This window comes from Augochlora pura, chromosome 3 (assembly GCF_028453695.1).
Source record: "Augochlora pura isolate Apur16 chromosome 3, APUR_v2.2.1, whole genome shotgun sequence".
Taxonomy (NCBI): Eukaryota; Metazoa; Arthropoda; class Insecta; order Hymenoptera; family Halictidae; genus Augochlora; species Augochlora pura.
Genome location: NC_135774.1, coordinates 26,293,977 through 26,357,795, shown reverse-complemented (window position 1 = coordinate 26,357,795; position 63,819 = coordinate 26,293,977). Strand labels below are relative to the sequence as shown.

Below are 63,819 nucleotides of genomic sequence, written 5' to 3'. Positions count from 1 at the left end.
TGCAACCCCATCATTTCTCAATGCCAGGTTCCAAAATAAATTATTAGATTATTTGGGTTGAATGCAACGATAGAGTTAGGAATGTTCGTTGCATGTATTTCAAACACAGTGATTCTGTAAATTCACGGCGCACTATTTATATAACTTTTTTAAAATTTAGAAATGCTAGCTTACTATTTTAGAATTTTTGTTTTCAATTCAATTATTTGGAATAGCAAAATAAAATGCTTCCTTTTCTAAATTTGTATCTAAGCCACAGTCCAGATTTCCATTCAATTACATATCTTCTCACCTGGCCCAAGCTGCCTATCAGCGAAGGCAGCCTGTCTATCATTCAGCACGAACTCCAGCATGCCGTTTCCATTCAGCATCGGTCCAGCTCGTAGCTGCAGCCCAGGATACAAATTATCCAAATTCCACTTGAGACTTCTGCGTTCCATTAACCTGGTCGCGGCTTTCACGATACTGCCAAAGTCCTTCGGATCGTAATCCCAATCCAGAAGATCCCTGCCGAACCCGTCAGCCCTCTCCAAATGAGCATCCCCGAACTCCAAATTATCATTTTGATTCAACCCTTGCAGAGCAGTCAGAGCACCCCTGTTAACGCATTCGATGGCACCGTACTCTTTCCTGGCTAAACAAGTGCCGAAAGCTTCCGTGAAGCTGGCAGGATCTTCGGCGTTCAGTATAGGCTCCTCCTTCGGCTCCATGAGGACAGTGATCCCCGTAGAGACGAAGATCAACAGACAGAAGCCGCGCAATTCGCGTTTCATGGTGAACATCGGGCCGAGCCCGAGGATGTCCGTGGAGAAAGTCGATAAAGGTTTCGTGTAAACGAGATGAAAGTCCCGTGCGTTGAAAGGGGAATGCGTAATTAAGCTGATCGCTCCGCTCTGGGAACAGATAATTCGCATTGTAGACGGTTCCATGACTTCTGGCGAGATGCGCGGGGCAGATTGGGAACTGGAAGTGGCTCTGATTCTTTAGTAGGCTGCTAATTATCTCCTACGCGGTGCTTTCGACTAGGAAAACACAGTCAGAGATACGTGATGTTTGATACTGTTCTTTGGTTCGCTGATTAAGTTCTTTTTTGTTCCTCGCTGACTCAATTGAGAAAAAAGTTCGAACTATCTTATTTTGATAGTACTATTAATATACTATTATACTATTAATATACTGTTATACTATTAATATACTGTTATACTATTATATTATATATTTTAATGTGATACTGCCCTGAAGTGGACAGCATCTTAGGAAATAGCTGGAGATAGGGGTTATCAGGGAATCGCTATGCCAATGGTCGACAGTTGTGAACGAGCTGTCATGCGATCAATTCGTGTCGTCACAACTGTATAATTGTATTCTAGTTATCAGAGCACATTTTTAAATAGCGTAGTTTGTGAATAAAATACCACTAGTGAGCAACGGAGTTCTCATCAATATGATATACTATAAATATATAAATATTGATATACTAGCTATACTATATAACTAAATATACTATTAGATATACTATTACTATATTAGAATTTCTATATCATTTCAGCGTTTCCATTTAAATCATAATAGTTTAAATTAAATTTAAATGAACGTTTTAATTAAACCGAAATTTGCTATTGAAGTATAAATAGAAAACAGGGATCATTCTTACTAAAAATATTAACACTGTATCAAGTTAATCACCCACTTTATTTCTAAATAAAAGCGTTCCACTAAACACTCATTGATCAAAAAGAATCGAGTATCAGAAAAATTACATGAGATCACTTGCTTCATCTATAGAACCTTCTGATAGATTCCAGCTCTTCGATCACTTCGTCGCACCCCTCCATTCTCGCCTAACGCGTCTCCACATACTGTTCCAGATCGACGTCACCGATCGACAAATTTCCGCGGTCCACCATCGACTCTTACGACGAAATTCGCGATGCCTCGCGGGTGGCAAGAAATGCGGCCGACTACCGAAACAATACTGTTGATCTAGCTGCCGTGTACCGACGGCTATATAGGCGTCAAGGGGGCGTTCACACGGGACGGAACAATCGGTTTCACTCGACGGGTTCGGCGAGCAGCGAAAGTCCGCGATTCGCTGGGCATATTTGGTGCGCGGATCCCTGGATACGGCGGATGCACCCGAAGAAGAGCACCGATCCGTCGTCCGGGGTACGGGGTCCCGACGAGTCGTTACCCCGTCAAAAACCTGTCCAGGTGTCCTAGAAGCAACGAGGAGAAACTCCGTGTGCCGGCGCAAATCGGATCGGGGAAAAGACAGTAGCGGCGGGACAGCGAGCGGCGGATCGGTCACCTGGCTGGCAAACACCGGACGGTGTTAACGCGATTACAAGCAATTAGCACGTGCCCGGTGAAACGCATCCTGCTGTCGCCTGTCGCGGCGCGCAATGGATGTCAAGCAGGATAGGCGGCTGGTCTAGATCGATAGAGAAAGAGAGAGAGAGAGAGGCTTTTGTATAAAATTAAGATTTATTTATAAATAATGCGATAAGTTACATGGCAGCCCCCGACTCGGGGCGGTATATAAATAATCATTGGAATTAAATCTGGTGGACCTGGTGCAGGTACTGACTACGAGTCCGAACGCGTTCGGCCCGGGATCTCCGACTGAGATCGCTCCGAAGCGTCGACCCCTGAAGGGATACCGCACTAGGGGGTTTGTTACGGGGGTGCGCGGCTACCACCATTCACTGTTGTTCCTCGACGTTATTGTCCGTCCAGTCTCTGTCACCGTAGTGGCCGGCTTGGCGCCGGGTCCACCCGAAGAACCGTAGTCTAATGCGTCCCGTCGTCGATCGTCACAGTTAAGTACGTCACGGTTCGGTCACTGGTCACGTAATATATATCGTCTTAAACAACTAAACAGGTCCCGGTCCAGGTCGTGGTAGGTCGTGTTGGTACGATCGGTGGATCGTCCGTCGGTTTGCACACGGTGCGACACGTAGAGTAGAGTCCTCGAGGGATCGAGACGCGCAGCCCCCGTGGGTGATCGCCAACGGCTAAGGACGATCACTTTGGCGAACGAAGGTAGCGAATGTGTGAGCGTGGTTGGATGATGCTAGCCAGACGGCGAAGTTACTCGGACGGCTTGTACGCTTTGTACGCAAGTTCGGAGCCAGCCGATCTTGCCCAGCCGTGGTGGTCGTGGTGTTCTTCGTGGCCGTAGGAATGGACAGGATGGGCGACCACCTCGTAGCTCTGGTGCTTGTTCGCGAACAGCTTCTGCAGACCGATGATGGCGCTGATGATCAACGCGATCTTGCCGATGGCCAGGGCCTTCAGGGCGAGGAGAGCGAGGGCGCCGAGAGCGATCGGGATGAGGGCGGCGGCCTTCAGTTTCAGGAGCAGCAGGATCGGCAAGAGGGACTTGACGATCTTCTTCTTCTTGCCACGAGCTGCAATCAGAGGCGACAGCGATTACATTTATAGTATAGACTGTTAGCTAACAGAGTCGAATTTTGGTAAAAGTGAAGCCATATGCGTAACTTAAACGTGATTGACTAGTGAAAATAATAACGATAGCGACAGGTGGATTAGTATCGAAATCGAAATGGTTACCTTCATCGAACGAGCGGGAGACCTCTTCGGGGATGCTCAGCTCGACGGTGTGCGTGGAGAGGAATCTGGCGGTTCTGTCGAACAGAGCCTCGTTGATGGCTGCTTCCTTGGCCTCGACCTCTGCGGGGAGGGTACTTTCGATGTCGTTCAAGGATCTGGCGTTATCGGCACGGCTAGAAAGTAAAATCCTCCCGTGAGCCATCGCTCGCGACGATCCTCTCCGTCGCGGACGTTTCACTATCGCGAAAATCTCTCATACCTGTCCTTGGCTTCCTCGGTCTGTACAATTTTGAAGCCATCGAAGACGTCGATGTCCGCGGACCGGGCGGCTCTGTCGACGAAGCGCAACGCCTTCAGCTTCAAGCACACCGCGACGTCGTCTCCGGAGCACGAGGCGTAGACGTCCAGGGCCTCCTCGAGGATCGAGGGCTGGGCGGCCGGGTCCTGGGTGGCCGGGGCGGCGAAGGTGCACGAGGCGAGGAGCGTAGCGATTACCACGTACTTGAACATGTTTTCTCCGGGGTGAGGTATTCGAGGTTTACACCAAGTAAAACCAACAACAACGAACTTGGACTGAACCGGGTGACTCCTGGTGGCTCTCGGGTGGCACTCCCAAAATATGGACGGAACGCTCGCACCGTAACTCGGAACAACTGCGGCGATCGTATCGACACTGACCGAAAGAATCACGATTGCTGCCTTTTATCCTCGTCGCGAAAGGGGCCCGCGTACGTTTTTGAAATTTTGATGGCCCCCACCGGTCCCCGAGTACCCCGGGTACCACGGGGCCCCCCCTCTCCCCTCCCAAACGTCGTCCCCCCGTCGCCCGCTGTACAACCCGTACGAGCTATTGGTTCTCCTCGAGGCGGTCGTGTCCCGTGTTCCTCTCTGTCGCGCGCGCGTTCCTCCGCGCTCCCTCCCCCGTCCCTCCTCGCCGGTGTTCTCCTCACCGATCTCTCGCTCTTCGGGCCGGACCCGGTCTTCGGGCCAGCCCTCTGTCCGCGTGTGCGTCCACGTCGCGGGAGCGCGCACACAGAGACGCGAGCTGGGCCACCTCGATGACCGCCCCGATCCTCCTCGAAACGAGAAGCGGCGGGGCCCGCCGCGGGAGAGGGAGAGTGGAAATCGCTGGAAGATGCTTGCCCACGCGTCGCTGCCCTTTTCCAGCCGCGGAGATTCGGGCATCGCCGGACCGGCAGAGACGCGCCGGCGCGGCTCAAAGCCGCCTGGAACGCGGATTCCAGCTGCGACCGCTTCCGGTAAAAGCCGACCAGACGTCTGAGTCCGGCCGCGAGAGAACGGATCCGTACATTCATGGTCGAGCACGAGTTTTCGGGCTGCGCGTTCTTCTCTCGACCAGGCTCGTGAAAGATTTTAAGGTTACTTCGCGCTTGTTATCAGAAAACTGGAATTCTTTATAAATCAGACAATCGACTGTCTGTAAAACACTGTTCTTGACTCTTTTTTCTATAGAGTATATCAGTAGATCATATTAAAGTGTGTAGTCATAGTAGCTTAACAAGAGAGTATATGATAACGATTGACAAGGAAATGCAAAGGCATGCAATATAACGTTTGCTTAATAAGGCAATAGGACTGCCTAAACAGTTGAATTAATAGCTTCGCTTCATTTACATTACTAATAATTCATAGCGTAGCCTAGCGAGGCTCTAGACCGTCAAATTGCGAGTACAACAGTGTAAAAATCTATAAAACGCTCTTAGACGTCAGATTCATTAGACTCGTGCCACTTCGAAGGCATTGACATACATAATTTCATTTGATTCTTATGTCTGACACATTTTTTCAGGTTGTCCAATTTAATTTTACGCCTCATCGTGATCGATATATGACGAAACATACCGTAAGTATATTAGGATATGCAAATGCAATTGTATTCGAAGGGAGTGCCGTTTAAGAAGGAATTGGTCATTAAATTTTGCAAGTGCAGACTCGATGGAGTTCGATGAATATTTGATAGTAGACCGGGTCAAACAGGCTAGACTTTAGTAGTCTACAGATGGCTAATATAAAAAGAGAGCTGCAGAAACGAGGTGTCTCGTTTCGTTCGGAGACACGTGGAGAATATTTTAAGGATCGGATATTCAAGGTCAATTATATTCACGGAGGACTGTTGACATTGAAACTGAACTCCGCGAGCCACCGTAGGGAGCGTCGTTAAGCTGCCGATGAATGAAGAAATGATCGACATTTATGCCCGACTTTATGCCGATAATTATCGTTCGTATCGACGACTCGTTTCTAGAAACTGATCCTCGAATCGACGATAATCTGCGTTGAATGCGGAGTAATTTTCACCGGGCAGCACAATTTGCATTGAATCGAGCATTAAAATTTGCATCCGCGTCGTCGATGAACGGACGTCGTACAACTGCTTTAATTTCTCCAATTGGCGACTCGCGTATCGAACGGACTGGAAGCAAAAAACGAAATGTTAAACGTTGCAAATTGTTGCTGCGGCTTCGTAAAAGTGTTCGAAATGTAATGACTCATTCACAAAACTCCATTTCGTTTCGGATAAACGCCACGATGATTAACGATCTTCCAGCGTCCATTAGCTCCGCGGCAGCTTTCCCTCTAAGAGGTTCCCATGGTTTCACGCATAACTTAATCTGCTGCGGGGAAAACTGGCCTATAGAGTGCGGCCCGGAAAGCTGCGACGACGATGATATCAAGGATATCCGCGGCGGTTTCGCTTTCAGCAAGCGGTATAATACGTAGTTGCCGGCGTAGAAGCTCCGTCGTGTGTCCCACGCCCCCGCAACTTTCCTTGCCGCGCGGCCTCCTATCAAACAGGATTTCGCGCGTTTTCGTGCCTCGCGGAGTTTCCACGGCACACATACCCGGGATTCCGCCGGCCGGACCAACCATTCTAGACGAAATCTCCGCGGAGCAGGTCCGATTATTCGGAACGGTCCTCAGGACTTTTCCACTAACTGTAATTCGCAGTTAAGCCGCATTCCCAGCGACCATATCCTCTCTCTCTCTCTCTCGCCGTCTTTCTCTCTTTCTCTTTTCCGACCCCTTCCCTTTCCGTTTCTCTGTCTCCGTCGGCCGAGCATCCCATTCATTCGGATCGAGTGTCATCGGCGTTTCGGGTGGTCCTCCCGGGCGGCCATCTTCGAGATTAATATATTCGCGCGTGCGTCGCGAGGGAACGTTTAACGGTTTTTCATGGAATGTCCACGCGGGCCGAGTTGGGCCAGCGCCAGCGGACCCCGTACACCGTGGTGCTGGCCGCGCCTCGGCCTGACCCCGAAGACGTCTCGCCTAGAAAAACAAGGAGAAGGAATGGGGAAAAAGATGATGAGAGGCCAGGACGAAGAACAGAGACCGTTTCCGATCGTGGCTGAACGCACGCCGGACGGGGCCCGATCGCCGGCCGCGACTTTCTCCGCGTCGAAGATGGTAACACGAGGTTACCTCGAATTTCTCGATCCTACGTCGACGGTCTTCTTTACGTCTCAATCTGCCGGTGGGCTTTCGGGATAATTCGGCGATTTACCAACTTCGATGCATGCTGCGGCGTTCGTGAAACGTCGACATAACGCTGAATCTGACACAGACTTCATTCTTAAGAATTTTAACGTCAATTCTGGCTGCATAAACCAAATAATTCACATTTGAGCGGTTTATCTATTTATTTATATATTTATGTCCCGACTGTAGTTATTATGGAAAATTTTGACAGCTTTAAATTTCTACGGATTCTTTTTTATTTAATTCTATTTATTAATATTTTAATTTAATTATAAACTCCATGAATTTATCGTCGTCGATTTTATTGTATTATAATATGCCAAGAAAAGAGCTGAATATCTAACTACGCTTGTGCAGAGGCGTCGTAATCGAGCGGCATTGAAATCACTGCTGCAGCTTCTTGATCATGCGTTGAAGTCTCCAGCGCACTTTCCTCACCGCGCATTGAAGTCTCCGGCGCGTCTGTCGAGTTAACCTAATTTTCCTCATGTATTACTAATCTGTGCTCCTTCTCTGATCTTCTAGTATTTATTGACTGTACTTATAATTAATTCTTGATGATCTTATGAACTTTTTAAACTAATTTAAGTAAAGTGAGGACATACGAAATAAATAATAAAATCGGCCGCTATACCAATTATAAACTTAGATATGTATTACCAAGTATATTTATAAAATTGGTAAATTTAATGATTAGTAACAATCGTAAATGATTTTTTAAGCATTAAACAATTATGGAAGATGTTTGCGTATACACGCGACAGGATAAAAATAGAATGTCTGACTGTTGCTTGCCGTTTCTATTGACTTCGAGGGAAATTTTCTCGACAACCGGTCATCGAACAATTAAACCGTGTTATCTTGCTATTAAGTAAATTTTCCATGTTAAATCTACGTAATTACAAACAATTCCATATACCATCGACGTCCGCGAGTCTAGCATGAATACCAAACAGGAATAAACCGCTCGAAAAGCAGCGAAGGAATTCGCCGGAACTTTCACGAGTGGCCGCACGCGGCCCGTATCGAAAACCGACGAAAGTATATTAAGTTAATTACCCCGGTATGATAATAAGTTAACTGAACCACCGAGCTCATCGCCACGAAAGAGGCTGCACGCCTGCGAACGAGTTCTACAAAATCGTCTACGCGGTCGAAACGAAAGTGTCTGCGAGCGCGAATGTAGAAAAAAGAATGAACACGCGGAACAAAGAGAACAAGACGGAAGAAAGAGAAGAGAATCGCGACGCGTTACATCCCGGCAGAAGACTTTCACTTTATCCTCATCCGGCAATGTCAATTTTCATTCGTCTCTTTTTTTCTCTTGCGCGCGGCCGTCTGCGCGCTCGCGCGCGATCCACGGCTCCGAGGGTATCGATCGCGCAAACTAATCGGCGAACCGTGTCAGCGGCGTTTCAGCAGCACGTGACGACCCGACGACGGGAGGTCGAGGATGCCAGGCGTGCCACGAGCTATTCTCGTGGACCAAAACGCTAATCCCGATGGCAAAGCGAGCCGGGCAAGAGCTGGACGAGCCTGGTAATGGAACACTTTCCTCTCGACGACGCCGGCGAGAGTGAACTCGCCCGAGGATCGAGGTCAGGTCAAGGCCCCCACGAAGCGAAGCCTTCTCGGACTTCTCTTCGTCTCTCCGTTCTTCTTCCCCTTCGTGGTCTCTACCTATGATCAAGAAACCATGATCCGTTTCGTCATCCCGCGATTATTTCACGTGCTAAACCCTCGCTCGTTCCATCCTGGTCCTTAGCTTCTTTACAAGACCTGTATATTTTCGTTCCTTAATTCAACATTCATTTTTCCACATTATTTCATTTACTCCATCAATTATTTTCTAATTTCTCAATTTCTGCAGACTATTGCAACACAGAGATTTTTTACTGATTAATCAAATAAATTATAGTATTTTTAAACAACGCTGCATCTCTTCTACCTACATTTAAATTGTTGAATAATTTAAGAGACTTTCAAGTTTCTTTTCAAACACGGCTGCCAAGTTCTTTTGGAAGATCCACCGTCTACATTAATTTTATAAATAATTAAATAATTTCAAATAATCGATAGATGTATCGATCCGCTTGCGCTTACTGATTGATTCAGCCACGGTCACAGTCGGAGATTTCTCAGCGACATCTTTTGCAGCACGTCGCAACTCTCCGCGTGTTTTCTGTATTTATAAAGAGAAACTTTTTCCGGTATAAATAGACGGATATAAAAAGATCATAATTGAAATCCGACCGATCGATGCCGTTTCCCACGCGTGTTAATCCTCGTTCGGCGTGGAAGTTTATAGACCTCGCATGTTGCGAAAGAAAGTGGTCGGAAGTGGGTCTCCCGAGATTTGCGAACGAACAGGTGCATGCCTGGTGCGCGGCGTCTGTCCTCGTGATTATCATGATCCTTGCCGCGGAACTACTCGCGGCCAGGAAAATGTAGTACGGTTAGTAAGCGGATACGCAATCCACGGGCATGCTTCACGCGCTTCCAATTATCCATCTCCTTTTCTCTCTCCTTTGGAGGAGCGCCGACCGTCGCCGGGACAAAGACGGAGCCACCGCAACTTTCCATATACGCCGGCGGTATGAATGAATGATCCTCCTTTTTTCTCTCTTATTCCGTTTCAGTGACTGATCTATCCTCCACCGGAGAAGCCGCGATTTTAAGCAAAAATTGAAAGGCCGATTTTTCACGGATCTCCACGATGTAACACTTCCATCATCCGTTCCAAGCACCGTTGTCTCAATTTTCGAGGATTCTCGAAAGCAGGTAAAAATACGCTAATTCATAGTTTCTTTTTATCTCACATTTTATAGACTTTATACTTTATAGACCTCGCATTTTATAGATCCTACGTTATCTCTTACTAAAAGCATTCTCGATTCGAGCGATTGGAGGTCATAGTGGACGAAACAACCTGCGCAAGAACGTCGGTGAACGCTTTACTTCCCACGACGTGTTACAGCGTCTATTCACCGCTGAAATTGCACAGCGCTCGTCGGTGATTAAAGTTCATAGAGAACCGTGTCTTTTCGCTGAAAAGCAAGAATTCTCAGAGCCCGTGCGACAAACACGAGTTCCGAGAGCGCCGCACGATCGAGGGTAGCGCGTGTCGGTATCGCGGATAAATATACGGGTGTCGCGAATTTCCCAGAGATCTACGGAAAGAAAGCGGGCGCATCGGCCGTGTTTCCATCGGCACGATAATTGCCACTAAGCCCGGTCCGTCCCACTTGACACGGCCGTCCTACTTTCGATCGATCCCGGCCGAATCGCGCCGGCCAAATCCACGGCTAATTAGCGGCGGAGCTTATCGTCCTCTATCCTGTCCCCCGGTGGGTTCCTGTCGAAGGATCACAAGTTCTCTTTACCAGCGGCGAACGAGGTGAGACGAGGAGCAGCACCGCGTCGGGACCAGGGGGGACGACTTTCGGAAGTCGAGAAGGGCCTCCTCGCGGCATCTTCGGAACGGGACCACCTGACCCGAGAGGTGTGTTCGAGGATCGATGAACCTGGACGCCCGTGGTTCTGGTAGGGAGATCGATCGGTGGACAAGGGGTTCGGGTGGAGGGGACCGCGGCGGCAGCGGCGGCGGCAGGGCCACCGACGAGAGAGGACACGGAGAGGACAGAGAGACACGCTCTCGGCTTTTTCTCCGGGATGGTAGAGAGTGTTAGGCGCACCTTGAAAAGGCTCAGCGCGGATGCTGACTGGCCTGGTCGGGTCTGGTCGGCCTGGTTTACTTCTCGGACAGACGTGTGGGCCCGTGTACCGCTCGTACGAGCCCGAACACACGCGTGCAACCACGGGTCCCCCGATGGCAAGTGCGTAAGGTGTCCGCGCGTTTCCAGTATGTAGGTAACAAGACTCTGCCTCTTCTCTCTGCCGCCTGCGCCGCGCCGGCTACTCGGCGACCAGCGAGCCGGAAGTGCTCTCCTGGCCTGCATCGAACGAGATGCCGATCGTCCGTGGCGGTCGTTGCACAGCTAATCGACCTTTCTAATTATCGCGCTCCACGGGCCCCTGCTCTTCCGGCGAGCTCTATTTCCGCCGGCTCCTCTGCGCGATTCCTCGTCCCCGAAGCTTCCAAACGAACTTCGCTACTTTACTTCGCCACGATTACATCATGACTTCACGCAATTTATTAAAAACCTAGGATAGGAAGGATTTAGACTAGTAAGTCAAATTGTATGAAAAGTACAAGAATATATTTTCTATGTAACAATTAACAACGTTGTCTAACAAAACAACTCCCGGCCGGTATCACAGACCAGCATCGACGTATTCACATCTTAAAACATTCCGATTGTCATCGATCCCGGTGTGTACGCGCCGGGAGAAGTTGATGTAATTACCTAAAGACTAAAGACTCACATGKGCGTCGCGAGGGTGCGAACGCTTCACCTTTTTGCTCCATTCTCCAACATCCGRTACGCGTGGTCCTAYAGCCTCGTGCTCTTAGAAGACGTTGCWGATCGGAATGTGCGGGGTAGAAGAATGGGCTCTGGGTAGCTGGTATGAATCTTAATATATTTGCGTATCTATAAATATACATGGCTGCCTCGCAGCACCGCGGGGGGAACAATAAATAGTGAGGATGACGCGGAAAGGGCGCTCGCTGTGTCATGGGGGGAGCGGACGCGCGGGTGTGCGCGGCGACATGGGGATTCGAGGAGGCGAGAGATATGCGGCGAGAAGCGGCGCCCGTGAAAGCGAAGTCCGATGAGATTGCGAAGTGATGTTTACGCGGGGCCATTGTTTCCCTAGGTCGACGCCGGCTTGTAAGCGGAGTAAGCGAGGTCGTGGCTCGACCGCGCCCATCCGCTGGACCCGTGGCCCCCGCCGACCTGGACGACCTCGTGGCCATGTTCCCCGCCGCCGGACACCAGCTTCTTCAAGCCGATGATCGAGGCGAGCACCAACGCGAGCTTGCTGACGATCAGCGCTTTGCCAGCCAGCAGTGCCAGGGCGCCCAGTGCCAGCGGGACCAGGGTGCCGCCGATCAGCAGAGGGATGGCCAGGAGGCCGCTGAGATTCTTCTTCTTCTTGCGACCTGGGAACCACGGAGAGTTTAATCAGACTCGGCCTGTGTCGAGCGTGAATAATCAAACAGCGACTCTATCTGTGTCCGTCGAATTGGCGATACTGGGCCATCCGGTCTACTGAACCAGGAAATTGTGTCCGGATGACTGACTCGCGTAAGTCTATGCCTGTTCCGCCGACGACAGCGCCGATCGGCACACTCACCTTCCTCAACGAGGCTACGTTGCAGCTCCTCGACGTTCGGTAGCTTCAGCTTCAGCGTATGGCTCTGGAAGAACTTGACCACCTTGTCGAAGATCATGGTGTTCAGCGCGTCCTCCTTGTCGTCCAGCGCTCTGGGCAGAGCGACCTCTATCTCCTGGATAGACTTGGCCGGCTCCTCGTTGGCGACCGGGTCGTCGCGAACGAACGTGACACCCTCGGCCACGTTCAACTCGATGCTCCTGTACATTCTGTCCATCGCGGACAGGAGCCTGACCTTCAGGCAGGGGCTGAGCTCCTCGTCGGCGCACTCTTTGTACACCTGGTAGATCTGCCGCAGGTCGCCGAAGATGTTGCTGTTGCCGGTCGACCTCGCGGTCTCCTCGTCGATGGAGTTGGTCGGGTTGGTCTCGGCCGACCTTGCCGTGGCCGTGGCCACCAGGAGGGCCAGAAACGCGCAACAGCGGCCAAAGTATCTCATCCTGGATCAGCTGTAGGATCTGCGGCGAAGAGACCGGCGATTGACGTTGGCGATCCTGTTCGCGCCGATCGCGAAGTCGAGTGACGCGATAGATCAGAGATCGGTGGATACCTACCAGAGGTTATATCAGTGCCGATGCTAATCAAGACGACGAGTGTCCTCTTCGGAGCGTCTCTCCTTCCCGATTGCAACCACCGCGACTCGTTAGCCCACGCCGCGAGATCCGTGCGTACAGAGAGCACTGTAACTGGACTGTCCGTAACGGAAGCCCTGCCCTAGCTCTATATATCTGGTCAGGTGTACCTCCGTAGCTGGCGATATTCCTCCCCACCCACCGGCCGCGTACGTACACGACCATTGTGGGAGCATTTTCATTGCCGAGGAACACCTGAGAACGGATTCCGTCCCGCAACCACCCAGGAATAGAGAGCAGAGTTCCGACGGATCCAGCCCGGAATTCGTCCCTACCTTCAACGTGGCCACCCCACCAGACGCGCCGATAAAACCGGCGATCACAGCGAATCGTTTCGCTACTCGCCGACGAACTCCCCTGCCCGGTGCCTCTCCCGACGAGCTCCTAATCCGGTCGAACCGGATCATAATGCCGCCTGCATTTCTGCATAGACCGCGACACGCCGCACTCCTCAGCTTCCGCTCGCCGCCGCGTCGCGCAACGCCGAGACGAGATCCTCCTTTCTCTCTCTCTCTCTCTCTCTTCCTCTCTCTGTCTTTCTTTTTATGTCTGTCTCTTTCTTGCACCCTTGATGTTATCCGCGATAAGCCTGAAATCGAAAGCGACCGGATGCGAGCGTCGATTTAGAAACAGGATGCTGGCGGTATGCGACGGCGCTTTAGAGCTGCGGACTATGGATGCGCCGAGTTCGGGCAAGGACGGTGTCCAGAAGAATTTATGCGAATGTTATTGAACGGGTTCGAGGGTTTTGCAAAGAATCAAGTGAAACTCGCATACCGTTAGAGCGAACCGCGCGCTATCAGACGACCCGGTTAGCTTTTCCCCCTTATCCTGTCTGCTTGCCCGAATCCTTGCCGTTTTCGTCCTGCCAGGCGACGGACTGCTGGTCTAGGTAACTAGGTCGCGCCAAGTGAAACCACGTAGACACGCGTAGGCCTTGCCGGAGGGTGGTCGGGGAAGGGGGATATCGTTCTCTGGTGTCCGCGGACGCAGTGAACCATCGAGAACCACCGAGGCAAGACTGAATATTTCGGGGGGAAGTGGCCCTGTTCCGGCACGATTTCTTTTCGCCGTCTTTCTCTCTCTAGCTACCATCCTGCAGCCTCGATATGAATCACCGATCGGCCAAATTCGCCGTGCAGGATCATCCGAGGATCGGGCAGGCTCGCATCGCGTCGGACAGCGTAGATCACGGCGAATCGGTGGCCCGGTCGAAATGCGGTGCAACCGTCGAGGGCCTAAGTTGGTCATTCGTTGTCTCGCTCTGGCTTCGGGTTCCGCCAAGCAGTCTAGATTGCGGCGGATCCGTGTTCCGCCGAATGCAGCCGCGCGGACAAGCTGCGAGATTCTCGGAGGATCATTAAGCTGGTCATCGGCTCAGTCTAGATCACGGTGAATCAGCGATCGAACCGAGTCCAGGATATTAATACAGATGAGATTCGTGGACATAAGTTGGTCATCGGCCGTCTCTCTCTCTCTCTCTCTCTCTCTCTCTCTCTCTCTCTCTCTCTTTCGCCACCGCCAAGCAGTCTAGATTACGGTGAGGCAACGATCCGTTAAACTCAAACACCGATGCAGACAGGTTGCAAGGTTTCAAGAAGGTAATACTCTCTGGCTACCGGATGGAGTAGATCATCAACGGGAATTAGATAGCGCTAAAGTCAATCAAACAGCTGGACGTGATCGATGGATGTTTGCATCTATCGCGGGCTCCTGGGAAGAGGTCTATTATGGATCAACGATGCGGATGCGGGTCGATGGCGAAGATCAAGCTTGATATTTGAAACGTGTCTGTCTCGTTCTGTTTCCACCTTTCAGCTCCATGAGTCCGGGTGCAAACTGCGGACAGGCTACAACGCTCGTATAACATTGCCGATTGATCGTCGAACGTATTTAATTCTATCGGGCGATCTATCATTCTTCTAACTGGAACCAACGATGCAGGTAGGTTGCAAGACACAAAGAAGGTTACCTGATAGACGTCTTTATGAGCCACCCTGTGTCCATCATGGATTATGATTTTTCTCCACTAAATCTGCTACCTCTCAAGTTTAGACGTTTCATGTTTGACGACTAGCAGATAAGGTACTAAATGGTATCATGACTTTTACCAAAAATTTAGACCTGTTTAGGTCAGACACATTGATATCATATCATTTTTACTCCCGGCCAATGCAATTGTATCAAACAAATTATATTATATGTAAAAGCAATATTGTAATTCTATGAACTTCTTCTTTCCGGAAATTCACTTTAGACGGATCATCTTTAATGTCCAACCTACCTCTCATTAATAGATAATCGACCATTGTGTACTAAATTATTTTTATTCATAAATAAATAATAATAATAATAATAACAATACTCTACAGAAGCCTTCCAACCATCTCCACATTCCATCAAGAAGACCAAACGCGATCTATCGATCTCCGAAAATGTATCAAAAATTTGCAAATTCGAGCAACAATGCGAACAGGTTGCAGCCTCCACAAAAATCACCGATATATCATCGGACATCTTGATCTCTACGAGATACCTTCAGTCGATCTCCACCTTCCGTCAAGCAATCGTAGCGCGATCTATCGATCCCTGTCTCGAATGAACGCCGGAGACAAGCCCGGCGATCGAAGGAGGTTGCCCAGTCAGTCATCAGACAGCCGGAACTGTTGATTGCGTCGCGTTACCGATTTCACGGCCGCGTACGTGCCGTGGAAATGATCTCTCGCGGCGAAAGCGACGCGATCTTGAACCTCGTCGTGGACTATCGCCGCGCCGCTGCTCTACACTCTGTATCCGATATCGGCGGGATGGTTTCCGGTTCGCCGGGTCCCGGCACCGTCCGACGCCGATCATTTTCTGCATCGCGATCCATGCTGATGCGGGGGCAGCCCGCCCGCGTCACGGTTCGGCTCGCACGCCAATGAAACCGGCGTTGTTATTACACGTGGCCCTGACCACGAATCAGCCGCGGCGACATTAGTCGCGGTATGCAGGCCACCGGTTTGAAGTTCGCTTGTATCCGGCTGCCGGCCCGGTAATCTATGCGCCGGTAATGAAGGAGTTTTGCCGCAGGAAAATGACTCTCGGCCGGCTTTTACGGGCCATTAAAGCGATCGCCGGTCGTAGCTGGGTCAGTAGTGGCATCGACGCCGGCCGACCCTTTTTTCCCGGGCGCTTTTACGACGTCCAGCTCGGGCATTAGACTGCACCGGTCGCATCGCCGCGCGCGGAGCCATTACCGAACATCGCGTCGAGAAACTTCCGCGACCGTTCTCTTCTTCTTCCTCTCTTACCTCGTTGTCCCTCTCCCTCTCTCTCTCTCTCTCTCCATTGTCCTTCGGTTTCACACGGGAACAGAAACAAGAGGAACGAGAAACTGTTCCGCGGCCGTACTTTCTACTCGGGAACCCCCCTCCACCCGTTGCACCGGCATGTTTACGCGGCGCTCATTAAGTCGTATCTGGTTCAGGTATCAATGGATCCGCCGCGGATCTACATGCATACACTACTTTCACTCGTTTTCATAAATATATCGGAGCCACCGCGGACGCCGATGTTGCCCGACGGCTCCTATCTCTGTAGCGAGTATAGAGGCGTGGGTTAGCGGGTATATGCGAGCTCCCGCAGGTGCTACCAAGGTGCTGACTCGGCATGGTTTGTTTTCTTTGGGACTGGACGCCAGCGCGGCGCACGCCATCTCTTTATTACAAAAGAACAACGGGGGCAGTAACAAAATAGCACACGGGGTCGAGTAATTAAATAAATACTAACATAAGTCGTGTTAGCCGCAGGAAATAAATAACAAGGCTAGTAATGCTATACATGGAACGAGTATCTCGACGAGGCACTGGTTCGTGGGTAGGAGGACAGAACGAGAAGATAGGAAAAATAGGATGAGAGAAAGAGATAGAGGGATAGACGAGGCGAGAGAGAGAGACAGGATCGGTGAGACAGGGGATAGCCTAGTAGTGACAGACGATAGGCAGGCATCCGGAGTTGAAACAGTCGATAGGAACAAATAAATTAAAGGAAGCGAGGGCGAAGTCGAAGATCAGAGGAGAATGATGCAGAAGAGAGAAGAGCGGAGAGAGGGAGAATGAAAGTGGTGGTCGAAATCGTGTCTATCCGCTTCATGCCTGCGGTTGAGGTTGATGGGCGCGATAGGCCAGATCGTGAGCATCCTGGGGCAGGCTCCTGGCCCATCCGTGGCCACTGCCGCCGGAGTAGCCGCCGCCGCCGTAGTCGGCGCCACCGCCACCGTAACCGCCGCCACCGTGTCCCTCGTCGTGGCTGACTACGTGGCTGCTGCTGTGATGGGGATGCGAGACCACTTCGTACGTCACGTGCTTACCACCCCCGCTGAGCAGCTTCTTCAGCCCGATGATCGCGGAGATCACCAGCGCGATCTTGCCGACCAGCAACGCTTTGCCAGCGATTGCGGCGATCGCTCCCAATGCCAAGGGCAACAGGGCTGCAGCCTTCAGCGCCATGGCCATCAGGAGTGGTCCCAGGATCTTGCCTTTCTCTGCAATTTAACAATAACGTCAGACTCGTCTTATTACACCTGAATCTATATATTTACTAGACGATAGTTTTGGCACAGAGATTTATGGTGGAATTGGCTAGAAAATTTATACAAGGAGAGATCGCTTTTATGGTAATGCTGAGGTGACGAGGATTTTATGTCTGCTTCAGCCTAGATTCGAGACTTCTATGCATTTTAAAAATTATCGTTTAAAATCTAATTTGGTTACATCGTTTGTCCTGTATTGGACTGCTCTGCGCATTTTATATATGCACCGAATCTGCGGCCTACTTTTTTGGAACGGAAACGATGCACTTCCTGAGTTGGAAATAAAAAGTATTATCTCTGGTTCAGTCTTAACCTGAATCATACCTACCGTTTCATTTTACCGATGGAAGAAGATAATAAATAATTATGTCTCTTTAAGATATTATCTCTGATCATTCTAAGATCGTTAAAGATCCACGGTTGCTGGTATAAATTCTTTTTATCGGTCCAGGAGAGAAATCATTTTTGTTTGGAAACGCAGCCGACAGCCGTGCCTTCGCGAACTCGAAATAAAGACGAAGTAAAAGCGGATTGTCCGGCGGAGCGCTAAAAATGTAGTTTACGAGAGTTTCACCGGGGGCGGCGCTATGGGGTTCTAGAAACGTTTGCCCGAGACTCGTCCAATGGAAGCGACAGGTTGACGGCCCGTGGATGGTGTTCATGGCTAATTTGCCGCTCAGCCGGGCACAGGGTCGACGTACCGTAGCCGCGATTTCTCACCGATTACGATCGGCGCGGCGCGTCTCCGCTGTCCAGCGTAATTCGCTGGCCGCGGATTTCCCACGGAGGGGAAACGGACGGAGGAGAGATACAAGGATTCACGGCTAAGAAACCGAGTGACCCGACCTTTCTCAGCGTGAGAGGAACCCGGGAGAAGAAGTGGAATAGGCGAAGGTCAACGCGATCGTACCCCGTGCACACGGGATGGAAAGTATGTCAAAAATCTCGCGCGGCGGGAGATCTCGCGCGTGCCCGTCTCTCTTGCACGCTCGTAATCCTCTCCTCGCGTTGCCCGAGGTGTTTTCAAGGGGAAGCGGAACCAGTTCCTCAGTGGGTCAACGTCTCGCGACCAGCTTCCCCGGAGCGCGTCGTCATCGGTGTCGTTGAATAGAGCTCGCGCGCGTTACTCGCGTGTGAATCCCGGTTATCTGATACGAGAGTTAATTACCGGCCCCGGGATAATTGGTTGATTGCCTTAATAAAAAGATTTCATTTCACGCCGGCTGTTTCCCGGCCGCGTTGTCGCGGAAACATGGGAGAACCTGCTCGCGTGATTCGCCTAATGAATAGGAACCGTTCTTCGTCCTTCTTTCCGTGATATACTGAATTCGATTAGCCGCGCGGCGCTTGGGAAATCGTCTCGACGGGGGTGGCCGCGGCAGCGCACTTTATACTCACTCTTTTTGCCTCGACTCTCGACCGCGTTGTCGGTGAAGTCCTCGAAGCTGCGACCGGCAGACTCGATCGCGCCGAGGATGTCGGTGCCCTTGAGGTCAACCTTGACCGTATGCGTTCGCAGGAATCTTCCCAGCCTGTCCAACAGCAGCGTCTCCAGGTCGCTGGACTCGATTGACCTGCGGAATGCAAGTTCAACGTCAGCCACATCTGGCTAAAGAACTCTAACAAATTTCTATATTGCTATGGTCGATCTACAGTGATCTATATAATACTCTATTCATGCAAGTTGAGTGTCCTATTTCTGAGAATGAACTATAGACGTACTCAGACTGCGGACGTTCGTGACAAGAAGCAATTGCTGCAATTTGTAACAGCAGTGAGATTGAAAAAGTTAAAAACTGTACATTTTTGTTAGAATTGACGGAGACTATGATATCTTTCTTGACCGTAACGATCCGCGATCTAGCGATATTTTCGATAGGACGCAGAGAAAACGATTCACAAGCAACGGACCTCGGCGCTCCTTCCTCGGTGTTGGACGTCTTGACTACGGTGATGCCCTCGGTGAGGGTGATATCCTCTTTGTTGGCCAGCATCTTGTCCACGTAGGAGAATACTTTGTACTTGATGCAGTTGATGGACTCCTTCTTGAGGCAGTCGCTGTAGATGGTGGCCATCAGGTCGTTCTCGTTGCCGGGCTTCTCGTTGGCCGGCAGCGTGAGGGCCGCGGCGAACACCGGAAGTAGCCACAGAACGGTCACAGTGTACTTGCTCATGGTTCCCAGGTGTAGTCGTACGTTAAATCACCACCGAAAACAACGAGATGCGGACGGAGGAAGAACCGCCGTGTCTTCGTTTATCCTGAGCGTGCCTCTGCGTGCGGCGGCGGCCTATGGCTAGACCTGCTCTGGCTGCGCTGTTCGGGACCTTGGTGAACGTGGACGCCGGGATGCGTCGATCGAACCTCGTGTGTTACATCCAAAAGAGGTTGCATTGCTTTTATACCGAAGTATCGCACGAGGGGAGACCCGGCGAGCCACGGGCCACCGAGAGTTCGCGTTCGCTTGGTGCGCGCGCGTGTCTCCGTCTCTCTTTCTCCGCCTTTCTCTCTTCTCTCTCACTCTCTCTCTCCCTTTTATCTCGCTCTTTCACTTCGCTTCGCTCCCCCCTATGCAACTCTTTGCACGGTACCCCGAGGCCCCCACTCCTGATCCTGTCCGCGAAACTGGAGTTCCTCGGGGGCCCACTACTCCGCGAGGTCCTCCTCTCCCTTTCGGCCAGCCCTCCCTTCCTACCGTTGCTCCCCAGGTGGCCGTGCGATTTCGGCAGGGCGAAAAAGGCCTCTAAGCGAGCCAAACGGGGACCCCGATGCGCCTCGCGAAATAGGAGAGGGACGCACTTGCATTTTCTTCGCCGGTGCCCCCGTCCTCCTCGTTTCATCCTACCGAACCACCGTTTCCCTCTTTCATCGCCGGAGACCTACTTCGCGGCACCATTAAGGTCCGATGGTAGAAGGGAGACCCCCTCTGGACGCTCGGATGGGATTCAATGAGGGAAATCTACGGTGCAGGCCGTGGGGATGGGTAAGACGCGATGGCTCCCTTGTGATTTCTCGCACGACTCCGACTGCCCTGGGACCCCCGGCTGTTCTTACCACCGTCGGCTAGAGATGAATTATCGATGGTTCACGGTGGTTTAGAAAAGCCATCGATTACCACCGATAGTACTAGCGACGAGTATCTTCAGAAGCGCCATGTTCAAGACGTATAATATAAAGCTTCAGGGACACGATATACGAAGCACGCCAAACAATTTGGAGAATATAGAAGTTTTATATGCATTATACAGTAGGATAAAAAGCAGTAATAAAGTCGAATATACTAAAAATATAACCTTCAATTATTATTGCATTAAGGGCAGTCGACATTTTCTTGCTTCAACCATGACCACCTGTCGCTACATTATTTTCTGTACATCTCTGAGAAAGGATTTAAAGGATCTCCACTCACTTACAAATAGCAGAAGTATTTAAATAAATATATTATCAAAAAGAGTTAGAAATCTCTAAAAATTGAATTAAATTAAGATATATAGTAAAAGAAAGCAATCAATAGTTCTCCATCACTGTCGCGAGCCATCTGCCCAGCCGAAACGTTTCACGACGATCGTCAGCAGTCGGAATAAAGTGCCTGGATTGTTCCGCGTTCGGCGTTCCCATGGAGACGATCATAATGCAGTCACGAGCTCGTACACATTGTCTTTCCGATTTCTTCGATTGTGCTTCTTCGGTTAGTCAACAGTCGACGTGCATCGCGGCAGTAAGTCAGTCGGGATGACAACGAAGAGCGCGGGTCGCGACCGGCTGCGACATTTCTCCCGGCCGGTCGGTTTCTCCGGAAGGAAAGAAGGGCCTGTCCAACCTGTTCCCGGCTTCGTTTTGCTTTGGCGAGGCGATTTTCATTTTTAAATACTCTCTACGCTAGCAGTTACTTAACGCGGAAACCGGAGATGCTTCTTTACCATGCGTTGAAGTCACCGGACCGAGAGAACGTACTGCAATCGTTTTCTTTCTTTAGCTGTTCAGACTGCTGGTTTAGAAATGAAATAGCTCGTCCCGATAGCGTGTAATGATTCACACTATCCCCTGCTGTATACATTAGATTGATATTTCAGCAATCTCTTATCGTTCTTAAGTTCAACTATTGGGAACAGTATTTTTCATCGTGCGGAAATGCCTGTTGAATGTTCTAGAATTTTACACATTTTATTGTTGGGAAATTAGAGCTATTAATGGATCGTTAAAATTATCTTTAGAAAATTAAATTATCGTTAGAATTATTTTTAAGAAATTAAATATTGAGCTTTTAATAAATCTTAATATTTAATTTTCTTTTACTAAAAATAAACGAGGTCATATGAGGTTAAAAATGGCAAGATTTTATTTTTATATATTCCTATAAAATGTTACTATAAATATACATCTCTTCGATTCTATTTTATTTATTTATATTTATAATGCTAGTTCGCAAAAATGTATAAAATCGAAACGTCGATCGCAATGTGAAATGAATAAAAATTACGTGAATTGTAAAGTGTGTTGTATTTTTGTCCAGGAGTGTATTCAGCAAGATATTAAGCGATGCTCCAACGTCAATTAAGAAAGTAGTATTAAGAAGTACACGGACAAATTTGTTGCAAGCATTCCGGTAGTAGTAAGTAGGATATTTCGAAGATACGTCGGGCCTCCCGCTCGTCCCTCCGGCTAATGACCGTCTTCAATTAACTACCTTTCACCTACGATTCCGCGTTAAGGAGCCGGGCCGCGAATTAAATAAATTAGTTCATCCAGGACAGTTGAAAGGCAACATTGTTCGTTCGCCGTCACGTGTGCCGCGCCGGCCATTAATTGTCACAGGTGGTTTCAGCGAGGAAAAATTCGTCGGTAGATGATGGACGCGAGATATTATCTCGGGAACGGGGTCGCTCACCCATTTACAACTGGGTCGAGCGTCGGGCGTTCAATTTCGGCTTCCCTATCTCTCTCGCCACCTGTCTTCATCTCTCGCCTCGGTCCATTCCCTTTTTTCATCCTCCGTCCTCGTCCCGCCTGCGGAACCGTGGGACGCTCTCCGTTCCGCCTCGTTTCGGGGATCAAGATCGCCGGTTCGCGAGAGCGAACGTCGCCCCGGGCGAAATCATCCACCTGACGCTATACCGATTCCGTGCGTTCGCAGCGCGTTTGGAACAAAAGGGAAACGCGCGAGTCGGCGACGAATCGCTCCGAATTTCCCATGCGGGAGACAACGCTGTCAAACATTTATGTTTTCTCTAGTAAATAAATTTCGAGAAACAAATCTTGAGAGCTGCGATCTCTTGCAATTATTTATTCCTATTAATTGCAACAAAGTTTGTAGGACCCTAGGATGTTTAAGGCATTAAAAGGGTCATTTTCTATCCAAAAAAGTGCTATAAATATTATTTTCTCTGTTCGAGGTATATTTATTTAATCAACACTGCTAAATAATACATATCCGTACTTACAAAAATAAAATATCACAGATTTATAAAAAAATTATTGTTGCAAGAAAAATACACGTTTAAGATTCTGTTCACATTCTTGACCTTTTAATTCCCTTAAGCATGCCGGGGTTAATACGCGATAAATTCCACGAAGTCTGCGGTGCAGCTAAACGACGTATATACCCAAGAAATTGAAGTGACCTAGAAACTGATTTCCTGTGGCAGATCCATGTTTATGAACGAATGACAGGTAATTCGTGTGACGTGGTGTGATCCGATTTCCTGTAGCGATCCCTACGTTTATAGACTGTCGTTCGACTGCAACGAGTGAAGTTTCAATTTCTGACACCTCCACTTTTATACTTGCAGCAGAAGTTGATCTTACTGTTCCTTTAATGTTCCCGTTCATATGCTTTCACAAATCACGGAACTGTCTCAATTTAATGACACGCTGAACGCTGTAGTATTGGGTTTGCTCTTGTTTCTGCACGTGAAGTGATAAGTGGATTGATGGATCGTCTGTTATTACCAGATTTAATTTTGTAACTTGGAGAAAGTTGGGGAGTGGAAATCTGTATAAGTAACTATGTTATTGGAAACAATAGTTATTGTATAATTGGAATAGTATAATTAAAAATTTATTCGTTTCTGTGAGTTTTAAATCTTCTGATGCAATTTATACTGTATACTTTCTATTTAAATTATTAATTTTTATTATATCCTGTAATCGAAATAGGGCAATTTATAAATCAATGGTTGCTTAATAAATAAATAAATAAGGAAGCTGAAATCGAATATAATTTCTCTTGCAATGGGTTACTAATTCTGCAGCAACTGAAATGACAATTTCGTCAGATCCTTCGAAGTCTATACAAAATTTGCAAAGAATTTGCATCGAAGAGGAATGAAGGCCGATCCAGCTAGATCCCTCTCGAAAACGAAGATCTTTGGAGAGGTCCGTGGCAGCACACTTTCGGCCGATCAAGAAAGTCGCCGAAAGTCGAAATGCTTATCGAAAGTACCATGCACGTGCGCCTCGAAGCCATCGCAACAGGGGTTCAGATTATCATCGATACAAACCTGTTGCGGGGCCCTCATAGATGAGCCCTTTCCTTTGTCTTCAATTAGTCGGCGTCCAGTGTGGCATCGCGATCGAGGGCCGAGATAGATGACGGCGATGCTCTCGGACCGAGCGCGGGGCCAAACAAGCCGGATGAAACGCAGTCGGTCGCCTCGCGATGAGAAAGAGTAACGGTCGATGGACGATTGTTTCGAAACGCGCCCGCCGTGAAGCTCAAGGCGTAGCCGCAACGGCTGAGAGACACGACGTGCGTGATCAAGGGACAATGACGCCGCGTGAGAGACACGCACTGCCTCTGCACCTTGACATTCTGAATAGGCGGGAATCTTCTCGGCTGCTTTTAGGATGAAACTGATTAAACCGTTACATTCCTCTCTCTCTCTCTCTCTTCTTCCTTCCTTCCTCGAGACTCCGCGACAAGGCTCATTAATCGACGAGTCCCGTGCAGCCGTGGCACACTAAAATTTTACAGAAATTTTATACCGGCTTGATCGACGTTCATCCCTCTTCAAAAATTGTTGCTCTAAAATGACCAATGGAGAATAGTTTTGAAACCCCGTCTATGGTTCATGAAATAAAATTGTATCTTATTCGAGGTTAAGATAAATTCTATTTGCACTTGCAGCATAAATATTATTATTAGTTTCTGACAATTAATTTATATTTTCTCGCAACGTGCTAACAATAAATTTGTAGAGAAATTTGATAAATAATATTATGAGCGATGTTAAACCTTCTCAACAATATTTTCAAGCAATTAAAATAAATTCGGCTCCGTCGGTGTAAGTGCAACTAGGATAGCAGAGTCTTTAGTTTGTTTCCAGGTATAATTAATTTTACCGAACGAGACATGTGAAATTTTTTTATTAAAAAATAAACAAAATAAAGGTATAACAAAAGTGTAATATATCTTATTCCATAAATATGCAGTGAATTATACCCGAAAACAAATCAATTAGCACAGAAATTATTTCGTAGCAACTAGCTCCGCATGTTCGAAATAAAAATTCGTAGATAATAAATTGAAATTGCCCGAACAAAGCGAGTGGAAGAGAGCGTAGGAAAGAAGTTTGACGGGGACAGTGGTCGAACGTGAAAGAAATCGGCGTCGGACGCGGTCGATCAGCCCGGAAAAGGTCGGACCGCGGTGACGGGAATCGGTGTCGCGCTTTTACCAGATTTTACGCAGCTTGTGTAGAGCGCGTAGAACCGATTGGAATCGCGCGCGGAGTATCGGGGCACGTTACGGAACGGCAGCGCGATGGAAGCCCGGTGGCCACCGGTGTCCACGTTGACATTAACAACTATCGAGAGCGGCTGGTATGCGGCTAATAAGGCACCGGGTAGCCAAGCGTCGGCCAGGAGAATCCAGTAACCCAGTGACGCATGAGAAACTGCCGGTACTAATCGGTGACGTGAGAACCGTACCGAGATTTAGATACGAGCAAAGCAGCTCTCGTCCGTTCGTAGGCCCCGGGACACTTCTTCGGCTTTACGACTCTCTAATAACGAGATAGAGGAGCGAAACACGGTGCCGAGTCCGCCGGTGAGCACCGCTCTCTCGCGTTACCGGCACGGTGAAATTCCGCTTTTGTGAACCCGAAAGAAAGCATCTATTCAGCCGCCTGCCGGATCCGCGGCGACGGGCGCATCGCCAATTTTCATTGCGCCTCTTTTTCTTACCAGCTCTCCTCCGTTCTGCCGCGGCATTTTTAATGGACGTTCCCGATTTTTCTGTCCGCGTTTTCTGCACGACACGAGCCACGACCGTCTACGCGGCCGCGCGAGCGCTAATTAAGGTTCCGTGGAAACGACTTAGCAACATTTTCTAGCTTCGCGATGTTTAACGTTTTCTCGTGGTCGTCACCGGCATATCAGAGAGTCTCGTTACGTTATCGAATTAGAGACAATTGCTGTTTGGCTATTTTCTTTCGATTTTGACAAATTGTATAAATAAAGGAAAGCGTCGAATGCTCTGTGACCTATACTCTTTGCAGTTTGCTCAACCATTCGTATTTCATTTAACACGTTCCGTGCCAAGCCGTTTTTGCCTGACTTGTCGTTCAGGCCATTTGATATTTTGACTAAAGATTGATATATTAATTGTAATTATTAATTATTGTATATATAGCAACTAAATAAACTTATGAGTTTCTATACTGCATTTTGTATAAGGCATCATTTTTTTGGTTGAAATATATTTTACAGAATTACATTTGTCATAAAATATCTGTTTCCAGCGCATTAACACCTTGCACTATAATAACGAGTCAGACTCGTGACGAAGATTTCATGTAAGATCAATTAACTATGAATATTATTAATTTCTTTTCAATCGAAATAAAATTGAATTCTTCTGTTATTAGAATACAGAAATGAAAGTAAATAAAATAAATGGAAGAAATCAAAAATCGCATGGTCCTGTTAGGGAAAATATTAAGAACAAATAAGTGCTGCTAGATAGTAAGTGGTACACGTGGCGTGAAGATCAAGTTTAACGTGTAACACCGGTGGTGCACACGGCACGGAACGTGTTAACCGGGAAAAATAAATTCTGTGAAGATTCCTGCAACATTTCGCTTCACATGCAAATCGCGGATTGTGTGCATTTATAGAAGAAATGGGTAAATGGAACGCGGAGCAATGAAGATAAAAGAAGAATTTTAAAATGCAACGGTATTACATCGGTTAATGGGAGGGACACATTTCCTAGCTAATTTCTGTTCGATATCGGAGACGTCTAAAAATGATTATTTTGCATAGAGATCGCCGGTCTATTCATAAGTACATAAATCTGCATAGAGATGGGCCGGCGACCAGGTCGATATTACGGTTCCGATCACAGGTGGCTCAGAGAAGGACTCGCCGACGCGTCCCCGTTCGCGGATCTCGCGGAAAGAAATATTCAGGTTACGAAATTGATGTCGACGTGCCCGGGAGTGGACGCTGTTCGGTGTCCGGCGAGATAAAAGAGGCGGCGCAACGTCTCGCGATTAATGCACCGTGTCCCTGGCCGCTAACGAAAGTCTCCTCTTCCTTTCAAAATAATTCCCCGGCCTTTTTTTCCCCTCCCCCCCGCGGGGGACCCATCGCGATCCTGTCGCGGCAACCGGCGAACGTTAACGAGCCGTGACACTCGCGCACCTCCACTCCAGATTCGTTTCACCTTCGTTCTAACCGCCGCGCCGCGGCGTTTACGATCGCTCGCTCGCTCGCTCTCCTCGCGACGATCGTTAACGAGCCGCGCGGAATTACAATCGATGCCGGTTCCAACGGCGGGGCATTGTCAACTCTCCCGCGGTGAAAAAGCCGACGGAGATCCGACCGAGAGCAGCGGCTCGGGGAAAGTAACGATCGCCTCGTTGGAACGCTTTTATGACCGCGTGCGTACGCTGGAAATTAAAATCGCGAGATGGTTAGCATGGAGTATGGAGTTTCTCTAAACGATCGTAGTGCTCGCAGACGTCTCGCGATTAGGGAAACACCGTGCACGGAAAGATCCGCTAGAGTCGAAAATACGAAGACGCGCAGTTTATTTGCAAATGAGAATAATTACGGTCCCGAGAGTAGGGTCAGTTGTATTTGTGAACAGCCGAAGAGTGTTAATTGGCTGGAGAAAATACTATAAACGGCGGAAAGAATCTTACTTGCGGCCTTGGCTTCGTCGGCCGTGCGTTAAACGAATACCGCAAGCGAGACTTGTGACCCACCGGTCGTGAATAAATTTCCATCGAGATATTAAGCATCGACGCTTGCAGGCATGGATTATTTCATTCAGCCGCCGATGCCGGAAGAAGTATATTGTTCAGCCTCCTGCTGTATCGTATTGATTTTATCATCGATACTCGGCCATTAATAAATCTCGTCCTGTTATTCCGAGTTTATGTAGGCATCCGTAAATAAAGATGAATCGAAAGCTGCGCGCCATTTGATCGGTCACCGGTGGCTGCTGCTGCTGCTTGGTATCGTTCTCGCGCGTTTTACAAGCCGTTAATAAAACATCGGCGGGGCACTCGTGGCGATATTTTCGTCTCGACGCGGAGCCCGCGAGAAATTTACGGGCCGACCCGATACAGCTGGCGCTGCCTAACTGGGTTACGGGTTATCAACAACTCAATCAGCGTTAGGTCATTAATCGCCGCGGGGTGTCGGGGAATAACAAACGCGCGGCCGATTCATCGTCGATTCGTTCCTGTTTCGCTAATCATCGGCGGCCGCGCGCTGGCCCAGAAACCGCCGATGCAAAAATCATTTTTATTGGCGTCACCCGGCTCGCGCCGGACGAAAGAAACCGGCAATTTTGCGTCAACCTCCTTTCCAGCCGCTCGTTTTCCTTCTATCTGGGACTAAAGGACATCGCTTCGCGGAAGATTTAGTAGAATATCCGTCACCGCGACCCGATTCGGAGTGACGAACGCGAGCCTCGGCCTCTCGACCTTCGTGAACGGAGGAACGCTCGCCACGAGCGTTGCATTGCACGGCGAGCGCCCGGCACGGGCCGGATGTGCACCTTGCCGGTGCACTTTCCCCTCGGCGGAGTGCAGTTCCCGTCCGACACGGTTCGTCCGGCGATTTTCCATCTCGCCGTCTCGGATCCGACCCCGGCTAGGCCGGTTTCGAGGCCGCCGTTGCCGCCGCGGCCACTTGAAATTTCGCCGGTGAAACAGCGAAAAAAGAAACCGTTTCGGAGGTTCCTGGAACGCTGGAAAGTCGCCGGCCGAGCGTGATTTCTCTTTTCGCCGTGGATCAGGATTTTCGGCCCGGTCTCTTGATCCCCGTGCTCCTTCGATCCGCTTGCAAATTTCGCCGGAAGCACGAGCACCCTCTATCGAGACCGAAATTCATTCGCGATAGATCTCTCTCGTTGCTTACAGTTTCTCTAACATTGCGGTAGTCTGTTCCTGGTTTCTTGGTATCGATTAATTATATCCTTGATTAAGCAGCTAGCTTCTACAATTACTTGGAAAAATTCGGAAGTTACTGTCACTAGACTTGTAAAATATATGACTTAATAAAGAATGTCACAGTGTATATCCTTCTTGATTAATTAGACTTTTATAAAATATATAACTTAATAAAGAGTAACACAGTATATGTCAAAGTTAGACAAGTGTACTCGTCAAAGACAGCCAACTGGTTAAGGATGTCATATAATAAAATAGAATTATATATTATTATTATTATATATTATACGCATCACTGATGTTAAATCCTTTTTAATTCTCCTCGGTCCAACGACGGTGAATATAGCTACACAGCGGATGAATCGATTGCGGTAACAGAGATTTCATCGATGGTTGAGCTCGTCGCAATTTTCGAGATCCGGGCGCGCGGTCAAGCGAGCGCGACTGCGGAGACTTTAACGCGCGCTTAGGCGAGCACCGCGGCGACTTCGACGCGCGGTCGGACCGCCGCAATAAGCGTTCAATAAACCATCGTTTATTTTTTTATTTACGGTACCGGTTCGTCGCCGCAGTTCTCGAATGAATGAACACTCGTCTTCATCTTTTTTTTATAAAAAATGTATTTGACTGAAGATATTATCGTTATTACAAAATATTGAGTGAGAGTTTCAGAGGAGTTCGTTTAAACCGTACTGGACTAGATGGTGTTCAGCTGCGATGGGGGTTTTTGGATGGGGTTATGGTGGGAGTGGGTGTGTGGGTGTGTTTGTTGTACCATAGTGCGCGCGTCGTAGCCGCGACAACGATTCTTTCTCGCACTCGAACGGAAGCGTTGCGACTAGCCTCTATGTTTTGATTGTGACTCTCTCTTCTTGTGTGTCCCTGTCGATTCTGTACGCTCGTCCACGCACACCTTGACGATTACAAATACGTTATTATTTACATCGGGCCGCGGGCTGGCCCGCTTTACTATTCAAACGTTGATAAATAAACAATAAATATATCCTCCTTGGACCGGGGAAACGGGACGCTCTGTCGGGATGAATTTGTAGCGGACTCGTGCTCGGTTCGGTTCGTCGTCGATCGTACCCTCCGGCTGTACGCTGGTCGATGTACCTTCGGCGCTCCCTGAACCGATCGAAGGGAAAGGAGAAAGGACGGGCGGGGAACAATAGGGCGGAAAGAGGACGATGGTGCGGGAGGGGAAGACAGTTTACATTAATGGAACTCCGTAGAAATTAATGATGGTAGCCGGAGTAGGCTTGGCTCTGCGCGTATCCGTGACCGTCGTCCCAGGATCCGCCCGAGGACCATCCGCCGGAGGAGACCGGCGCTGACCATCCTGCGGAGGCGGCCGGGCCGCTGCTCCATCCGTGGTACGGCGTGACATCGTGGGAGCCCTTCGACCAGAGCGATTTCAGGCCGATGAACGCCGAGATCGCGAGCGAAACCAGCGAGACGAAGATGGCCTTCTTCGCGATGAAACCAGTTACGAAGTAAGCCAGGGTGGCCAGAGCGCCGATTTTCGCTTTCGCCGCGAGCAGCAGGGGCAGCAGCTGTCTCAGCTGCTTCTTCTTGCCACGGCCTGGAATCGGTCAGCGATTAGAACCGTTCGAAAATTGTCTGGGTGCTACGTCCACTCGTGATTCGATTTTTGTCAATGTTTCTCAAGCGATGGATGTAATACGACGATTAAACGCATACGGTATAATTACTAGACTACGGATTTATATGGAATATTACACTTATCTGCGTTAATTGTACGAGATAGAGACGAAATAGTAAGTTTATTCTTACTTGAATGATTTTAATAGGTTAAACTTGATATTTTCAAATTCTTTTAATCTTTATACGATTTTAAATTATAACTTTCCATTTTTGTACGAGGGCGTAGAATCTGTAGTCTAATAATTACAGCACTGTTTCAGTAATGGTTAGTGTGACAAGGTTAAGTAATTACACTGTTTAAAAAAATTATAACTGCCAATTGATTGATCTAACTAATCCTTCAAATCTCTAGCATACAATGTCTGCCCATTAACATGATTAAGAATTACTTTGGAATGATCAATTACTGTGACTTATTCTTTGACTACATTTACTATTTAATTAACGTAAATTTAATTGTGCCCGATAACGAGCCAGAAGCACACTATTCTTGCAATCCACATGCCGTAACAAACTCAAAGCTATCTAAATTTGATCAGAGTTAGGCAGGCCCTTCCACGAGTATCTGCGACAGTCTCTATCAATCGTCGATCATTTAATAATTTCTCGCGACTAAAACAATTTCACCAAGACCAACTCACCTTCAACAACCAAGTCGACAGCCTCGCGGACTTCTTCGGGTGCGGACTCGCTGATGGCACGGGCGGACGTGCCGATCTTCTCGATGATGGGGCTGAAGTTGATCTACCGAGAACAATATTTATGAAACAGCTTGCTTCCTTCCGGGTCGCCGCGATTCGATAAAAGTTCGCTTACCCTGAGACTGCGTCCGGCGAGGAACTCGGTTGCCTCGTCGCTGACATAATTCACAAGAGCGTCCTGTCTCTCGGAGACACTGTTGGCAGAGTCGATCTCCTGTTCGTAGACGAGTCCTTTGCCGGACCTGGAGCTCCTCGCCTGGCTGTCGGAGCTCTTCACCAAGGTAACACCACTGATGATCTCCATGTTGTCGGTGTCGAAGAACTCCTTGGCCTTTCTGTAGAGGCTCTTCTGCACGCATGAGATGCTGTCCTTCTCGAGGCAGCTCTCGATTGTCTGTCCCTGGGACGCGACGACGACCACGGACAGGAGCACAAACGCGAAGAGCTTCATGATGACTGCGCGATCTCGGCACCGAAACGAAACAACGTACGAGCGAACGAACGAACGAACGAAAGAAATCGAAGTGTCGTCGAAGGAACGAGCGGTACGTGAACTGCGTGCACGCCGGAGGAGCGGAACGTCTGTGGGATGAGGAAGGCTGCCCTTTTCCGAAACCCGTCCCGTCGGTAGTGAAATTTCGTGTGGTCCATCGTACAATCTCTTTAGCTTATATTTGGCGGGCCCCTCCTCTACCGTCGCCTGCCTCGCCGCCCCACCTCGCCTCTTTTTTCTTCCTATTTGCCTTGCATGAGTGTCGTCACCGATGTTCGTCGCCGGCGTCCCCATGGGGCCCGGCTAAACGGCCTAACCGACGAAAGTATTCGCCCAATGGACTGGCGGATAGGTGTTTCTCCGTGTTCGGCCGCCGGCACGCCGCCCATCGGGCCCCCGCGACCTGCGACCTGCCCACCACAGGTAAATACGGGACCGGGGGACCGGCCACCGGCCACGAGAAATCTCTTCCGTTGTTCCCTTTTGTACGCGGCCTAGGAAGTTTCCACGGTCTTGGCTTCTTCGCGCGGACCTTCCAGGGACGCGCGAACAGCGCCGTACCGCCTATCGATTTACTGTTATTCTGCGAGATAACGCGATTATGCCGAAAACGATTCGCTGACCTAGAAGATCGTCAAAGCTATTTGACCCCGGTACGGTTTTCTCGCCATTTCTAAATTCTATTTTCGGTAAAACTGGTTCTCGATCGACGTTTTCACTTCGGGACACCTGTTATCGTTCCTGGATAAATGATAAATTGCGACTTCGGGATCACCGTGTATATTCATCAAAAGTGTCGTAGAACGTCTTCAGACGCAGCATAAACATCATAATCGCTTCGGAACGGTACGGTACAGAGAAAGGAACTGCTGGCGTTATAATTACGTGAATTAATAAATGGTAATGTCTAACCGAGCTCGTTCCGAGCGACGTCTTTTGTTCAATGCGAACGGTTAATTCGATTCCGATGAACACCGATGACCCCGGCCGTCCTACTAGGCAGTCACCCTAGGCGTGACCTCCGGACCATGAGAAAGAGGTGATCTAAAAGCAATCGATCGACCTACAAGTAACCCAGAAGCCGGGAAGTCCTGCGGCTGGTCTAGAAACGGAGCCAACTCAACTTCGCGTAACTGCGCATAATTTGACAAAAATCAACGACCCGACCGTCTAACTAGGAGAACGTTCCGTAAAATTGTACTCGGAATTTGCTGTTTTAAAAAATAAAAGTGGGTAGCCGTTTCATCGGGAACGTCTTAATAACACCGGAGGCCGAGCGTCTGATTCATGCTACGCGCGTTTTCTCTCCACCGACCGGACAATTATCGACGGGCCATCAATTAACGATACTACGGGGAGAGTCGTGTACGAGTTAGCCGCACTAAACGCCGCCGATAAGAGCGACGTCGGTGAAAAGCAGGGTCACACGGCCAGTAGGAGAGGAGAGAGGATGCGGTTGCGTTCCTGTCCGGTACTTCGGAATCCTTGTTACGGTCGCGATTTCCATAGGAAGCGTGGCTGAAATCGGCGATTCTCTCTCACTCTCTTTCTCTCTTTTTCCCTCTCTCTCTATTTCTCTCTCTCTTTTTCTTTTTCTTTCTCTCTCTATCCAGGTGGACCGTTCCTCGGACACGCGGAACACGATCGTCATGAATGAAAGAAAACTGGTATAGATCAGGTTCAAACATCCCGGATCCGACCTTCATCGAGCGGACACCACTTTCTACTCTGACCCCGGCTCTGACGCGGCTCTCTCACGGGCGCGAGCCTCTCGCCGATAACGCCTCTTGTCGTTTTCGTTTCGCTCGTTACAAAGCCGGCCGTTGGAATTTCGGTTGCGAAACAGGCGGAGACTGCGCGCGCGTAGGTGACGGCTTCGGGTACGGCGTTTCGTCGACCATCGAAATTCTGGACGAGGCACCGCCCGCCGTCGTTGCTACCGATCGCGCTCGTCGATAATCAGGAAACGTACCGCCCGGATTTATCGTGCGAACGGCCAGATTTTACGATCCGCAGGAGCCTGGAATCCACAAGCGGCGACGTTTGTTTTCCATTTTAGCGGCCGCCGGGGGAATCTAGAGCTCGGAGAAACTCCTGCGTTTTAGGCGCTCACGCTGGTGCTCTTCCTGTCCACCGAACAACATGGCCGGCCGCTTCTTCCCCCTTTATTCTTGGCAGGTTAGCAGATTTTATGGTTCGTAGCTTCCATGCGATTTGAATTCCATGTAAATGCTACGATGTCGCTGACGTGTTTCTGGAACGCTCTTGCGCCAAACGACGCGGCTGTTTTCTTTTGTTAGTGGCGGATGGGTTGAGAGATATTGTCATTAAGTTATTGTCATTAAGTCATATTGTCATTGAGTTACCGAAGTGGTAAATATTGTCTGCTGCGTATATCGCTTTTTATTGGCGGAGAGATATAGGACTTTAAGTTTCGTTTATATAAAACTATACTATGCGAGGTGGATCAGTTTTTTAGAAGATGAACTTAATAATTAAACGGTGTGTCTTTATGCAAAATTAATGCAGGCGATGTATACAAAATACTACATATTTTGCACGACATATGTAAAAAATATACAATGAACGTAATATGTAAAATATACGAAATAAAAATTATATTTTTAAAATACTGTAATAACAAAACAATTATCAGTCTAAGTGTCATCAATTTACGTATATTCTAAAAAATATATATTATAAAGATCCCTATGATATTCTAGGTTTATCCGTGCCTGTAATCTGATTTCGATTTTAGGAATCATTTCACCTGTCTCTGCAGTTCACTCGAAGGGAGTGTCGGAGTGCGTGACCAGGAAGTGGTCGCCACGCATCCTCTCCATTCAGCTCCGAAATCCACCTTGCCGCCAGCGTGCATCTCGAATAAATTTGCAACCGGATGCGCATACAAATTCGATGATTTCCCGGTATACGGCGCTGCGGTGTCGGATAACCGTGGATCGTTTCACACTTTCGTGGCTGCGACAATGGGCGATGAAAACGACCTCGATTCACCCCGGCCGTGAGACAAAGGATCGACGTAACACGGCTCGGTTAACCGAGTTGACATAATCGCGGAACGCCGTGGAAAAGTCTGCGGCGTCGGCGTCTGCGGACAATCAAAACCGCGCAATCACGCTAATAAGCCGGATATAGACATCTCTCTCTCTCTCTCTCTCTCTCTCTCTCTCTCTTTCTCTCTCTCTCTCGTCGCGATTAATTCGCCCGGAGAGGGGCTAAAGAGGGAACGGGGCGTGAAGGGACTCCGATGAAAAGGAAATTCGCGTGATCTTACGTCAGTACTCATTCATCCTTTCTCGGCGATCTCGGCCGGCGAGTTCGGTATCCTTTCGGTCGATCCTTCACTCCCGGCTGTTAAAAAGTAAAACCAATGAGTTTCTCCTTTGCGCCGCGCGAACGACAACGCGCGGGCCGCGGCGACGCCCAGGCCACGGCGAAAAGGTAAAGTCGCTTAGATCACGGGGAAACAAGACGAGCGAGAACTCGGAGTTGATCGCGGAGAGGCCCGCAAGCCGATACCGCGAAATTAGGTGCGCGCCGAGATACTCATCGCTGAACGGATTATGTAAACTTTCACCGGGAGGAGCTCTCTTATCTAGATCGCGTTTTTGCCGTTCGGATCGCGAGCCACCGTCCGCTGGATCGCGACGAAAAACATTGATTGCGGGATCGCGTGTCAAATTGGCAACGCTTGCTTTCTTCGGTGTTTAATCATCTTTCGCCTCCCGGTCGCTCGAAATAGAATCCGGACTTGTTTCGAGCTTGTAACAGTTTATATCGAATCGATTATTAATTCGACATTACAACAGTTCCAAGTACAAGAGAAATATTTTAGATTTATGCAGGGATTAATATTAAAATATAAATACAGAGTATTAATCAATTTATTATTACAAATTACTATTACTATTTACAAGCGCGTATTCTGCTATTGTCTCGAATAAAAATGGCGAGGATAATCGACGAATTAATGTTGTTAACCCTTTGCGGTCGAGTGGCGACTCTAAAAGCGCCGCTAAAAATGATCGTGCCACGTTTCAAATTAATTTTCATCATATTTATTTATATCTAGAAAATTAAGTTAAGAGCTGTTAACTGTTGAGTCACAAAATACGATTCCATAATATATAAAGTGCTCCAAGTTGTATAAAATGTCGACGCTACAAGTCTAAACAAATATCTTGGATTTCCCCTTAAAATGGCTCCGACTGCAAATGGTTAATCGAACAATTTATCTACAACTATGAAAACGGCGAACAGGTTCACTGTTAACGTGGCAACGAATTTGCGAAACGGTCCGCGGATTTTCGAATTTGGCCCGGGAACTGTGTCAGTAGACCGCGCTAGTCCCACCGCCTTTCAAGGCAGGCGCGCACCGTCCACTTTCAGTTTTAGCGCTAATTCCCAGGTGTCTCGCGACTGTCACGCGATAGAAAATATTAGCGTCGTCTCGATGGCGTTCCAAGCGACCTGTATCCTTCTGCCGCTGGTGCGCGGCAACCGCGCCGAGCTAAACGGCGAACATTCCGGAAAATATGGTGTCGCGGTTTTATCATGAATGACTGGCGTGGCCTAGAAACTTTTACCTTTTATTCAGAAATCGGCCGGCAGCGTCTGGCGACGCTTAGCCTGCATTGCCATTCATAATGCCCGCAAATTACCTCGCCGAAGACGGTCCCAACTTAACGGTAGCAATTACCTTGCGAATGGGAATCGCGTATCCCGGGAAAGAGACCCTTATTAAACGAGCGTTGATCTGTGTCAAGGACACCTCAAAGTCACCTAGATCCTCCCGAAGAAAGTCCAACGCGGTGTCCTAGGTAAATATCTTGCGACGACGAAATCGTCGCCGTTCGACCAGGCAACGTTTTAGAGCAACGCGACGAGCAAAGAGTGAAATACTTTCGCAACATTTGACTTCGCATTTTTTTAACCCTTTCCACGATTAGCACTTATTCATATTTAATAATTTTCCTAATAGGACCAGACAATTTTTGTTTCCTGTATTGTTTTTATATACCTTCGTTTCTATACTTTGATAACAGAAGAATTTTTACTTCGACGTAGAAGAAATTATTAGATTGGAAACTATGAAACGGGCGCCGCAGCTGAACACAGACTACGCGCGAACGCCCGTTTCATAGTTTCCAACCTAATATTCATATTTAATTTAATTATATTTAACTTAGTTTGCATATAATCTTCACCACGAGCCTGACTCGTTATTATAGAGCAAGGGGTTAATTGAAAACTAGTTTGTATTTCGTACCGTCTTGTTTCTCATCGCGCGTACGACGTTTAATTAGGACTAACGGGGAGAAACGCGCGTGGAAATATGACAATCGTAAATTCGAGGTTTAACTCGATCGTAGACGCTGTTTGAAATTTATTAATCCATGTGGCAACGGCCACGGAGTCTTTAACGGTGCCTTTCGGAGATAAACGGGCCGAGAATTTTTGAAACGAGGGGAGAGAACGCGGCCGATTATAGGCGACATTAACATTTCTTTTCGACGCCGCTCCGCACGGCGTTTCACTCGTGGACCGACCGGAGACGACGTTGCTCGTCCGCTAATGGAGGCGAGCCGTTTCAACCGGGTCTCGCCAGGAGATCAAGGCTCGCGAATATATTCGCGGCGGCCTCTAACAATCGTTCGCCGGCCAAAAAGTTCGCCGTGAAATCACCAGCCGCGACGTGAAAGTAGAGGACGGCGAATGTCGGTCAATAATGTGTAGCAATCGTTCCGCGCGCGACACGCGGAATTTTCCGCCTACTCGCGGTGAAAATCCCCCACGGATCGTTATCGACGGAGAAAATCGTGACCGCCGAGGCATCGCGATCGTTTCGAGTCGATCGATCACGGCGTGGGTGGGATTTCGAATGAGTCAGCCACGACGGTGGGCGATTTGTGACACTTTTTACGTTTTCCTTAACGCACTTCGTAGAATCGCTTGCGCCATTTTAATCGTTGTATTACTGTGGAGGCGTGGTTTGAAATGGTTGACGCACTTAATGTCATATTGCAATGGAATTTAGATAAATGAATTACTTTTTATATATCGCACTCTATACATCGTACAATACACTTTTATACATCGTAACGATCTGATTGTATACATTATTCATAATTATACATGCAATATAGAAATTTTAATAACTTAAAATAATAGATCTGGAAAGGATCATTTGGCTCCCTTAGTATTTATTAGAATTTTAAACTGATTATTTCACACTATGAGAACTTTAACTAGAACTTTTATTAATTAAAGAGAGGTATAAATTACGTCCTTTCTATTTGCGATATTTCAGGTAACTAACAAGAAACAATATAAACCATCGTATGCCTTCACAACTTAAACATATACAGTGGTAAATAAATAAACCATCCATTTGATTGATTTTTACATTCAACTTATTTGTTGCAATTCAACAGTATTAATCGACGAATCTTAACAAAATCTCTGTGATATAATTTCCTTAAATAATCTCAAAAAAATACAAATGCCTCCGAAAATGTATAAAGTTAGTTATCACGGCAGACAAAAAATTGTCACTGCCTTATCCTCCGAGAAAATAGAAGATCGAATGCAGCGAACACGATGTACAGTAGATAAGGTCTGCGATACACAGCCGCTAATCATCCGGCAACAGGTTAGCCGATCAGGTTGTAAACAAATTGCGACGATCGAAATCACCATTCCAACGTGTCGTGGATCGATCTGGGTCACGGAGGATCGAACCGGTCCCAAGGTTGCGTCAGTGAGCCTCCACACCCCATTCTTACCTCCAAATCTCTCTCTCTCTCTCTCTCTCGATCCACCTGTAGACCAGCCATCGAACAGAATCAATTTTCCAGTCCAGTTCCGCTGGCAAAATCCCGATTCCGAATAAAATCGATCAGCGGTTCCCAGAATTAGAGAGCTGATCACATCTAACGATCGCGATGATGCCCGCTGCGACAGGAATTCATCGCGGAGCAGAGCGGCGACGTCCGCGCGCGGAGCCCGAAAAATCGGCCAGGCGATTTGAATTTTAAATTTCCACCCGTCGATCGGTAATGAGCGCGGAATGTAACGGGCTCTCGTCGAGATGGGATCGTCTCTGGGCTGCTGTGCCAGAAAACGCGATATTAATAGACGAGAATGCCGCGATCCCGTGGAAAAACGCACGGACCGCGTGAACACACGGGGTTCAAGCGTGCCCCGTTCGATCGGGCACGAGCGGTCACGAGCGTATCGGCTCGCGTTCGATACGCTCTCGCGTGTTGCAACGCGCGCAGCGGCTGGGTGGCACCGGGCACGTCGCGTGGAATTTCAAAAAGTAGAAATCTTCTCTCGGTTTCCGGAAAGCAGCCGGAATAAGAAGAGGTGCCGGGACTGGGTGGCTCGCAGGCGCTCGCGCGGGCCCGGTTCTTTTGGGCCCGCCCGTTTCGGGCCCCATTCACGAAAATGTTCTAACTTTCGTTTTCTCTTGGCGATGCAGGTGACGTCAGGCAACCGCGCTCGAGTTTACGGCGCTATAAAAATTTAATCGTCCTGGTCGCCCGTTGTTCTGTCGCGGGGACGAAAACGAAAGCAGAGCGGCCGCACGAGGCGGATTTTCCTTCCGACTCGCAATTCGATGCGGCGCAGCGCGAGAGTCGAGGGTGCGCTTTATATCGCGAGAAACGAGCAAGCTCTAACAATTTTATGGCGGTTAGGGACTTCGGTTTGATAATGAACGTTTTCTGCATGTAGAATTGCCAGCAAGTGTTAAACTACAGCATCTTGCATCGAGCAACTTTTAAAGAGTATAGTAAATGGCTGCAACTAGACCGCGATCTTTCTTTTAATAATTTTAATGTCTCGGGAGTAATAAAATAGCAATCGCGAATTCATGTATAAAGATCACAGTTTAGCTTTAGCCATTAAATTAACTCGAATTCTCCATTTTACGACTGCTTCCGTGACTTTGTTAATTAAATCGTTTTCACGGTTAATAACTTCCAGCAAAAACAGGAATTTTATATTATAGCTAAAGTTTACAGCATTTTATCTCAACTGAAGAGATACCGTTTAATTTATACTTAAAAACCTGTGGTGCAATATACAATAAAATGAATTTTTCAATTAATTAAAATTACGTCCGTGATAATTCAAAGTCAATAAATAGTAATTTACTGCATCTTCAAAGTACAAACAACTAAAGGAAACGAATCAAATTGCCAAACGCAGCGACGCCATCTTGAAGAGTCTGAACAAACCCTCGACAAATCGAAAGTAGCCTAAAATTTACCTGCAAAATTGTCGCAGCCAGCTAAAAAGCTACAAGAGATTCACTAACAATTTTTATTACCTTAATAAACAGTTAAATATACCGCTAAAGGATTACTTGAAAGATCCCTTTAATTCGTCCTCGATTTTAAGTCTAAATAAACTAGTAATTAATTTACCAATAAATCAAAATATCGAGGACCAAAGACGAAGCGAATTGGCAGTGCGGACGAAAATATGGGAATTCGAGGAAAATCGTGGGAAAGTCGATGCATCCGCGGGACGGTTCTCCGTCCGAAGCTCGTGCGCAGAGTCCGCGCAGCGATCTGAGCCGATTTCAAGCAGGACCTTCCCGTTTTATGATATTCCAAAGGTAAAAAAGGCAGCGCACGGAATGTGTGCCAGTGGGTCTTGGCCCCCGTCGACGCTTTTCCTCCTCCTCCGGGCCCGCGCTCGAACGAGAGGATCGCCGGTGAACGGGCCTAGTTCAAGGCGGCTGGTGGGGGCGGGCGAGAAGAGCGCGACGACGGAGGCGCATAGAAAGAGGGATCCGACCGAAAGCGCCTCTCTCGTCGCCGGACGGTTCGTTCGGTCGCTTTCTTCCACGAGCAAGATCCTCGTCGCGGAGTTTTCCCGCGGCCGAGCCGATCTCCTCTTGGCCGGGGAAGCTTTCCAGAACGTTCCGCGTACGGAAAACCGTCGCCCGTCCAGGCCGCGTAATCTTCGCGCGTCGAGCAATCGAATTACACTCGTAATTACGCGGGCAGGGAACAATTAACCGGCCGCTTCTCGTTTGCCCGCGGTATATGGCACGCGTGCTAATTGGGCAGGTGGCACTTTTCGCGCACTGCTTCCACCACGTCGTTTCACTTTGCACGATTTGTTGCACACACAACCCGTGCTACTTGCCATGCCAGCGGACATCCGGATCTCTTCTTTCCCGATCGATTAAAACGGGAGATAAGAATCCGATTGATCGCGGATGTAATAACATACCACCGTAGCGACGGCACACTTTCCTCCGATTTTTCGTCTACCTTTCACCCGGCTGATCGCGGCCAACGAACGAGACGCCGGTGAATAAAGAGACAGCGATACGGTTTTGGTTGGATGATTACGTATAACTTTATTCGCTGCACGCAATAAATAAATAAGGTACAAAAATGGGGTGGAGGGTGGAGAAAGAGAGAGAGAAAGAGCGAGAGAGAATGAGAGAGAGCATGAGTACTGATTGGTGGAATAAATAAAAGCCGTGTTATGTACTTTGGTTTCGCAGCGTACGTCCGTGTCATTCGGGTCCAAGAGTCGTCGAACGTTTATCACATGTTTGTCTTCCCCCCCTCCGCGTGTGCGTATGTATGAATGATCGGTGTGCAGCAGGACATGTTGGGGCGTGCATGTGTATGTATGCGTTCTCACGTCACTTTCTACGAAACGTCCAGTCCGTCAGCACGTGTTTGTGTCTCAATGTCATTGTCACTGTCAGTACGCGCGTCTCGTCGCCGATGTGTCGTGCCTCCGTCCGTAATGTTCTCTCGCCTGCTCGGCTACCCGTCCGCGCGTTATTCCCGACGAGGATTTATGACGGAGTCGCTGTCACAGGTGCTCATTCAGGACACTCGTGAGTCGCCGAACAGGTGCGCGTATCCTCTGTAAGGCAGCTCGAGGTCCTCATCGCCCAGGGACCGCTTCTTGCGATAATGGTGGTGGCCGACGTCCTGCGCGTACACCACGTGGTGGCCGCCGCCGCCGCTGTCATGGCCGCTGGCCAGCTTCTTCACGGCCACGATCAGAGACAGCATCAGTGCCATCGCCGACACCATCAACGCCTTCATGGCTAGCAGACCCAACGCGCCCATTCCCATCGCTGCCATCATCTTTCCTGCAATTTTTTAGGAGATCTATATTACTACTTTTCAGGATCCAAGTCCAGCAGAATGTTCTTCAGGATGTCATATTCTTGAGAGATAGATCCTAGGATTGGTGCAATGAAATTGATACGAGAGTATGGTATTTTAAATTGTTTCCTAAGAAAGTTGGAACAAATTTTTGTTTGTAAAAGAATGTTGATTATTTACTTCTTAAAGACCATTTTCTTGTCATGTAAAATTTACTCTAAGCCTATATTGCTAATTTTCATCGTAAAGATCATTTCTAAGTTATATAGCGTTTATACTAATCTAAGGTTGATAATTGCAATCATTTTCTCTCTTGGCAAGTTCATGATAGCTATTTGAAAGCAATGAGTCTAATCGTCAAGATTTATTTATTATATTATTATACTTATTTTATATATTAATATTGATTTTTGCGGCAGTGAATTTTTAAAATGCCTCTGTAGCAACATACAGGTATATTTCTTTCCATAATTATTTAAACGAGTTCTTATTAATACGACAGCATTTTCTAATTCTTTAAATGCATTTAACGTTTTGCGTTCGATCTACTCATTTTCACTATAAATGTATCAAATGTATTTACTATAAATGTATCAATTTCGCTGTACACTTATTACTATCTACAATCTATCATTTCAATCGTAAAAATTGTTACGTGTCTCAAAATTTAGTCTTCTACCGCGTTTTTAACCCTCCACTGACATACGATGATTCTCAAATCAATAATTAATTCGATACAAGTAAAATTAATAATTATTTCGATATACTTGGAATTGAGTTATCAAGTTCCAATAAAGGAAACAAAGTTTTAAAATGTTCAAATTATATTCTCAAATTTTTGGATCCCAATAGCACCGTCAGTTTTTGTGTGACAGTTATTTGAAAATTGATCAACCCACGTGCCTCGCAAAGAAATGTCAGCGGAAGATTAATCAAAATATTCTCTAAATAATCGTCAATTAAAGTTAAAATTAATGGCACTCGACTATTCAATACTCTCGGTCTGTCATCTAATCCTCGGCCAAAGTCGACGTAATTGCAAGAAAATCTAAAAGACAAACGTCCTCTCGACGAGATAAAGCCACCGACTAAACCAGTTCTTCGAACGAGCAAATACCTCGAGATAACCGAGCACGATGCAACAATTTACGTAACCTTACCCATCATCAGCGCCAGGATCATGTACCCTCCGCCTCCGCCCTTCTTGCCACCCCCGCCTCCGCCGCCCCCGAGTCCGCCATATCCACCTCCTCCTCTTCCTCTGCCTGTAACAAACCGCACCGATTACAACCCTGGACACAGCCCTCCGATTATCCCATAAAATCTCGCAGGGACCTTGCTCTGAAGGCAGGCTCTCCTGAATAGCGCTCTCGATGTTCTGCGGTAGGAAGCTCGGCAGCTTGATTCTGAGCTCTCTGCCTTCCAGGAACTGTATCAGGGAGCCCATGCCGCCGAATCCCTTCATCAGCCGTCCCTTCCTAGCCGGCCCGGCACCGGGAACCTCAACGAGGCTGACACCGTCGAAGATCTCGATGTTCGGCTCCGTGCTGGTCTTCTCGAGCAGCTGCTGGACCATCTTCCTGACGATCCTGACCCCGTAACAAGACACAGAGATGTTCTTCGACTCGTTCGCCGAGCATCCGGTCGTAAATCCGTTCCAGGCGTCCTTGGTCTCGTTGTTATCCGTGGCTCGTGCCTGGGACGCGATCGCGCAGACGACGAGTAAGCACAGGGCCAGCCTGCGCTGATCCCCTAATCCCGGTATCCTCCCTAACCAATCCATGGTAGCCGACGGTTCTCGTACGGTTCCGGTTTTCTTTATCGTCGACGAACTTGTCTCTGTCTATTCCAACCAGGCGAGATCGCGATGATCGCGGTGCGACGCAGACGTAAAAGCCGTATATACTGATCCTGCGGAACCTACGGCGGAGGTCCGAGTGCTGCATCTACGCTCGCTTCAAATCTCATTTATATAGTTGTAGCTGCCGGTCGGTGATTGTACTACGAAAAAAGCAACGAGAGCACCGGGCTCGGGCCCCTTACATTCTCTGTTCTTACCGTGTGCATTAGCCTGCAATTTTTCGTCCGGTCGGGCGATCCTCTCGCGGATTCCTTTAATTCTTGTTGCCGGGGCGTTTTAGAGCGTTACGCCGCGGTTGGCTGCGGGAGCAGCCTGGCTGGTCTCTCGGCCAGACGGATCGACGTTCTAAACCCCCTTTGCCAAAGGCCCCCCCCCGAACCCGTTCCCGTCCCCCTTCATCTTTCGTCGGTTTTCCCTCCGGGGCCGGACCCGTGTCTCTCCCTCGCCTACGCTTATTCTAGATCACCGGGCATCTGCTCGGGGAAAGAGCGAGCTTCAGATCCGCCCGGACCCGATCGCACGTGAGCCTCGTTCTCGGAAAAATATGCGGATTCAATTGTTTCAGTGGATCAGCCGGTTTCGAATGCGGCGGATGCGATTATTCTGATTAAATAAGGCGTTTGCGTTAAATAAGCGTAATTAATTTATGGATCCATTAATTAGATTGCTATGAGATCAGGAAAAATTCACGTAACAAAATTGACGTAATTCACATGTCAAATGAGAAGATGATTGTATTGAACGCGATTATTCAGATAGAACAAATCGTATATGATGGATTTATATATCTATTGGTTACATTGCTATAATAAAATAAAATAAAGAGAGGAAAAATTAATATAGAAATTGGCAACACCGTACATACAAAATTAGAAGATTTCATATTCAGTATAGAATGATTCACGAGACACAATATAGTAGCATCAATTTATGCTAAATAGCTCTATAAATCATTTGGTGTAGCTATAAATGCATTCAGGAGCATAATTAATGTAATGTAGCAACGTTAATGGAGAAGCGATGATGATGTTTTAATGGATCAGTTAGTGCTCGATGGTTCCATAAATCTGCTGTTAACACTGTACATCAAATCGGGAAGAGATATTCTAAGCACAGCTTGCGTCAATCTGTACTAATTAGGTTTACAGATGCATTTAGAAGATGGGCACATGCCTCGGCAGATATAAAACGCGACCTAAAGCACGAATTACTAATAATTAATTGCAACAGTGTTGTCAGCATCCGGACACTTACTTTTGATTTCTACAGTTCCAGCATCCGTTCAATGAACCCGAACCAATTGGGCAAAAGGATGCGTGGCGCTACTCGCGATTTCGCGAGGTTTTTCGAAATCTTGTCAATGAAATTGAAATCTTGAATGAAAAACCAACGAAAATCTTGAAAATGAAATTTCGAAAAGCGTGTGTTGGAAAAAATAGAATTTGAAATTAAAATTTAAAATCGCGTTCAGCAACTGCGAATTACCTCGTAAAGAATCAATGCATCCGCGTTACGTACGCGGGGGCAAATAAAAATCTCAAATTTTGCCTACATTCTTCGTGGTGCCGCGGCGCGCTTCCTTTCCCTCTTTCCACGATTTAGTGGAGCGGAAGAGAGCGTGGCCGATTTCGAATCTCGTCTGCGCAACCATCGACGCGTAATTAGCAGGCTCGGGTGGCCAGTGGCGAGAGAACGCTTCTGTTCCGTCTTGGAAATTAGCCGACAAAGTTCATCCGCGACGCGCGGTCCCAATTAAATTTATTGAAAAATATGAATAATCGCGGGAGTAATAATCGGCCCATAGTAAAACTAGAGGAGCGCGCTGTAATTCTGGACACCCTTCGGTTTCATCCTTTCTCTCGAAGGATCCCGCGCGATCCTCGGCTCGACGCGCGGGGGTGGGCGGGAGGGGAGGATCGATCGATTCGACTCGATCGACGGGCGTCGCGTCGCGTCGCGACAAGATCGCCCCGCGGCCGAAACTAGTTCATCTCGCCGCATACCTTTCTCTTCTGTTCCACTTCCCTTCGCGTACTCGCCGATACGATACGGTATACATATACGTAACACCGGCTGGTAGGTATAACTAGGCCCGGTTCGAAACCGTTCGCTCGTTCCTCGGGACGACGCCACGCCACACGGACGATCGTGTATCCTTGAAACCAGATTCGAGACTCGACACTCGCACCCTTCGAGCCTCCTTCCTTCCTCCCTCGCGAGCATGAGCGACCGGAAGTAGCGGGGGCCGGCTACTCCGCCAGGATCCGCGAGATCGAAAGCGTTAATTAGAGTCGTACACCAGAAGCCGTAACTACGGCTGTTGCCTTGCCTCCTCGAGAACTGTAAGACCGAACTCGCGAGAACCTCTTTAGATCCGCTTAGGCTACAACCTAATCGAACATCGCATGACTATAGATTTTCTCGATTTTCGATCTCGTCAATTCCGATGAGACGCGCAAATTTCCTCTTTAATCGCGTTTGCCGATCGCAGCCTGTAAATCGTAGCGCAGGGTTCTATGACCAACACGTCCACGTGTTCATTATACGTGTTTAGCTTTCGATGGAAGTATGCGTGGCAATCGGGAGCAACCACGATTTTTATCTAAATAAGATTCTTTAAGTGTTTTTTTTTTATCTCGAATTTTCCAGTCGACGAGACCGGCAGATTTCTCTCTAATCGTATTTAGCCGTGTTAGATCTCCGTTTTCCGTGTTCGCACGCATTGTTTCCGGATCCGTTGGAACCTCGAAGCGCGTTCGGCACTTAACGAGGCGTAATTGGTCGGCACGCCGGGAATTTCATCGCGGCTAAAGAACAAGGTGAAGATCGTTCCGTTTAAATGTTCCCCGAATCGGCCGAAGCGCGAAACGATTCCCCTGGATTCGATCGGTGAATCAGAGCCTCTAATTAGTCCACGGTTTTCTCTGCGCACTTCCGCGACCGCAAGGGGAACGTTAGAATCTATCTGGAAGGTGTTTTCTCCTTTCTCGATACGCTGAATGTGTGTCGGCCCGCTCCGATCGTTCTCGCGCACACCGGCACGGAGAGAGAGAGAGAGAGAAAGAGAGAGAGAGAGACACCGTTACCGGTCATCGAGCATCCTCGTGTCAATAATAAGACGATCCGATCAATATCCGATACTTTCTCCTCTCGCGACGAATTTCTCCGAATCCGGCGAAACCGTGGCCGTGAAAAGAAATCGGGTCACCGTCGTGATCGCTCTATCACGCCGGAATTCCGTCTCTTTATCACTCGATCGAGCAACTCGAATCGATACACTCGGGCCCTCTCCATTAACGGCTGTTCCACCGCTAGAAAGAACGAGTTCGCGAACGAGCCAGCTAAATGGCCGGACACTTCGCGCGGTAAATTGTTGTAATAAGCAGTTCCTTTGTGGATCGTCGCGAAAGAGGCGGCAACACACGTGTCGATTTTTATCGATTTACGAGGATCGGCGGGACTCTCGGGAACGGGGTCAACGGGCGACGGCCGAGGAGGGGGGGCCCCTCTTCTCACCCGAAACCGAAAGTTGATCTCCCGGAGGGACACCTCTCTTTCTCTCGGCGGTCCCTTATCGCCCCGTCATCTCCTTTCTGATTCCTCCCAATCGAGCAGGAGAAAGCTGCCGGCACGAAACGGGGTCGACTTATTTGAATGAAAGATGCCTCGTGCATCCTGCGGTCCCCCGGTAGTTTTCCCTTCGTTCCGATCATCTTTGACGCCTCCGAAAGTTGCCCCGGACAACTGTTACCTCTTCCCGCGATATCCAGGTCAACGAAATAAAATTTTTCGGCCGGCGCATTCCACCGCCGAGGACAATTCCTAGAGTCGGCTTCTCCGCTGCTCTAATCACACGAGATACACGCTGTGAAATTAATGGGACAGGAGCCGATTAGCGTGGGTTACCAATTGTCGCGCCCCTCGTTTGTTTTTTGGATATTATTAATTTTATCTGATAAGATGGTAAATTTTTTTAATCTTTGATTTTCTTTATTTCTGAATAAATTCTTTTATTTTCTTTCGTCATTTCCGAATGAATTCTCTTATTTTCGTCATTTTCGAATAAATTATTTTATGTTCGTTATACTTTAATGAATTATTTTATTCTCATTACTTTTGAATAGATTCTTTTATTTCCTTTATTTCTGAACAAATCCCTCCATTTTCCTAATTATCAAGTAAAGCAATATAACATGTTTTAGTTGATAAATATGAAGAGATAATTATGCCCTGAAATCAAAACGAATGCACACCAAATGGTCACCCAAAGTTATTAGAAAAGTGACGAATAACATATAAAATAAAACTAATCGAGAAATAATTTATTATTTCCATTGAAACTATTTTAAATAAGATTTCGCATAAAATTGTTGGTCGCAATTATCAATATTCTCGCGTTTCCCTAAATGAAACATTTACTAATTAAATCGTATTAATTGCATCAGCGATCAGCTTTGTCAATCGCTGATCGATGAAAACTGGTTCGTCAGAAGCGTGGATGAATTTTTCCAGATGCACGAGGAATTGTGTCACCCACATAAACGACGTGGCATCGACGGTGTTAACAGTTAGAATCTAATCGTCGAAACGCACCTTTTTCGACACAGTTTCATTCGTGATCCTGCCGTGCCGCCGATATTTTTAGGTCGCTCGCTAGATCTTCGGGACATATCTCATTCGTTTACAAGTTCCGCGAATTGCTCGGGAGAAACCGATTTCCATCGATATCCAGCCTCGCCGATATATGGTATTTGCATTCTTGAAAGATGTCTCTGCTCGTTTACGAGTTACTTATACAAATTCCTGCCAGAGAAATTAAATTGTCTTCTTCAATATTCAACGTCTCCAATATTTCTCTGACCACGAGTAAACGTTGTATATATTATATTTTTACTATATATCTTTTCTTGTAAATTTTATTTTCTATCGCAACTGGACAATGTAATTTTTATATCGTGTGCTAATGTATCTTTTTGCTAATGTAACAAGTAAATAAAAAAATATTTTTGAATTCTTCAAAAATGTCTTTTCCATTCGCAATGAATTCAAATGAATTCAGTGAATTTAGGTGAATTATCTGAATCAAATCAAATCATTTTCCCCCTCAGAATTCGCAGCGCGCAAAGGGAGTGTTGCAAATCGTCGAAGAGGATAATTCCGAAGCTCGCGAATCGCATTCCTAGAGTAACTCGACGCTATCGTCACACCAAGTCCCGCTAAGTTCCGCAAACCGGAGCAGGCGCGATGAATACGAGACGTTCGACATATTTCCATCGTCGTGCGAATCGATCGTGGAATTTGTCGTGCGAAAACCCCAGCGACCCTACGACAATAAAGCCGCGTTTTCGATTCCCTACAGAATTCCTTCGACTAATCGGACTACGTTAAGCGTATTCGAACGGAGGAGCTTGCCGGGCAATTAGCTGTGCTCTGCCGGTAAATTGGTCGTAATGAAAAGCTCGCGGATCCGTTTCACTGGCTTCCGGCTGGCAAACAGACCAAATCGGAAGATGCCGGGCTACATACCTCCGTAATTAATCGGACTGTGTTACATACTCGGAGATTATTTCTCGATCGTCGGTAACGCGCTTATGACGCCGGTCCAATTGTCGGAAAAATTCCGTGGACATTTTCCAATCTGCCCTGGCTTACGATTCTATTTTTTTAATAATTCTGATCGCGACAGAGAAACGTCTCTTAATCGGTAAAATCATTGCGACAAGTGCTGCCCCGGTCTTCGTTTTCCGTTCGGTCGTAATTACGTTTCGGTTCAACCGTAATTAACCGGCGGAAAAAATTGCCGTGCACGTGGCGTCGCGTCCGCGAGGCTGCTCGCAACGCGGCTTAATGACGGTATCGCAACTTTGTGGAAATTATGGTTGCGTGTACGATTACGGCCGGGATTATCTAAACGAGATGGCGGCCTCTCGCGGTGAACGACTGCTTCACATTGCTTTCGCCGCTTCTTCCTGGTGGTAACTCGACGACTCTGTTCCTACTTTTTGCTCGGTAAGTCGAGCGGCTAGCTACTTTAATTTAAAAAAAAACGCTTCGTCCATTGTTTCAGAAATTAATTTTTTAAATAAATTTGCTCTATAATTATAACCTACATTCTATTTTTTAATGAAATGTTCCGTTTGTGTATCGCGTCTGGAGAACGAAGACGCGGGAGTAGGCGCGTTACAAAAAACAATAAATATTTATTTATACAAGAGAAAACAACATGAGTATATTATGGTACAGTCCGCGCCTCGCGGCGATCGGAATAAATTAGGTATAAATAATATCGATCGTGTATAGATACAAGGTTCGCACGCGTTCCCGTACGAGTAAGTCGTTCGTGTTAGTTAGAGCGGTGCGTTCGTCTGTCGGTCGTCTATTCGATTCGTCAAGTCGTGACAACGCAGAGAACATTTTTCGATAACCATCGATTCGGCAAACGCGGTAGTCGTCTGCGAAACCGACGATATTCGCATCAAATTTCTATAATCTTACGAAGCTTCAGAGTTCGACTAAAAATATTCTTCCAGATCCTTAATCGTCTAAAATATCTACGAAATTTAATTTTTGGTAGGAAGTTCCATCGAATACTGAACTTTCAAGCGTCTGATCGAGTGATAAGCCCTTTCGATGTCAAATATCATAATAAAATAACAGAATTAAAAGACAATATAACAGTACACTATACAGCCACGAAGTAATCGAACTTCCGTTTAAAAAAAATGCAATGGAAGTCCCAAATCGTCTTCGCTGTCTAATTAAATCAAATCCTTCGAATATTCGTTTCCTTGATCAGACTCTGAGGTCTCTTCTCTAAAATATCTAAACAAAATGTCTTCGATTGCGTGAGTCACAGCGTCCGGTGTCCAAGTCAATAAAAAGTGAGAACATCCTCAGACCAGAGAGGCAGGTAGCAAGATCAGTAGCATGGGAAGAAGGGGAGCCCAGAGCGGGCGGAAGAATTAAATACTAAAAGAAGGCAAGAAGATGCTGGCAAGCGTCGTCTGAGTAACAAAGTCGACCCGGCCGGGTCCGAAAATCGCGTTCGAGTGTCGCGAGGTTGGGACTCGGAGGTCGGACTGCTATCTTCACTTGATGTGCGCCGAGTAGGCCAAGTCGTGGGCGTCAGCCTGTCCAGGAATGGGTCCTTGGCCGTGGAAGCTCCTCGCCCAACCGCTGCTGTAACTGTCGCCGTGCCCGTGTTCGCCGCTGAAGGTGTGGCTGGAGCTGTGATGAGGATGCGCGACGACCTCGTAGGTGACGTGCTTCTGATTGGAGAAGAGCTTCTTCAGACCGATGATACCAGCCAGGAGAAGAGCGATCTTGGACAGAAGCAACGCCTTGCCGACCAGCAGGGCTAACGCCTTGAAGGCTAGACCGCCGATCAGACCTATCTTCAAGACCGCCGCGGCGATTAGGGGTCCCATGTTGTTGTTCTTCTTCCCGCGACCTGAGAAGAAGGTGTGGGATCAGTCGGCTGTCGCTTTCGTCGGGGAAGGTAAAACGGGGACTTTCTATGACAGTAAACTCTGGCGAGCCGTGACCGAATTACTGGATGCAAGAACTCACGGCGGGGCGAGGTTGTAATTGTTTTCGAGTGAGAGTGGGAGGACTCGCCTTCGTTCGATCAGTAGGTTAGGCGATATCAGTAGGTTAGGATAGTATATCCTATAATTCAGCGATCTCAGGAGCGATCACGAGATCATGTGATCTGATCTTAGAGCTGTTAGATTGCTGGTTGATCTTAAGAGCTCTAAAGCAATCTTCTATGGTTCAATGCTCTATACAGCAATTCTAGGATCAGTAATCTAGCGCATCTCAGATCACCTAGATTACTAATTGATCTCGAATTTACCTTTATCGTTTAATTACTTAATGGTCCACGGAGCAATGCTAGGAACTGTAGCTTAACTGATCTTAAACCTAGATTATTTAATGGATGCACAGATCCAAGGATTTAATTATTCAAAATTCCAAGAAGCAATTCCGAGATCAGTAGTTCAACTAAACTTTAAAATACCTGAATCGCCTAATGAACTCGGAGGTCTAAATAGGTTGCAATTACCATCTTGAACAGCAATGTTGTCAGCACGCTCGATGGAGAGACTGAGGTTCAATGAACCGTTCTCATCTTCCGACGCGGAGACGACGACGTCGTCCTCGGGCAGGATCCTCCACTTAATGCTCCTGGACCTGATGAACGCGTACACCTTGCTCGCGACGAGGTCAAGGACCTCGGACTCGTCATCTTTGCTCCTGCCCGCCTCGTACGTGACCTCCTCCTCGGACACCTGGCTGGTTTTTCTGATCTCGATGTCGTCCGTCAGCTCGATCGACGCCTTCTTCAGAAACTTGTTCATGTTCGTCACCAGCTTCAGCATCACGCAACTGCTCAGGTGGTTTTGGGAACAGTTCGAGTTCAGTTTACGGAGCAGCTCTTCCTCGTACTTGGCGCGGTCCGTGACCGTCGACGACTGCTCGAGCGTGTTCATCTTGTCGAGCTTCTCGAGCGGGTTCGCCAGGCAGGTCGCCGCGAAGGAAATCAACAGGAAAGCCAGGATCGCCTTCATCGTGTTCCTCTGTGAACCGTATTTACCATAAGCAATCATCTTCGAATTACCTGATCTTAGATTGTTGTTCATATAATATTTTACGGAACTAAAATGGATCAGAATGGGGTCTAATATGTTGTCGAAGTTAAACTCCGGATAATTATTGAAATAATTATTTCTGTAGTGGGCTAGATCGGTATTAATTTATCGCGGTCTTACTATATTTATACAATATGCCAATGTGCAGCATTAAGCAGGAAAAATAAAATTTATTAGCTAACGGTATGCTTTAACTTTATGTTAAAATAAAAATAATTAAAAAAGGTAAATAAATAGCTTTTGTGGCTGAGAGTAAAGATATGACCGCAAATGGTTAATATTAATTCCAGGCTGAACCTTAGACGATTGGTAAAATAATAATTTCTGAATTTTACGCAATTTGAAACAAAGCGAATATCGAATAAAATAGTATAATAAAAATAATATTTTATTAGCTAAGTTGGATCAAAGTTGACTTCGATAGGATGTTACTGGATTGCTTAATGCTCCGATTGCAGTAAGATATAATTTGTAGTGACCTTAAACTGGTGACATCGAAGAAATTGCTATACAACTCTGTGACAAGAAACGCGATTGAGAGATACAGGTCTACGTCTGAATCGGAATGGTTGGTGACAGGAGGTAGAAAATTAATTGCACGTCACACTTAGCCGGATGATAACCCAGTATTAGACACTCTGTGTTTAGTACGTTAAACCGCATGATTTACTGCTTCCCCACGCGTTGAAATCACCGGACCGGCACACGACTTATGCTACTTCCACGCAAGCGGTCACATTAAATTTCAACTTTTTACCGAAGCACTTAACATTCCTAAGAAATCACTGTTCGAGCATGTTATATGGGTCACCTAAAACGCTATAAACCAGCACGTGCTGTTCCTCTTGCGAACCTTCGCAATTTTCTTCGCCTCCAAAACCAGTCGGCAATAAAATCATTATTGTTTCGTTACCGATAGCAATTCCGAAACTTTCTACGTTGAATCGCGTACAGGTTCTGAGGTTGCCATTATATTTGCGAATACGATTCCGGCAAAATAAACGATTGACGGATCCTGTTACTCGAGATTCAATTCACTGACCAGTAAATGTTTATGCAAATTTATATCTTCATGGACCAGTTAACACTCTACGTAGCGGAAACCTAGTAATAGATAGATTCTTAACGATCGTTTATGGTGGTGGTATCTTGAAGTTCATTTACCAGCAAATTCAGTTATTTTAATCTATTAAAAAACTTCTATGACATGTTAACATCCTGATAAAACTGATCTACCGAAAACTAAAATAAAAGACAGTCATAATAAACTTCGCTAAAATTTGCAATATATTGAATCATCGATAATGAGACCCGCCAAGAATTATTAATTACAACTAATTCACGATTATTACGGTAAGTTAATTTACTACTCCCCGTACAGGAAGCATGTTAATAGGTAGATTCGTAGTGATCGATTCATTGATAAAAGAGAAGTTTCGATGATCTCCTTCCAGTGAATCATACTAAAACAACGATTGCTATATGTGAACTAATTTTAAGTTCGATAAAAATTATCTACAGGGTGTTTCGTTTAATTGACGATAGTAAAATATTTCCAAATGGGTTGAAGCTACGAAAACAATGTTTATGCAAAAATTGTTATATATGAAAGATGTCTTAAGTAGTAGTAATAATTTTTTATTTATACTAGGGCATATATTTAATAAAATATATTTAAATGAGGGCATATATTTTCTTATTTGTATTATGGCTGTATTCAGTTAAATGAAGCACCCTGTATATCGAATGCTAAATAAAAGACAGTCACGATGAACTTCTACAAATTTTACTATTTACTGAATCACAGATAATCTGATTTATAAATGCATGGAACGAAAATACCACAGTCAAAAAGTTAATGCTCAAATAATTTCAAAATAATTTACTGTCAATGGCTATTAACGATCAAAATAATAATTTTAAAAAATGAAATAATAGTTTCATTTTTTTCCAATAATTAATTGCAACCGTTGTACAGTGTTAATTCGCATTGGCAGAAATAGTCTCTCGGCAAATTAAATCTGAATCCCGACGAGGCGAAATTACGAAATCAGCGAATGCTCGAGATCCCGGAAGTTCCGAGGCGAAGGTCGTGGGTAATCTGTTCTGATCACTGACCTCGATTCGGATCCTCTAGATCGTAGACCGGAAGCTGGGTCGAGGGCACGCTGCTGGCGCCTCTTCTCTCTGCCTTCGTCGGTCCGGGCTGGTGTCCGTGGTCGGGCTTTCTGTTGTCGCCCGATGCGTGGATCGAGCGTGTCGAGTATTCTGAACCCGCGGTCTCGCCCCGGCCACTTTATATACGTAGATCTCCGGGTTAACAGCGGCAGGCGAGCCGAGGCCCGTCCACGCGAAAACGTTTCCCGCACCGTGCCTACCGTGGTGCCTACCATCCGGGGCCCCGCCGCTCCATGGGGAGGCGGGTGGTGCCCACTTTTGCCTTTGATACGGGCTGCGCTGGCTGGCTGACTGGTCGACTCGAGTATCCGGTGGTGGTGGGATTCTCCTGTGATCGACTGCCTCCTTCTACGCCTGAACGGAGGTACCGACCCGATCCAGAGGCGAGGGCCTCCCCTCGTCGCGAAAACTGGTTCCCTCGAGAACACCTTCGGTGACTCCGTACGCGGCCGGGGCCACGCACACACTCTGACAAAACCCCCGTGGACGGGTCCGTCCTCCCCGTCCGCGACGTCTTCCTCTTCCTCGACGACTTCGTCTTCGTCGTCGTAGGGTCCCACCGATCCACCGCGAGAACCGTGTCACGGATGTGGAGCACGCACGCCAATGGCCGAATGCCGAGTCGTTTTGGTTACGCCGTGCCGAACGCACCGTGCCGGCGACTTCGCGATCTACCATCCGTCGCGAAATCGTTGTCATTCTAATAGAGAAAACCATTATTAAAACTCCATCTAATCTCACAGGTTATCCTCCACCGCGATCATACTCTTCTTCGATAGCTTTTCACGATTCGCGGATCAGTTTGGGCGTGGCAGATGATGCTGTGGGTGTAGCTGCTTGCGTTTTCTACGGACGATTTTTTCAGACCGTGATTTGCAGCTCTGGGACTTGGTCAATTTTAGCTGCAATTTAGAATTTACGAACTAAGTTTTGGAGACTATGGAACAAGGTATGGAGAGGTCGATGCAGCTCTTTATTGCGTTAAATCTTAGAGAAAAAAAAAATAGAACGATACAATGTACTGATAATATAGTATTAAATATTGTTCTTCAGGAAAATCCTGACGTCACTAACATTTATCCAGATCCGACTAAGGAATCAATTGTTGCAAGAACATCTTGGATCTGTGAAATTGTAGGTTGAAAGAGACGAGAATAATGTCCAGCTTTTACTACACCTCGCTAATTTACCACCAATTTTACGACGTTTTTTTACGACCGCCGTTTCGGCAGCAGTTTCTTCGCGGCGGGTTCCTGTAAAAATAGCACGAACACCGATCGGTGAGAACACATCGAATTAAATATATTGAAACGAGGGAACGGCGATCGTGTGGGTCACGGTATCTCGAATACATCTCGGCGAGACGCGGGAATCAAAATCGAGGCGAGGAACGACTGCGGGCAAACGGGGCACCGGCGTTATATTACGCTCGTAAAGAAAGTAAATATCGCGGTGCACAGCGTGCCGTAACAAGGAACAATTACGCCGGGGTTGGAACAACGTGTTTCTGGACGGTCACGTATGACGAAGTGTGCCAAGTTCGAAGCGTGTTTTGCGAGTCCCCGCGAGCCCGCTCAATTAAACCGAACCGCTTTGGACGATTAACAGGCCGCTATGCGGAAGGAGTTTCACTCGATTATCAACCGGGCCCGCCCGGCCTCGCCGTGGTAACGAAAACGATTCTGCGAGGACCACGCGCGAATCTTCGGGACCGCTCCGAATCGACGCTCGGTGCCGGTGCGAGAGTTTAACCTGTTAGCTGTGTATGACGAGTATACACGTCACAAAGAAATAGCAATTTTATATCTTATGAGAAAAATATTTCTCCTACGAACATATTCATAAATTTTGCTCAGTTTGGGGTGATTCTAGAACAATTGTCGACAAAACTACTCCCATTGTGATCAATAATACGCATAACAAAATTTATCGTCAAAATAAATTAACGTAGCTATTTGGTTAAATCGGTTTGAAAATAAAGCATGTAAAATCAAAGCTCGAATTGTTCTGAACTATTTCAGGCCTTGCTGAAGACTTTAGACAATTTTATTTACGGTAAATTAATCTTTAAAAGATAAAGCACGATTTTATATTCTTCACAAAGAGTCTAAGCTTCGATTTATGTTAATTATTGTAGAAACTGTAAATAAAATATTTGTAACATTTTTTTAGCTTTAGTGGCTCTGAGGAAGCAATGAAAGACATTTATCAAACTCCTCCAGTTTTTTTAACCCTTTGCGGTCGAATAGCGTCCCTAAAAATGATCACGCCACGTTTCAAAATAATCTTGATCTTTATAAATATTTAAAAAGTTGTCAAGAGCTATCCATCTATTACATAAGTCTTAAAATTCAATTGTATAATGTATAAAATGCTCCAGGTTATATAAAATGGAAACGCTGTAAGTCTGAAGAAATATTTTGGATTTCCAGTTAAAATGGCTCCGGCTACAAAGGGTTAATATGCCAGATTATAATAAATTAAAGTATAAATTTGGAATTAAATTTAGTCTATCAAACCTAGGAAAAACATCTTTTAATAATGATATATAATAGCAAATAATACAATAATTTTCGCAGATATTCGCATCTTAAAATCCAATGTCCAAGACGAACCGTGCCATTTTCTCGAAGGTTCAAGGCCCCGTTGCAACGCCCATAACCAGACACGTAGCTAGCGCATAAAAAGAACGATCTACGGTGCCATTATAATCAGACTGCGCGGTTCACAGAGCAGCACCGAAAAAAAGAAGAGGAGCGCGCACGGCAGGCGGCTCTGTTTTAATGAATCGAGCACTTTCCACCGCCGGGCGTGTGGCCACACGCGGCATCGGTTCCCGATAAAACGGAACGGGCTACGCAGAACGGAACCCATTTGTTCCGTATTCTCGATACACTTTCGTGGTCACGCGACCCATCGAACGAAGAGAATAGAAGAAAAGGAATCACGCTAGAAAGCAACGACGCGGCGGCGTCGGCTGCTTCTAGTATTTGCGTTCCGGTTGATAGACGAGCATCTGTGTAAGAGGAGTCGCGTCGTTCTTGAAATTCTTGACACGATCGCCAGGCTATTAGACTTCTGGGTCCGCCGTAGAGATCTCCGCTACGGAGAAAAACGACCACGCATCCGCTTTTCATTCTTCGATGAAGCCTAAGCAATGCCGGCTTTCGCAAGATGAACGACGCAAAACGGTGAATCTATGTCGAACTTCATTTACGCCGTGTTCGTCTTCGTTCCGTCGCTGTGTTTGCTTTAGATGTTTAATCGCCGTCGGTGAAAATGGAGCCTCGGCACTCCGCCGTTTTCCGCAAACAATCGTTCACACAAAAGCTGAGGACTCTTCTGGTGGAACATAAATTCCTGGGCTTGGATAAAAGGGTTAATAATATGCCTGATTTAATCAGTTAGCTGTTGCAGCCTCTTGCAGAAGTGTTTACGTGATATGTGTCGCCATACGTAAGAGATGATGATTATAGGAAAGTATAGTACTATATTTACGCATTTTATTTGGTCTTTTACTTAAAAGAACTGACTAGTTAATTTCTAGGATATCTAGAAACGCATTGTTCTCGTCAGCTTTTTACCGCAGACAACCGTGAAGTTGAAACAATGTAGAACCAGGCGCCATTTTAACACCGAGATATGGCCGTGGAAAGAGTAGATGTTCCGACGATAAATTCCCACTGTCGGTCGTATAAGTGCTCGCGCCAGAGCTCATGGGAATAACACGTGAAACGAACCCCTTGGGGCGGAAGCTCCGGGCGCAAGGTAAATCGTCCGCATCCTCTATTTGCTATTCCGCGATCAAACATTGGGGAGCAACTCCTGGATATGGGAATTAGCGTTCCATAAAATCGGCAGACGTTCCAATTTCCACGATCGCGGAGAAACATCGCGGACGGGACGGCTCGTTCTTGCTAAACCTGTGCGAAACGCGACGGAGCCGAGTGGCAAACGGCAATGAAAAAACGAGAAAAAGTGTGCCGGCGCTGAATCGTATATGGTAACCGATTATTCGCCGCGGCCGGCACGATCTCACGGTCCCCGTGGATGTGTTTTGGTACACCGTGGACCATGACGTCGCATTCCGATCGGTCGATTCGTCAGGGTCACGTTCACGGGACTTGTTTCGCCGCCCGTACAGCGTGGGTGACCGGTTCGCGGTGAAATCGGAAGATTTCGATTCAGATCGACGCTCTGTTTCTAGCATCTAAGATCGCACTAGGTTCCAGAGATTTTACTAAAACTACTTTAAATGAAATTTTAATAGCATAGCAAAAATTTAAGCATCTTATTTAAATAAAATTTTAATAGCATAGAAAAAAATTTAAGTATCTTATTTAAATAAAATTTATGCATCTTATTTGCTGTTCTATCTACATTGATTTTAACTGTAATATATTAAAAGGATTTAACAAGTTTAACAATCATTATCATTAGCGACTGATGAAATTGTTGAGCAGGGAGCAAGATATCTATATTAACTTCGCATATATTTAATTTAGAGTATTTTAAAGAGTTTGATAATTGGACCGACTTTCCGATTTGCTTAAATGCACCGACTCGAAGAAACCTATATTAGTAGTTTCAAGTGAAATCTCATGCTTTTACACTAACGTATACATCGGAAAAACTAGAGCAAAAGATACGGTAAAATAATAAATATCACTTACGTTCGGCATGGGGTCGATAAAGAGAAACGGACAATTTTTTTTACGGTACGAGGAACGCATCCGTTTAGAAGAGTGAAAACCGTGGAAATCCATTAGCGAGCCGTTTTTCTCGCACCTGGGCAAACAAAATGAACAGGTTAGACGGTGGAGAAAAAAAAATGCAGTTTCTCCGTCGATTCCAGTCGGAAGCGATGGAAGAAACGATCTTCCGAAGAAGCGTCATCTCGAACGGCATTTCTCTCGGTTTCCATCGTTTTTCATCCAGCTGTCCGATAACAGCCACGGATTTTACAAGATTCCGCGAACGGGACAAACCTGTTCAGCCCCCTTATCGTTCCGGGATCTTTATCAGCCACTCGCGATCCATCAGCCAATCGCAGGGTCGTGTAAGATCCGCCGCGGTCAAACTTTCAGTCATCTTGCAGCATAGTTTCACTTTTAGCCCCCCTCGTACGCGACGATTGACCTGAAACGCGAAAACCAAAAATCGCCAGTGACTTTCGAATGAAATACGGCAATTTATGTTTATTAATTTACATTTAGAAGTATCGATATTCGGACACCAATTTATACACTGCGCGACAAAATGATAGGATACCCCAGAATTTTTCGTGTTTCTCAAAACAAATAATTTATAGAAAGGTTTTGCGTGTAAAAAACTTGGTCGAGATCACCAGATTTGAATATTATTGGAAATGTCTGAGGACAATTATCTCGTAACGTTTACGGAAAATGTAGACAATTTAATTTAATTGAAGAGTTAAAAGCCGCGATTGAAGAAGGTTGGAACGCAATTTCGCGTAGTTATTTAAAAAAATTATATAAATTACTATCTAGGAGAATATTAGCAGTTCTATAAAAGTAAAGAATGTGTACACGTTAAAATTAAATAAAAATCATATTTTTTCTGCACGTGTCCTATCATTTTGTCGCGCAGTGTAGACGCCGGACAAATCAAATTTTGAATAAATCTCAATCGATTTATCAATTCTGAATAAAGTAGAAATTTCCATGACCCCTTCGTCTCGATGTGTCATAGAAGAAGGTTAAAGAAATTTTTCACAGAGCAGCTGAAAAGTTCAAACACATCGTTCTATTGTGTAGTACGAATCGTTTATCACAGATCTCGGTTACGACGGACCCGGCGCGATCGTGCAGTGTGTCCCGCGCGATCGATCGGCGCGCGAAAAAATCGATACGAACGGTAACGCGTCAAGGAAAAAAAATGAGGGAACAAGGTTACCGGGAGAAAGTTAACGAAACAGGTAGACAGGTATCAGCGCGATACAGCAATGCAAATCGGTGGTCTCGCACGTGACTATTCGGTCGCCGCGATCCGATCGTTTAATTCCGATTTGATCGATAGCCCGAACGGTTTTCTGAGCGCCGCGCGCCGCCGCGCCGACCGGTTTCTTGCTCGATGGAAATAGGATAATCGCCCCGGCCGCGGCCGTACGCTATCCCCGCTAAAAGAAGGTGTGTCTGCTTTTATTTCGCCCGGCTGTTAACCCGCGGAATGCTCTCGGGAAAGCAACGCCGGTTTCTAGGAAGAAGATATAATAAATCCTCGGACGCGCGATGCTTTGATCTTCTGACCCGCGCCAGTCTTCATCTGCGTACTAATTAATTAGCCCTCCGTCTGTCGGCTATCTTGATGGAATTCTTCATTTCAGCATGACTTATTTCGCCTTCAGTCCGCGCTGTTCTTGATCATGATCTAACAGAGATTTATTGAGCTGCAGCTTTCGGGTCTAGAATTTGGGTAATGTGGTCCGCGAATGTTCTCGTTCCGGCGAAATAATTATACCGCGAATTCTGCGCAGTTTGTGCTCAAATTGGCTGTACGAAATACCAAACTGTGAAATCATACGAAAAATTTAGAGTATAATTTTTTCAAAGTGTATTTCTATTTAGAAATTAAACAGTTCTATTTCTATACATTTATCTATTATAAAATACTTTAAAATATTGTATAAAGCATCATGAGTGCATCTTGATTCATTTACGTTGCCTTTGAGTTCCTTGGAAAATTAATTACGTTGATACATCCGCTTCATTTTCGCTATAAATAATAATTCAGCTGTTGAAGTCGATTTATTCTGCGTCCAGGATTTTGTAAAATTCAGAACCTCGATTTGTTCTCGATCTTTCGTCGAGCAAATCAACTGTGCCATCGTTCGAGACTGTTCGACTGAACGCATCGACGTGAAGAGGTTCCGACCAAGGGGTCGCGATTCTCGTTTCCGCAATTTCCGTTTCGATGTGTCGGCTATTCTTTTCCGGGAACGATCCAATCTCGACCGTTCCGCGCAATTTTCGGATTCCACGGCGTCGCGGTGGAATGCCGGCCGCCATAACGGAAGCGCGCGATTTCAATTGTGGGATCCCCGGGTTGAACTGGTTCGCAAAATCGCCGGTTTTTTCTTTTTGTTGCGATCGGCGACGCAACGTGCCGCCGCGGCTTTCCGTGTTTTCCGTGTATCGCCTCGGGACTGCAGACCGCTTCCGGTCTCCGGATCGAATGAGGCCACTTGGTCAACAGGTCCGTTTCATCCGATTCTCTGGATCGCGAGTGAGAATCGCATCGAACCGGTTGCCGCGCGTCCAGTCCGCCTTCCTCTTCCTCCTTCCAGCATCGCCGGCAGACGAGGAGAACGATAGAGAACGGCGGGCAGAGAGAGGGAGAGAGAGAGGGATCAAGCGAGCCGAGAACGAGATTTTCACGCACAGTTTGATCGGATCGAATCTCTTGTCCGACTGTTGTCGCATTAAGGAACAAGAAAACACGTACCGACGACGATGCCTGCGAGAACAGTCTCTGTCAGAAGATGGTCACTTAATCGAATGCTACTTCTGCGGGTAATACTTTATCATATTATTATATTATATACTAATGATAATAATACAATAATGTAATATTATATTCCAGCAGCCACACGAATAATATATTGTACTATGTATAGTATATAATATAATATATTGTATTATACTATAGTTATAATACAATATAATATATAATATAGTACAATATTCGTCCAAGTTTTATTTGCGAAATTGTATTATACAATTCAGTACAAAACACTGACCTGATATATTTTGCAAGATCATCATTTTTTAATTAACAAATATCCTATAAATTACAATGGTACCTCTACTAAAAAGCTTAATAATCATATCTCTGTCATATTAATTTACTGTGGATTCTAGAATCACGAGATATCTAAAATAGACATTTCGCAAAATAAACATGAAAAACTCAATTCAAAAATAATTGCAGATTTTATTAATTTAAGTCAGAGACAGTTCGCTTGGCGTACGGTAATAATTCGCCAAGCTTCGTCATTCCAAGCACGGAGAAATGAAAACGAGCGAAATCCGGATTTTCTCCCGGTTTTCGATTATTCCGGCAATACATTATCCGCCGGCGACATTAAGCTAAGCTCACGGGACGAGGAAGGAAAGGCGTGGCGGCGAGCCCGTAATCTGTTTTGTACGTAGGTTGAGGTCGATGGTCCCATTCGTACCATCCGCGCTTCCGGCTGGCGAAATTAATGGCGGGCCCGGGCGGAACGCGAGAAAACGGGAAAACAAAATGGTCCGGGGTCGCGCGGTATCTCGCGAACGCATCGGGTGAACCATACGCGGAACGTTTTCGCGCGGATGGGAACGGTAAAGTACCATAAAACGGCAATGACGCCTCTCTCGCTCGGATCGCGCGACGTCGAAAGTAACCTAATTTAGCGAAACGAGAGACGAAATGAAGACTCATTTTACAACGCTCGCGCGTTCTCATTTTTCGTGGGCGAACTCTGAATAATTCGCGGAGTAAAAAATTATAAAGCGTTTAACAACAAACTCGTCAGGATGTGGCGACTGGTTTCGTTTATATTGATACTAATCGCTAGCACAGGTATAAAATACAAACGTTTACGATACTATGAAATAAATAATTTTGTAGCGAAATTGACGAGACTTAACGATAATTAAATAATATTTACAGGCCTACGGTGTTGCAAATATCACGTGGCTTCTAAATACAATGTATAGCATCTAAATAATACGCTGTTCAAATATGGCAACATCCTACAGCGTGAATCCTCGAAATTTCTCTTAAAACTATCCTACTTTCATAGAAAAATTTTTAACAACTAAATAAACTCTTTTAACAAATATCCAGATATTTCAACTCGTAAGATACGAAAGCACTATAATTTCGAACAAGTCATGGCGACCGATGGTTGAACTTTCCTATACTTTCAGTTAACCTGAAAGAGTCGATTAATCTAGCGGAAGTATTTATCTAACTGATTGTAGGAGAGAGTGTTGAGTATTGTTCAAGGTAATGTTTAAGTTGCTCAGCGTTTTACGACTGATACTCTCGGTAGCCTCGGTAAGCAAGGTCCTGGCCGAAGGACACGGTGTCCCTGTGGTAATCCTGGTAC

General features: G+C 46.9%; 7 protein-coding genes across 7 annotated transcripts in view; all 7 read right to left on the bottom strand.

The window, feature by feature from the left end:
- Positions 1-3,090: 3,090 nt before the first annotated feature.
- On the bottom strand, positions 3,091-4,083 carry Osi9 (DUF1676 domain-containing protein Osi9). Its single transcript, XM_078176601.1, has 3 exons — positions 3,833-4,083; positions 3,574-3,746; positions 3,091-3,410 (listed from the first exon to the last, which is right to left on the bottom strand). The coding sequence occupies exons 1-3, from the start codon at positions 4,081-4,083 to the stop codon at positions 3,091-3,093; spliced, it is 744 nt and encodes a 247-aa protein (XP_078032727.1).
- Positions 4,084-11,849: 7,766 nt separating this feature from the next.
- Positions 11,850-12,811, bottom strand: LOC144467660 (uncharacterized). Its single transcript, XM_078176554.1, has 2 exons — positions 12,334-12,811; positions 11,850-12,139 (listed from the first exon to the last, which is right to left on the bottom strand). Exons 1-2 carry the CDS (start codon positions 12,809-12,811, stop codon positions 11,850-11,852), a joined length of 768 nt encoding a protein of 255 aa, XP_078032680.1.
- A 4,323-nt stretch (positions 12,812-17,134) lies between these two features.
- On the bottom strand, positions 17,135-19,751 carry LOC144479109 (uncharacterized). Its single transcript, XM_078197624.1, has 3 exons — positions 19,489-19,751; positions 18,976-19,151; positions 17,135-17,529 (listed from the first exon to the last, which is right to left on the bottom strand). The coding sequence occupies exons 1-3, from the start codon at positions 19,749-19,751 to the stop codon at positions 17,135-17,137; spliced, it is 834 nt and encodes a 277-aa protein (XP_078053750.1).
- Positions 19,752-30,218: 10,467 nt separating this feature from the next.
- On the bottom strand, positions 30,219-31,800 carry Osi6 (DUF1676 domain-containing protein Osi6). The gene is made up of 3 exons (XM_078176778.1): positions 31,465-31,800; positions 31,290-31,392; positions 30,219-30,565 (listed from the first exon to the last, which is right to left on the bottom strand). Exons 1-3 carry the CDS (start codon positions 31,798-31,800, stop codon positions 30,219-30,221), a joined length of 786 nt encoding a protein of 261 aa, XP_078032904.1.
- A 9,926-nt stretch (positions 31,801-41,726) lies between these two features.
- LOC144467915 (uncharacterized) lies at positions 41,727-43,797 on the bottom strand. Its single transcript, XM_078176911.1, has 3 exons — positions 43,350-43,797; positions 43,175-43,279; positions 41,727-41,998 (listed from the first exon to the last, which is right to left on the bottom strand). The coding sequence occupies exons 1-3, from the start codon at positions 43,795-43,797 to the stop codon at positions 41,727-41,729; spliced, it is 825 nt and encodes a 274-aa protein (XP_078033037.1).
- Positions 43,798-50,923: 7,126 nt separating this feature from the next.
- Positions 50,924-52,445, bottom strand: LOC144467707 (uncharacterized). The gene is made up of 2 exons (XM_078176622.1): positions 51,941-52,445; positions 50,924-51,325 (listed from the first exon to the last, which is right to left on the bottom strand). The coding sequence occupies exons 1-2, from the start codon at positions 52,443-52,445 to the stop codon at positions 50,964-50,966; spliced, it is 867 nt and encodes a 288-aa protein (XP_078032748.1). The 3' UTR covers positions 50,924-50,963.
- Positions 52,446-63,740: 11,295 nt separating this feature from the next.
- Positions 63,741-63,819, bottom strand: part of Osi2 (DUF1676 domain-containing protein Osi2) — a 6,384-nt gene continuing 6,305 nt past the window's right edge. The window contains 1 exon segment of the mRNA XM_078176641.1: positions 63,741-63,819. This exon segment is cut by the window's right edge and continues 292 nt beyond it. Within this exon segment, the coding sequence (XP_078032767.1) occupies positions 63,741-63,819 (79 nt within the window).

Coding starts and splice junctions, on each gene's coding strand:
- LOC144479109 (XM_078197624.1), bottom strand. CDS start 19,751: ATGAGCAAGTACACTGTGACCGTTCTGTGGCTACTTCCGGTGTTCGCC. Junction 19,152..19,488: donor ACCGAGGAAGGAGCGCCGAG/GTCCGTTGCTTG, acceptor TGCATTCCGCAG/GTCAATCGAGTCCAGCGACC. Junction 17,530..18,975: donor CGAGAGTCGAGGCAAAAAGA/GTGAGTATAAAG, acceptor GTTAAATTGCAG/AGAAAGGCAAGATCCTGGGA.
- Osi6 (XM_078176778.1), bottom strand. CDS start 31,800: ATGAAGCTCTTCGCGTTTGTGCTCCTGTCCGTGGTCGTCGTCGCGTCC. Junction 31,393..31,464: donor TCGCCGGACGCAGTCTCAGG/GTAAGCGAACTT, acceptor TGTTCTCGGTAG/ATCAACTTCAGCCCCATCAT. Junction 30,566..31,289: donor TGTCGACTTGGTTGTTGAAG/GTGAGTTGGTCT, acceptor GACCGATTCCAG/GCCGTGGCAAGAAGAAGCAG.
- LOC144467660 (XM_078176554.1), bottom strand. CDS start 12,811: ATGAGATACTTTGGCCGCTGTTGCGCGTTTCTGGCCCTCCTGGTGGCC. Junction 12,140..12,333: donor ACGTAGCCTCGTTGAGGAAG/GTGAGTGTGCCG, acceptor CGTGGTTCCCAG/GTCGCAAGAAGAAGAAGAAT.
- Osi9 (XM_078176601.1), bottom strand. CDS start 4,083: ATGTTCAAGTACGTGGTAATCGCTACGCTCCTCGCCTCGTGCACCTTC. Junction 3,747..3,832: donor ACCGAGGAAGCCAAGGACAG/GTATGAGAGATT, acceptor TTTACTTTCTAG/CCGTGCCGATAACGCCAGAT. Junction 3,411..3,573: donor CTCCCGCTCGTTCGATGAAG/GTAACCATTTCG, acceptor CTCTGATTGCAG/CTCGTGGCAAGAAGAAGAAG.
- LOC144467915 (XM_078176911.1), bottom strand. CDS start 43,797: ATGGATTGGTTAGGGAGGATACCGGGATTAGGGGATCAGCGCAGGCTG. Junction 43,280..43,349: donor GAGCCTGCCTTCAGAGCAAG/GTCCCTGCGAGA, acceptor GGTTTGTTACAG/GCAGAGGAAGAGGAGGAGGT. Junction 41,999..43,174: donor GATCCTGGCGCTGATGATGG/GTAAGGTTACGT, acceptor AAAAAATTGCAG/GAAAGATGATGGCAGCGATG.
- LOC144467707 (XM_078176622.1), bottom strand. CDS start 52,445: ATGAAGGCGATCCTGGCTTTCCTGTTGATTTCCTTCGCGGCGACCTGC. Junction 51,326..51,940: donor CAACATTGCTGTTCAAGATG/GTAATTGCAACC, acceptor CCTTCTTCTCAG/GTCGCGGGAAGAAGAACAAC.